Raw genomic sequence first — 72,089 nt, forward strand, 5'->3', positions numbered from 1 at the left:
ACTCAATGAGTGTTATTCAGTTTGATACAAAAAAGACTAGCAAGCAGTGAAAGTTGAAAGATAAGTAGATAGACTCAAAACAGCAAAACAACAGTAAGTGAATGGAATTCGAACTGGCTTCGGGAATGATCTCAAAAAAAAACGTATATGAAGCTGATAGGAGATAACCTATTATTGGGCACAAAAAATTTAAAGTCAACAGTGCTTTTGGAACGGATATTGAACATAGAACTGATTGTAATGAAAGTAAAACAAGAATGCCATCAGCAGATTCGATGCGACAACTACTCAACAATGTTCAGCATCCTGCTAAATGGCGAGAATGCGATTCATCCCGTGACATAAAATCAATCCAACTAGTAAAATCTTCACAGAAATAAGCAACAACTTTTCATAGCAACTCAATTAAAAGCTATCAACATTCACTGGTCAATCCCACTTGAGGCCAAAGTTTAACTGTTAGCCTCATTTACGAGAGAAGATCCAAGGTAATATAAAGTTTAGAAACACAACAAAAATGAGATCAAACGACAACCAGTCATAACGGCTCTGGCCTGTTGATGTCGATGGTTTCGCTTCCAGGCTGGAAGCATTCCTTTCATGTATATTTGGTTGACTTGCACTCTCTACAGACAACCTTCTGTTCACTTATGTAGATGATAGACTCTTCCACATTTATGGTACAGCACATGCATTGTGACAAACGTCACTCTTTCCACGGCTCCACATAACTTAGTGGAAAGAAACCAATCTAGAGAAAAACGTATAGAACTTATATCCAAACAATAAATGTGGATCTGTGGAAAGGAAAGGAACGAACCCTGTCTGCAATTTGTCCTTTCCACCAACCGCGATCTTCTCCAATAACATCTACGAGGGTCAAACGATCTCCTTTGCGCAAAGTTAAGAATTTCGGCTCAGTCGCATCGAAGTCATGGATCACACGGAACAACTAAAAACTTAACGATTTTTATGAGAAATTTCATGTTTTTTCTTGAGCAACTACCATTCTATAGTACTCACTATTTCAGACTAATAGTCGACTTATTAAGTGTTATATTAATAATTCACTTCTATCTCCATCTTCGCGGTATAGATCGCGTCAAAAAGATTAAGAACATTACAAAAAAGTAAAAAAATACTAGCTGATACTAAACATACTGCTTCATTTCACATCTTCTCTCAGTAAACCAGCCGTCCGAAAAAAACAACTGGGTTGTTGACTGGTTAAATCTTCTAATTCAACACTTATTAAAGAAATACATGAAGAAAACAACAAGGACCAAGAATAAACAGGAGTGAAATCAAACCTTGCATGTTCGGTAAGCATTCTTGAGGGTAGTGTTCAGCGAATTGAAACTTTCGCAGAGATTGTTTTCCCGGTAATAGTTCACTAGTTCCTTCAAATAACAGTCATGACAATTAGAATTACAATATTTGATAGAAAGTTACACCGATTCTACAAAAGAAATTGTTCAAATGCAGAATTGCTCACCACAATACTATTGAACACATAGCCCTCATCCAAGTAGTATATAGAATTATCGCGTTGTTCCACAACAGTATGCTTCACCTCGCCTTCATAACTACAAAGAAAAGGCTCAATCTATCATAGTTGAATAATTTAATTTTTTATAAACATCGATTGATCGGAAAGTTAAGATACCTGATGCTGATCACGTAGCTACGTCGATTCTTGCTATATCGCACGAGGAACGTCCCGTTTGGTGTTCCTCTCAACTTGGCTTCGGAATCAGCTCGTTCCAAGTCACCCATGTACCATGGCTGCAGGCTGACTTCGGTGTTTACATAGTCTTGCTGTGGAATCGGGGTCATCCTACAAGAAAAAAAATAGTTCTTTGCATAGAGATCCTGAAAAAAAGAGGATGGATAGGTACTAGATCCGAGTAGTGAAGGACAAAAAACATGAGGTCAGCTTTTCCCCCACGAATAGTTAGAGGTTTTCACTTGGAAAGTCTTGTCCTTATGCTTCCCAATGAGCCACTTATTGCCGATCCTTATGAAGCCGAATTCAAAATTCGTTCCTTGCAATTAGAAGATGAAAAAAGATAGATAACATGATTCAAGACTGTAGTTCCATGAAACGAGCAGTCTACACAATGAACAAGTGGTTTCTAAGGGTGGGAACCAGTCGTTAATAATTCCAGGAAGAGTTCTGCGTGAGAAAATCGAAGCGCAGAGGTCTCTTCACGCATAATGTATGAGGCGGCATTATCGAAGAAAAAAAATACATTGTGCCAGAGCAAACGCGGCCAACTCCTTGTCCGGCTCGAAGAAGGCATTCGAACCACCAGTGAAGGACACGACTGACAGTCATACGACGCTCAAATGTCGTTCAGCCTGTCATTTATCACAAAATGACACGAGTGTAACGGTATTAGTCATATCGTCGTTGTCCATCCGAACGATAGCTGTCGTATCGATGATTCACCGGTTCATTGTTGTCACGAAGGATATCGACGAAACAATACGTATGAAGCAGTGCACTTACCCGTTTCCTAGCATTCGTTTCGGTAACACTGTGGATTCCTTTCGATCCACACGCAAACCGATCGGGCTGTCCAAAGGCGAGCACATGCCTTGTACAGAGTTCGTCTAAAATCGTGCAAATCTTTCGAGGAAACCGCAGAAACAGAGAACAGCTCACCCGCACTCGTCGGACGTGCTCACTTTGTACAAGGCCAACACTCTGCCTGTCGTTCACAAGGCAACCCTAAAGATCACGAGAAAATAGCAATATACCACAAAGAACTTCATAATGAGATGAGTTGAATTTGCATAGAATAGAAGTTGATGGCAAGGGTAAAAAAAAGCCAAAAAAGCACCACGATGAGATGTTGTTCTAATCAATGCGTTAGAAAAATTCTCAGTCCCGTAAACGTTGTGACACTTGGCCCGGCTAACAACGTGTAACAAAATACGTGATTGGATCCACACGTTTCACTTTTCATCTAGTTTAAAGGGCCCGTATTCAAGTTCTAGGAAGCTACGTATTACATATATTGTGCGCATACATCTAGAGTTCCAGGTGAACACTTTTGGTTTTCACGTTTGATTAAATAAGCTCCTCTACCCCGAGTAACTTAGAGCAAGAAAAAAATAGTCAAAGAATATGTGGAGTTTTCGAAGAAAGTTCTGAAATGAAGGGCCGGTTTTTCTGCATTTATACACGTCATTGTCCAAGTGAACACTGAGAGAGCTCAATTACAGTAGCATGGTTTTCAAAATGAAAGTAACACCGACTAAAGTATTAGGCCTAATAGAAAAAACAACTCCCATTGCATTGATATACCATAGGCAAAGGTATACTCATACGAAATGAGTTGTTTTTGATCATAGCAAACACAGAATATAACTTTTAAAAAATTCAAAGAAAAAAGTCACTTTTGTTGAGTTAGTAGGGCTATTTGGAAAAAATCATCAATACAAGGCGTTTTGGAAATGGTAGAAATTATGCAACAGTAAATTCCACTAAAGTTTTGGAAGCAATATGAAAATGTCAGAAAACAGTAATATAGACAGACATGACATAAATAGTGGAATAAGAACAAATAGCAACACATATACTCACCGTAAATGAGCCATTTCCATGATTTTGAATAATTTCGATGATGTCGTCTTTGTCGAATTGCAGAAATCCATGGTCGTTAACAGGAGATCTTGACAAAGCAATGACCTGATCTCCGGCGGATACTGAACATACAGACATATGAAATTTAGGTATTACGAATGTTTCGTCGAGAACACTATCAATGCCGCAATTGCAGCCCACTATCCTGGCAACAACAAAAAAACCCAAACACAAGGAGATTTAACCTACATCCGAAGGAACTGTGTCTGAAGTGGGTCCCGTTCGTGAATGAGCTGCTATGCGACACTGAGGTTGTGTGTCTGCGACCTGCACATGGTCGTAGTCCTATGCATGCCTTGTGGAGTAGACCACCACAATCTGCAGAGAATATACTTCAGGAATATCTGATCTACAGAAAAACCATATATTCAACGTACTTTCACATTTATATCCTTGGAAGAAAAGGCCTTTTAGGAACTTATCGCAGACAGAACATTTGTATGGTACATCAACCTTGAAGCTTTTGTAGTGTAACTTATGCCCGGTCCCTTCAGCATGTTCAGGGAGAACGTTGTTGCTTAATGTTCAAAAATTGAAGTATCCATCGAATGAAGTTGAAGGAGTACAGATAAAGGGAGCAAGAATACCGAGCTAGCTCGAAATGATGCAGCCATTTTTCGCGTTGTTGCAAGAGTTTGAAAGCGAGGGTCAAATGTCTAACGGAATCCTGTGTACATGCCCGTTCCTCTCGAACCAAGTAAAGTAAATGCTGATTGGCAGAGGCAATTTTCCTAAATTCTCAAGTACAAAAATAGATATAGTAGGGTCAAAACGATAAGAATCACTGCACAGTTGCGTAGGCGACTGCATTCGAAGCGGTGCGACGGAGCGTCCCAACCGCCATCTCCACTGCGCGGCTACGATCACAACCGCTTACGCAACTGCACCGTGCTTTATGTTGCTTTGACCCTACTACAGGTGGACAGTGTGGAAAAAGCCGCTAACCTGGAAATCGTCCCCATTTTTCCATCCGGCATAGGATTATCAAGACTTGGATGAAGTTCAGAGACAATATAAGCAGCCTTGTAAGTGTAGGTATTATTCTGCAAAACAACATTTCATTTTAAAAGGATTGTAGCTTTCAAGTCACAGTTTGCAGCCTCTATCTTACAGAGGGAAAAAAGGAACGGAACTCACCCGGTTGGCTTTGCAAATGATCAAAACCTTGTCAAAAACGAAAACATGACGCGTTTTCATTTTCCCAAACTGTTGACTAGTAGATTCTGAGAGCCGCACCTCACCATCGGCATTCAGCCTACCATAATCCATTAATGTCACGTCTTCAGGCTACAAATGTTCCAATGATAGATTCCACACGAACTAAGCCAGAGATAATTCACCGCATTTTCTATACTCTGTTGAAAACAACACGAATCTCAGTGCAGTTGCGTAAGCATCTGCCACTCGAAGTGGCACGGTTGAGCTAACGGTTCAGATCGAGGCGGGACCATCGTGAACTGCAGCGATGAGCAGAGCTAACGAGGATCCCCATTAGGTCCTAACAGCTACACCCACCGTGCCGCTTCAAGCGCAACCGCGTAAGTGCACCGCGCTTCATGTCGTTTTGACCCAATTATACCACGGAATATTCATCTTTGATAAAATTTGAGAGAGGACTTGATCGAGGATTATCTTGATAAAGACAGTAAAAAGATGATCATTAGCTTTTTACTTACCATAGTTAGCTCAGTGATACTGTTTTGGACCTCAGTGATTAGTTGTCTAGTCTCATTATCACGTTTCATCTCATTCACATATGAGTTCACGTCGTCCATCGCCTCTTTTGCTAATTCGAGAGACTTTCGGTCCGGAGCATCGATCGGTGTTGATTTTATCATCTCCTAAACAACGAAGACTACGAAAATAAGAAAATAAAACAGTTCAAACGAATCTTCTATTACCAAATTCAATACATTTATCTGTAAGAAATACACAAATGTTGTTGAAAAACTCGGAAGTGGACTTCTTCTATTACTTTCTATATTTTGCATGAAATCATTGTGTTGACAGTGAACACCAGAGCTCGTAAGACTTCTCAGAAAATCAATTGTGACTGCTCACTGGGAAAAATTAGGGCTCAACTCTTGAGCTTGCACTTGACAAAGCAATAAATTGCTCTATATAATGAACAAAAACTTGTAAATTATACATGACATGCTTGGGAATCACATATTCGATGTTGTTGAAGTGATAAAGATTAAATAGCTGCCATAATGACATGAGCTAATTCAAATTACAGTTTCGGGGAATATAATGGAACTTGGAACCTCATAACTTAGATTGATACAAAAGCACTTCTTATCTGGTAGGATGACTTTCTTACATCCTATCCCATCCTAAAGATCCCTTTTAAAACTCCTAGCTGATCCGCACAACTTTTAGGGTTTGACAAAAGAAAAAAGTGTGACTTTATAGCCAAACAAACAGTATTGGAGGTTATTCGTAAGGATAAAAGGGTAATACCGTTCCCTGTCTTGCTCAGTGCTAACTTCGAATTGATTCTTTTCCAACTAATCTTCACCGCCAAAAGATGATCAGTATGACGCGCGTTTGTTCTCAAAATATAAACCACATGATCACATGCGATGAGCAATGTCAAAACATTTGCAAGTGTTCAGGAAAAACATTATACTCGGTAGAAATAGATGCAAACCTTTGAAAAAAGAAAGTCTGGGCTTACCGATAGTAATATGTGGTATTTCAATACACGCTGCATCGGCAGACATAGAAGATCTTGTAATTTAAATTGGTTGTCGTTAACGGATGCCGTACACTCCTTAATTATCGTTAATCAATAAAAACTGTTTCCTAATAACAATAAGACGAATGAGACATACATAAATTTTTGCTTTAACACCGGGATCGTTCTTCTCCAAATCGAGAATTCGCGCTCGAGAATCACCAAGACCCATACAATAAGGCCCATAGGCAATGAATTTATCTTTGTGCCTTTAAATCGAAAGAAAAATAACAAATTAGAAAGGCGATCGGTGAATTTGAAATTTTGAAAATGAAACAAATTTGAAGGACAGAAAAGGAAACTGAATAGAAGGAAAGTGTTGAACTGTATTTGACTTACTGAAGAAAAACATCTCCAATCGTCCTCCCAAATGAGAGTGAGTTCGGACGGCCCTCACTATTTTGATTCAGCCCAAGCGTTTTCAAGACTGCATGCCGTAAATCACTGTGAAATGAATGGTGCAAATTCCAAAGAGCCTGAAAAAGGATAGCCATCACATAGCAATCAAAAACGTGTGGGAATAAAAAATGAAATAATGAAATGAACGAGAAAGAATACCAAAAAAGGATTTTCAAAAACATACCATTATATTCATAAAAATCACTTTGTGGTCCGCCTCACGAACAACCTTCTGGAGTGGTTCGTAGAACTTATTTATAATCATATTTAATGCCTTCTCCACATAGTTCTGTTCCGTATCCAGCAACTCTTTCATACAGTGCTCTCGTTTACAGGATGGCGTAAAAGTCGACCACACCTTGAAAGATACAGTAACGGAAGAGAAATATCCACTAAAAATACCAACGAAATACATACGTCTTGCTTCCGTTGACTGTCTTTTCTACAAACGATATGGTCGTAGATGAACTGCGGCTCTTCCTCTTCTTTCCTGAATGATAAAAATTTCTGAACACCTCGTCTTGATGGACTTTTCGCTATGATTCTGATGGAGACTGAACCACTTACTCAAATGCCTACTAAAAAAAAAGACTTTTTTTCTCGTGAAACAGTTGAGAAGTTTCAGAGATGGAGTCCAGTTTAAGAGTCTAAAAAAAAGAAAAGGAGACAAACATTTCCAAGATAGCTTTTTACAATAGACTTTTTAAAATCGGAATTTCATTTTTCTGCCGTGTTACATCTTTACAATTACATCTACATCTTAAGTTTCAGACCTTCTACTCGAAAAAGTTTCGTTGCAGGAAACCTCCAATGTTTATGGGTTCTCTCCTTATGTTTCAAGACTCCAGTATTCCAGTACGGGCGTTTTCTAGCTGTGATTTTCAAAGTAAGACCTCTACATTCGTCGGTGAAATTTTATGCGGTCAATGAACGTGCAATTAGACGCTCAAAATATCCCAGTTCTGTTAAGAAAAAAAAGTTTTATTGAAAAACATATTCTACCCTATCGTAGTCATAACGGGAATTTTCAAATAACATCTACCTTCCGTAAACGACGATTTTAACGAATACAAATGACTGTGTCAGGTGTCACGCGTCAAGCGACAGTGTAAACCAGTATCGCACTGTACTTTTTCTTGTGCAAACCGTTAAGATCGACAGTCACCATTGTCGATGTGCAATACACGGAAGACATGGTCTAGACAACTCTTTTTTCATAAGAAAACTTCTTAATAGAATGTAACTAGCAGTCATCGATATCCTTCACTAGCAAAAGGCAGCACAAATTTTTACATATTGTTTCGAGGGAATTAGCTCACTTTGTGGGGGAAATATCGTAGATAGCAGCATCTAAGTCGACCTTTTCTACATCGTCTTGCAAACTGCGATAAATTGCCTCCTCTTCTGGAGGAGGACATATTCGAAGAGGAACAGTGGGAGATGTTGTCGAACTTTGCTCGGAAGGAAATGGCCTAAAATTTGGAAATGTTGAGATGATCTATTCCAAAGACGAGAAATCGATCTAAAGGGCAACTTTCACGCTTTGGAAACTAAAGCTTTTTTTGCTGCATGTTTGCAGTTTGGATACAGCAATCTTGCGAAAAAGGACATTCGATAAAAAAAAGAACGAAGTAAAACGTGATATACTTTTAGCCGAACTACGAACGCAGCAAAGACAAAGCAGTTGGTGATTTCTCTAGCTAACTTCCAGTTAAACAATAAATAAATCGAAATAACCGAAAAAAAGAAGCGTGAAAAGGTCCCTAAACTTAAAAACTTAAACTTTGATGTAAAAACAGAGGTGACATGAGTTGGTCACTGATAATTACCAAGTTTCAACCATTGCAAGTAACCTAAGATAAGTGGATCGAATTATAAGAAGGATATTTAAACTGTTGTCTTAAGTGGAAATTATCCGCAAAAACACAATTTTCAGACATTTCTAATACAGGATACAAACGGAAATTGAGAAAGATGAGTGAAAGCTTGAGAAAATATGTGAAGAAAAAACAACAAATACTTACCTTATGCTCTTTTTCAATGATGGCTCCGAGTAAGACAACATAGATAGGACGGACAGAACCTTTGCAAAGTCTTGTAAACGAAAAAGCTCCCACGCCTCGAACATTTGCTCCTGCTTCAAATTAAAAACAGTTTTGCACGCTCCCAGAAATAGACAAATGTTCTTGTGGCAAGTGAACTGAAAGAATAAAAATTTAAGAAAAAGAGTAACGATAGAAAAAGAGCGATGGAGAAGGCAACTCGCTTCTGACATATGCTGCCGCCGTTGGATTTCCTTTTCTTCGATACAATTTGGAGCTAATTCGTTTAACAATCGGCATAATAGTACACCGTCTCTGAAAATATTCCCCGAAAATACTTTAATAATTAGGAACAGGATGACTATGCGCCAAGTCCGAGGATCAGCGACATTCTTATTGGCTTGTTGACCCACAATACAAACAACTTTTACTACTTTTTACTGCGAAATCCGATGACCAGCAGCGATCTCGTCAACGAGTTCTTGCATGACCTACATTCTTCACGAAAAACAATCGCAGGTCAAGCATCATCAAGTAATTTTCCCGCATGAGGAGATCTTACACGAATAAATTAACACTTGAGATCACACCTTAACATTGTGGCGAAGTCTAACATTGAGTTTCGTGGTGCGATTCGAGGATCAAGCACTCCTATATCTACCATCCATCGGACACATTCTTTCCATAGTTCATTCCCCTCCAACGTTGACATACGATCTGGGGTTCAGCGAATCGTTTAATCAGCTTATTCTGCAAAAAAGGAAATTGAATAAAACGACGATGATAAGCTAAGGTTGAAAATATGACATTAGACGAAAGTAAAAAAGAAATCGAGTTCACAGAATTAAGACCGAAAAACCGAGTAGAAATTGAAAGTTGAACAACTGAACTGGTTACCGCTACCGATCAAACAACAATAGAACATCAAAGAACGAGGATAAAACTTAATTGAATAGCAGTGGCAATCTTGAAATGGCATTACGTAAAGTGACTAAAAAAAACTATTATAAGACAAGATAAAAAAGTAGGAATATGTTGGAGCGCATTGCTTAGCTCCAACTTTCTATGTAAATTCGAACAGTACACGACTCACTGATTTTCTTCCCTACAGCTATTTAAACGAATTGAAGGAAGGTTGCTTCATCGAAATGATGGATACATTCAGAATTGATGGTATATGTAATGATATGCGAACTTCAACACAGGCGTTAATTCCCGACACAGTTATCAACGGTAACAAGGAACATTCCTTAACATCTCTCATTCATCGCATAAAAACGATATATTGAGCGAGAATTTGTTTTAAGTGAAAGTAAAGACGGCACGCAATTAAATAAATCACAGATGCGCATCAAACACAATCCACAAGACCACATTTGTAACATGTGGCAAAAAAAAAAAAGCGAAGAGCGATGCATGGAAACGTATGGAATCGTGGATGATATTGAATATAAGCGAATGGATAAACAAATATCACGGAAAAAAACACTGGGAAGCGATCACTGGACAATAATTGCCTCAAAAAGAAAATATGTATAATGAATGAAAGGCGGCACTTAGGAAAAAACGAAACGAAATCATAAACGAACAAAAATTAGTACAAAGGATACATACTTAATCAGAAATCAGTTTTTGTAGATAATTGCAGGTTATGTGTTATAACAATACATCTGAGGACAACCTATATTATTAATGGAATTATATTGAAAACTGGTTGGGCGTGGCTCCTATCGACCACCGAGGGCTTTTGTGATTTTAAACAACAGCTCTTAACCCGAATAGATGTTGTAATGATATTTCCATACCTTAGTGTAACACCATATTGCCGACTCTGCAACATCTATTTCAGAAAGCAATTTTAATAATGTTGAGGATACTGTAGAAAAGCATACATAAGAGTGCATAAACAGATGATAATTCATTTGCTTTAGTGGTAATGTTTAGTTTTCGTGTGGTGCTGCAAAATTTCCTGCAAAGGTTATGAATCCAGGAATGTATTAGATTTCCACTAGATAATTATTTTTATTGCCTAAGATTTAAGTGAAGCGATAGAACGAGCGAAATACGGAAAACGGAAGTCGATAGAGAAATGAATCTCTTCGTCACAAAAATGAATTTCTACTGATGAATTGATTATTCAATTCATCACTTTTCGTCAGTAGTTGTTACAAAAAGAGAAAGATGGATTGAGAAGTGCAGAAGATTTTATCGGCGAAAAGAAAAATGAGAGTTAGGGAGGTTCTTTTCAGCGGTTTCTTCAAAACGGAAAAATTCGAGGGAAGAGCACTGAGGACGTAAGTGAAAAAGTGATTCAGAATAAGAATATTTTGTAGAATATAATCATGTACGAGTATATTTACTAGAGAGTAACGTTCGAATAGTGATATTGGCTGAGTTCACGGTTCGAACATGGGTGATTGGCGAGCGATCGATCGAGCTGAAGGCATAGCATTGGCGTTAGTGCGGCCGAACTAATACGATACGCAATCGTTGAGACCTCGATTAGTACTTTTTAACTCTCATTTCACATCCAATTCACGTAATTATATATCGCTGAGAAATTATACGGTTATATACGCGACAGTAGACATAGTGAATGCATGTAAGTGAATGTTTGTGTGTTCAGGAGTCTATCGTTTTGAAAATGTCGGCCGTTAAATGCTCATCATAACACTCGATATAGCTGAAAGGAATTGTGGAGAAGATGAGCGAAAAAAAAAGAGATTAGAAGGTACGGAAATCCGTACACGGCTACCAAATAAACGATTCATTTGTCTAAGAGCCATCAGTTCACTTTGCAAGCGAATGCATTAAATGCGTCGATTCCGTCGCATAAACATATATCGCATCGCGCTCACTCGCTCAAATCGGCGATTCATTTCCACATACGAACAATGACGTCATATAATTAAATCCTGACCAGCAAATATATGAGGATTTGAAGTGTTTTACGTTGGCTATGTACCATATATGAGAGAAATATTCGATAACTAACTTTCAAAAAATCACAAGAACACATATGTGGCTTATTATTTCTTCTTTCAAAGGGAAAAAAAGAAGAATATATGAAATGAAGGACAAGCCTAGGTGGAAACCGGATCCGTTACGTTCACGTAGTGCGGCAAGATGCATATAAATCTCATTTCTATTGTGACTGTTCAATGAATACATGATGCAATTATGAAGATGATCGAATATGAAAAATCGTCGTATGATTTGATGTAGGTCAAAACTCCAGAATCTTCCGTCAACTTTTTTTTTAGCAGTGAAGGGGAGGCGACGTTGGTTAAGTCTTGTTAAACTTCGATAACACCCCATTTTTGAACTTCCAAGATTCAGGAAAACTGGTGTAAAGGTGAAAACAAATCACGTGAGAGTCTAATTTCTATAGTTCAAACTAGAAAGTGAAAAAGAAAAATGTAAAATACAGTGAAGATTACACTCTAATGTCGTGCAGCTTAAGGTCTTTTCGCATTTTCGCACATGATAATCTAAAATTATTAAAATTTATATGTTATACTAGGATGAAAATGTTCTTTCCTCCTAGAGTCTCCGTTCTTGACAGAGCATTTTGTCGACCTTGCACCTCATCTACAAATGATTTTCTCTTCCTGAACATCAATTTTTAGATAGAATGGATATCTTGTACATCGTATTAATAAATAGGATCTGATCGGTATCAAAAATTGTTCGATTTATTCTATAAAATTGTGTGGACACTCTTTACTATTATCACATACACATACATTATCACATACAAAAGCTGAAGATAAAATTTAAAAAAGCATATTATTTATTAAACAGAGTCATCATCATCAATTAAAACTCAATAGTAGAGAAGATTATGTGAGGTAAAAACATAGAACCAAGGACAGAGACGGAAAATTAAGAACGATGGATAGTTACGGGTCTTCTTAGATGAACCATTTATGAAATTTCATTTGTATTTTCATTTGTACTTCCATTTGTGAAATTATACCCTAAAAACATTGATCTCTACAATTTATAGTTACCGTAATGCCTGGAGTTGAAAAAAGAAAAAAAAAACATACATGAAAAAATACGAGAAAAGAGGATATTCCATGCCAGAAATTCATATAAGTAGAATTCAAAATTCGACATGATAGGAAATCTGAGGAAATTCTTCCTCAACGACACAAGAAGCGGAAGAACCGGGCCAACACCGTATTTGCCGTATCTGCTTGGTAAACACACAACGCCTAGCCACTCCACATGTTAATGTGTGTTGACACTTCTTACTCAGTTTACAATGACGATATCTGGATCTCATAAACGAGATCCACTAGAAGATGAATAATCACCGAAGAATTATGACTATTTACACTAAAATTAAGAGGATTAAAATTTCAAATCTCGAACAGACTTATTTCCTGCCGCTTTGATATTTGTTTAAAATCGAAACCACGCGGGCATTAACACAAAACAAAAGTACATTTTGCGAGAGCTGTTCCACTCTTTCAGGGAGGGAAAAAAAAGAAAACTGATTTCTTTCCAGTCAGTTGTCTTCACTGTGTCCTGAATATGACGTGAGAAGGAGTTTGGTTGTGTAAATATATTCTCGTCAAGAAGATTTCTTATAACGTATTTGATTTCCCTTCCCAAACTTCTAAACATACTAAAACCTGCTCATTCTTTAAAGTTATAGATAAATTGGAAAAATCTAGGAGAGGTGATACTGATATGGTGATATTGATGTTCGACAAGATGTCATAGAATTATTTCGACTCAATTAAAATGCCTTTATTTATATATGGGGCGGCTGTAGCGCTGCTAATCGGTAAGAGGTTCCACTGCGGCGGCATCTGATCGATCTGAGGTTCGAAACCGCCCTGGTGCCAACCAAGCTTTTCGTCTCTCCTGGATCGATAAATTGGTACCAGACTTGTCTTCGAGGACAAAAAAACTGATTTGATCGTCGGCTGGGCGGCTGCAAGTTACTGTATAGCCCAAATACACGTTCGTAAACCTCAAACGATTCTGAATTTGAATGATGACGTGGTGGCGCATCCGAATCGGATTAACACCAGATACTTTATCCTTTTTATCCTTCATCTATGCATCAACATATACTTTACAAAATTTGAAAATGCATCCTATATCTCCAAATTGTGATTTGACTGAAGGTAGTTCAGATAAAAGTTCCAGGACTATGCTGGAACTTGAATGACCGCAACGTTTTCATGTCCCAACATGCACTTAAGGTTGATGGAATAAAGTAAGTTTTTTAAAGTTCTCCGAAGCAGAACTGATTTTAAAACTACTTTTGAAAAATCGCTTTAAAAAGTTTTAAAGGTAGGTTTCCTAATAACTTCTGTGTAATTCTTGGAATGTGAAAAAAAAATCGATTATTCTATCAAGGCGGAATGGAACATAGAATGAAGTTCAAAAATTGCAACAAAACATTGCAGTGTCGTTAAAACTCCTCAATTAACATAATTATCTCTCAACTGAAATCACCACTCCAATGTATTTTAGGAAATAATTATGCTATCCCAACTAATTCTTATTTTTTTACTGTCAAAAATCATGCTCCACATCCAGTCTCCCTTCAAGTATCCCAGTTTTCTTTAGCATCAGATATCTACCCGATGGAAGAATTTAAAATGAAGATTGTCGTAGGATGGATTTACAATGACAGCAGAATCCTGAATTTTTCGTATTTAGGTCTTTAGATTTATGGTATCAAAATTTATCGATTATATCTAGCCGACTATCTCGTTCTCAGTTCTATAAAATGCAAATTAACAAAATGTAACGAAACGTAAATGGAAAAGTGGACGATGTGATCAGAAAATTCTTGAGCAACGGAAAAACACATAGAATGTTGGTACTAAAAATTCCTGACTATAAGAAAATGGGTCAGTTGTTTTAGCCGACGTAAAAGATCCATGGTAGACTTGGAATATTGATTAATGCTGGAAGTAGATTAGATCTGGCTATAGAATAAATTACTACATTACATTTCCTAACACTATTACTAATTACAAAGTTCTCAAACATTCACATAAATGTAAATGTTTATAAATCGTTCATTAGGGTGTATTCTCTGTAACATTAGATGTTTGGAGTTCCTTACTCCTACCTATTACGGTAAAGAATTTTTCAAAATTTAATTTAATTTCTGGTCTACATAGATTCTGGATTATAAGATTGTAGGATTGTTGTTGAAGGGTACAACGATTTCACATACTCTAAAACAAACCTGAAAGAAAAACTGACAGAGAAAAAAAAGAGAGCAAATAAGGTGCGATGGAGTTCTCACGAGCAAGAAATGCAGACAACAAGAGAAAAAATACAACAGAGGAACTAATCTCGTGTAAATGCATAGTACAGATCCTGACACCATGAAAAATCATCCAGAATTTCCTCTCATGGAAGAAATATCGGCCATATTGTCTTGGTTACCAGAAAGTAGTGAGGTGGCAACCAAGAGACCAATCGAACAAGCTCTCTATCAGCCGACTCATGGATTTTCTTGATTGCACAGCTGCATCATTAATCTTATTAGTTTGTGGGCGATGAGGTTATTTGTGGAATTGCACATCCGGAACAAATGACGCGCATATAATGCTGTTAAACGATTCTAAATGTGATATAAATCTGCACATCTATGGAACAGTTACAAAAATTTGTCTTTTCTGACAGCTGGTAAACGAGAATTATCAGAGGTCATAAAACGGATATCAGAGGAAAAAAAATCATTTTTTTTAGTACCATAACCGTTTTCAACATTGAGTCCTTTTTTCCTCTAAATAGAAGTAATTGTATAGAAAAATGTAAAAAGTTTGCAGATGTGAACGCGCATATGCATGTAATGTGCTAATGCGCGCTCTAAATCCTGTTTTTCCCGTAACTGCCTCAATTTGCGCAATTCGTTGGATCTATTCGATAACCAATATTATTGGACATTATTGAATAATGTTTACGCTCCTCAAATCTGTTTAGTATTTCGTCAGATCCTCAACCAGTTTGTGAACTAGTAGTAGTCCTAGCCTTCCTTGGCAAAGAGCAAAACTTCCACTGAAATCACGACTGTAATCTAAACATCAATGATAAGTTATAAAAAGACTGTACTAAGAAGTCCCAACTAAATTATTCCGCAAAAATGAACTCAAAAAGGCAACTAGTCATTGGCGATTACGCGCGCGATGACGAAATACCGCCCCAATCGTGATCGTCCTTTAAATCAATTCAAGCTGAGAACTCAGTGGATGGTTTCTTGCGGTTTATTTGGCAACTTGGTTCCTTTGTTAGATGTTCTGTTTGTGGTTGTATTTGCATAGAGCAGCTGTACGGACTTCTCGAATCTCTGTTTTCCGTTAGTTTGTTGGATGCGGCAGCTTCGTCGATTTGTCCTTAAAGCATTCCCCGAGTGGTTATAATAGCTCATTTTAAGCGTAGTTAGGAGCGTTTTGTTCGTTTCGTACAATTCTTCTACTTTTTAAGCACAAGAAGTTTGAGATGGATCTGTGGACTTCTACAGATGTTGGGGCACAGTGGCACCCTTATTTCTCAAAGTAAATAATTAAATCAATCGGAGCCCTATGGCTCAAGCATTAGTCTTAGATGATCTATTACATGTAAGCTAAAGTTAATAAGAGGAGAAATCCAGTTGAAGCGTTGAGAAATATGTACGCACTGATTGGCCCCAACTACATTTTTCCTTTGATCCTCACCTTTCTTTTCAATCACAATTAATTCAGGGTTTCTCTTTATGCTTACATCGCGATTCCACCGCTGCTTGCATCGGTCATTGCGGTGTATCCACAATTCTATTCCAAGCCTCTGGCAAGCCTATGATAATGAGCGCCACTACGAACCCGGCGAAGATGCGTTGAATCGAACGTGGCACGGTCTCACATACGATTTTCGACGATGGAAACGTCGTTACCAAGAGGTGAGGTGAAACTTTGTGTTTTCTGCATGCTTTTTTGGGTTCTTTTCGTCAAAAAAAAAAATTCTTATTGTCTTTTTGGTGGTCCTTTTTTGTATTCGTTTTCTCTGTTGGATGGCTGTGAATTTTAAATGTGATTGAAGTCGGCTACATTAGTCGGATCTGTGATATGACCCAATTCAAAATATTTAAGTTCGTCCATTTGTACAGCTCTTCCCGTATGAAAAAATCTTCCCATGTCACCATTCAGACAGATATTTGAATGGTACTTGGGAGATCAAATTATCGATCAAGTTCTTAGAACCATAGGTGCGATAAGGAGGAGCCGGACCCTCTTCAGGTGAAAGGGGTCTAGTTAATGGGATCCAGCTCAAGTGATAAGGATCGTTTCGAAAACCATCCAAAAGTGAAGGGTGTCCTTTCGCGAACAACCCAAAACGTGGAGTGGTCCTGTATAAAACCGTTCGAAAGTGAAGTGCTTAGGAGCACCGGTTCCGACTATCGCATCTATGCTTAGAACCAAAACCGTGTTAGTGCGAGTAGTGTAGTTGATCAAGTAACCTTAAGTGGATTCTCTCCTATGTATAGGATAATGATTGACATAGTATCCTAATTATGGTGGCCTTACTGAATCATTTCAAATGTGTTTTTCACTTTTTTTAATGATGTAGTTGCTTGGGAAGAAATAAATATTCAGAAAATGTTTTGGTAGGACCACTATTGTATAACTTCATCCATCTTCTCTTCAAGTTATTTTTCTTTCAAATGGTGAGATTCGTTCTCTTGTAGCTGAATAGATTTCGTTTCTTTGTTCGAAGATTTGTTATAATAGTATGTGATGTATACCTTCTTTTTTGTCGTGTTCATCCTTCGTTTTTATTGTGCAAACTGATGAGCACAAATAAAATGATTTTCTCGTATTGTAGGCTCGAAGAGATGCCTTTCGCCGTAGGAATCCCATTGCTTACATGAAACAAAATGTACAGGACAATGAATTGTTTCCCTTCCGAGCTGAGATCCTCATCATAGGCGGTGGCCTCACTGGTAATTCGTTTTCAGTGATTAGGTCCTGAAATGGCTAAGAAATTTAGTTTAAGGTTCATCTGCTGCTTACTGGATTAAAGAGCGTTTCCGCGACGAAGATCTAAAAGTGGTCGTTGTAGAGAATAATGACAAGTAAGACTTCCAAATGGTCCATAATTATTTTCTTCTTATCTCTATTTTTGTCAAATAATGCGTATAAGTTCTTTCATACAAAGCTGATTCCCTCCCTGCGGAGATCTTCTTGCAATTCTATCTTCATGATTATCTTTTAACCCATTAATCTGGACTTTTGCTCATTGTAATTTAGGTGGATCGCTGGAATTTAGGGCTGTTTATCTTTATAGATTCACTCAGAGTTCAACAATGCTATCAACAGGCGGTATATCACAACAGTTTTCGATCCCAGAGCACATAGAGATGTCTATGTTTACTGCTGAATTCCTACGTCATGCAGGAGAACATTTACGAATTTTAGGTATCTATAATCATTTTTAAACAAACCTGTTTTCATACAGTTCTAGTTTATTACAGATAACACACCTCCAGACATCAATCTTCTACCAAATGGTTTCCTTTACTTGGCTCGTAGTGAAGAAGAGGCAGAGGCATTGAAGAAAAACTGGAGGCTTCAACTGTATGCATTTCCCTTGAGAGTTGTATTACTTTATCTTACAAGAATCGACTGTTGTGAATTGGTTTGTTGACTGTGCTTCGGTTTTAGAGGGCAATCACGGTGTGAAGCTCTAATAATCACCATACTTACTCAATGTTACTTCTTTTCGTGGTTATCCTAGGATGTCATATGAGTGCTGCTGCCTCTCGACGCCCGCACAACGTTTAATCGTGGTATTTTTTGGACAAAGACAGGTTTCTCCTTTGTCAAAAAAGTCCGCACTTTTTTGACGTAGATTCAACCAAGGTTGTGCATCTGACACAGGATTTGAGTCGCGCTTATAGCGACGTAAATTCTTGGGATACTGTGGTGCATCATCATGTATTAGATTCAGAAATAAATTAGGGGAAACTGAGCAGAGGTCACCTTCATATGACATTCTGCACAGTGAACTTAGGAACTGCACTGAATTCCTCTATTGCTAGGGTCTGCATTAGTCCATTGTCTACTCAAAAGATCTCACATTTTTTTCGCGTAATGGGTTGAAAATCTGCGTTTGATTTTTTTTTTTCAGTGACAAAGGAGCATGCGTCGCACTTCTGTCAAAATCCGAGCTCGAAGCTCGTTTCCCGTTTATGACTTTCGATGATGTTGTTTTGGGTACTCTAGGTATGAATGAAGAATGTCCCTTGTAGGATTTTTTGTTACTAGTTAAGAATTTTCTTTACAGGTCTCGAGAATGAAGGTACTTTCGATACGTGGCAATTGTTGTCTGCTATTCGAGAGAAAAATATTACGCTTGGCGTACAGGTAATCATTTTCAAGTGGTAGTGTGGCGTTTCCATTCTACCAGTTTGTAATTGTTGCAGTACGTCAAAGGCGAGGTCGAAGGTTTTCAATTTGAGCGACATCGAACCAGAGCTGAGCCTCATGCAATGGAAGATCATGAAATTGCCGATCAGGAAAAACTTGTAGCTCAGCGAATTACCGGTGTCTTTGTGAGTGTCTGCATTTGTTGACCTTAATACGTGATTTGATTGACTTTTTTTCTAACAGACAGCATTCTGATTCTCATTTCTTTTGCGCCAAATTTTAAAACTGCGTTTCTGTCAAAGAGCATGATAACAAAGTGGTGGGAGAATCGAAGTGAATTAACAGACTTAAAAGTGAAACCATCTTTACTAAGTTGAATTTGTATGCGTTTTGTTTCATGAAGGTGCAATACTTCAGCCCTTTTAATCTCAATTAGTAGTATACTGGGTTAGAAAGTTGGAAGTGGATTTGCAGATCTGTTCTTGTTGTGAAGTGTTGTCCTTTCCTTTCAATTTTCAAGTCATTCGTTTAGCAATTAGTGTTTTTGGTGAATTACGTTCTTGTCCTCCTTCTGAAAAAAAAGACTTGTTCATAGCAATATTTTTTCCAATATTGTTCTGGCCATGCATACGATAATCGGAGCCGGTGACCCGATTCACTTCACCTTTGGAAGGTTGGCGAAGGGATCCCCTTCACTTTTAAACTGTTGTCGGAAGGAATCCCTTTACTTTTGGACGGTTGGCGAAATTACCTCTTCACTTAAAGGCGTCACCCCACGAATCTGAGCTGGTACCGATTTCAGGTGGAGTATTCGTATATGGGATCGTAGGTTATGGAGAGAAGGATGATTCCGTGCATTTCTTCCTAATTGCCGTAAAAGCCGGCCCGGAAGATACGGCTTCTAGCGTTCTGGCGCACTATTTTCCACAAGGAGTTCGATTGGAGCGCGCCAGCCTTGTGCACGCGCCGCATCTTCCGGACCGTTTTTTTACGGGAATTAAGAAGAAATGGACGGAATCACTCCCTCTTCATGATCTACAATCCCGTATACGAATACTCCACCTGAAATCCGTACCACCTCAGATTCGTGGGGTGATGCCTTTACGCTGCACCCTACGAGCTAGACCCCTCTGCACCTGAAGAGGGTCTGAGTCCTCCCTAACGCACCTATCGCTGTGGTATGGGATTGTATGGTCGTTTCTCAACTCTTAGAGTATGGGGGTCAACCCTAAATGTTTCTTAAAAATAACGATGTTGAACCAAGGCAACAAAGATACACGTCTGCACTAGTATGATGGTCCGCCGTGGTCTAGAAAAGTAGTTGTTAACAAAAAATACCGTGTGAATTTACTTGTCCTTCCATTTCTTCGGATATATTAATTTTAATCTCAACTCTTAGATCTCTCTCTTAATCTTAGACCTGTTCAAATGCTGAAACATAGAGCATGAGTATTATTTATTTTCTACTTTCTATATTTTAAACCATTGGAGAACACAATTGAGAAGTTTTTGTGACACAACAGGTGTCTCATTTGATTTTCTAACTAGCCACTACCTTATGGTGTACGTAATGGTTCTCGATACTCAGACTTTTCTTCAGGTGCGGCCGCAAATGTCTGATACGTCAGCTCGCCCAATACGTGCTCATATGATTGTAAATGCTGCCGGCCCATGGGCAGGGAAAATCGCCGAATTGGCTGGAATAGGTGAAAGCTTAATTGACTCACATACAAAAATAATCACATGAAGTTGAATTAAGTGAGCGGTTTGAAGAATTGAATTAGGCGTCGGTTGTCCAGTTTTGTCTGTTTCAATACGTGTACTTAGTTGCCAAGTTGTATTAGAAGTGGAATCGAAATTGATAACAAACTGTTCTTGAGACATGTTCTTTCAAAGTTGAGTCATACACAAGTTTTGTGACAGGTAATGAAAAAATTGGAAGTCGTGATATAACATCACATTCAAGTATTCGTTTTGAAAATAGCCCGTTGACTTTATTCACGATCTGGTTTTAGCTGCAGTATTTCTTCAAGATAGCCGAAAAAAGAATGAAATTGTTGCTGACTAATAGCCTCACTTCTCGATAAAGTCGTCCAGTAGATTTTTTTTTTCAGGGAAGGGTAAAGGGCTGTTAGCAGTCCCCGTTCCTGTTCGGCCCAAAAGACGGACTAATTTCGTTATACATGCACCAGATGTCCCAGTCGATATGCCTTCCTTGGTCGAACCATGTGGTGTACATTGCCGTCAAATAGATGTTGGAAATAATTTTGTAGTAGGGAGAATTCCACCGAAAGTGAGGTTTGTCATTGATACTCTTCCTATTTTTTTTGAAGGAGTCTGCGTTTAGGAGGAAGACCTAGATGAACGGGAATCCTTAGAAGTAGACTATAATGAGTTCTATGAGAAGATATGGCCCGTTTTGGTGCGAAGAGTGCCTGGATTCCAGTCAGCGAAGGTAGGTGTGAGAGGTCTTTTATTTCTTAAGGGCTTCTTGGTGCTTTAGCTCACTTACTATGCTTGAACGTTACTTTCCCCAGATAAAGTCAGCCTGGTGTGGATTACAAGATGTCAACACATTTGATTCAGCACCAGTTATCGGTGAACATCCATTATATCAAAATCTATTTATGATTTGTGGATTCGGTGGGAGGTTGGTTTTGCTTTTTATTTTTAAAGCAGAGACTTAAGTTGTGAGAACAGTAACTTTGATTAAACCTCTCCTTTATGCAGCTCTTCCTTATGCTTTCAGTTTTCTTTGCTTTTTTGTCCTTTATCACAGGCATAATGTTTCCTCTAACCCTGTAACAATTTCTTCCTTACATATCTCTTTGTTTGGAAATCATTGGTTGCTAGGTGCCTGCTCTAATTTCGACGAAAAAAAAATATTTATATTCTACTTTCTTCGTAGGATTTGTTTATCGCTCTTCAATGGAGTTTTCCTCCAATTTCCAATTTTGCAGTCCTGGGATCCTCCTTCTCCCTCAGCCTTCTTGTTAATGCGGACAATTTGGTTGCAATGAGCATTGTATATTTTTGTAACCTTTTATTCTTCTTCATCCTTGTTTCTCAAAATTCTATAGTGTTCGCACCTTGCAGAAGTTCTGCAACTTCTGATGACTTCTTTGCAGGCTTACATTTTTAACACGTTCTTACTTGTTTGGGAGATGTCAGTTAAGAACGTTACAAGTGTACATCAGGCTTCCCCTGCAGGCACCAACCACTGAATGTCTGGGGGGGGGGGGGGGGGTAAATGTCTAAGCCTGATGTATACTTGTGACGTTCTTACCTGACATCTCCCAAACTAGTAAGAACATGTGAGCCTGCGAGCAAGTCAGAAGTTCAGAAGTCAGTCTGAAGTTGCGCAACTTTCGCAAGGTGCGAATTATACCATTCTCCTTGTTTTTCTATACTAATTTAACTATTATTGTTGCTACTTCGCCAAATTACGCTTATGATGTCCCAGAAGTGGTTTTTATTTGAAAAAGGTGGTGAATTTCTATGATTAGAAATTACAAAGGGGTTCCGGGGTTACTTGAAACAGTGGCAATAGTATGATTTTTGTCTGAGGAAATACCAAAATGTGCCTTTCTTGACCTTCAAGAAATTGATAATTAAAATTAGAAATAAGTTCTTGCAGCCAGAAAAAAGGTGGCTAGAAATGATTATAGAAATAGATAGCAGATAGTATGTCAAAAATGTCGTTTTATTACTGCTGTAAAAAAGGTGGGACGAAACTTATGACATTTTTGACATTTTCGCTCAGGAGGGTTCCACGACACTTAGATGAGAATCAAATTGCTTACTTTTAGATTGAACCAGGTTCTACCACATAGTTCCTCAATTCATAGGTCCGCGTAAATGTTAGATTATTGGTAATTATGCGCTTGTACACGTTTTTCAAGTCTTTGATCAAATTTCGTCGTCCTCTTTATGATCACCTTTTACTTATATCCGAACAGAACTCTTCTTGTCGGTATTCGTCACTGATTGACTGTGAGTTCAAGTAATCATTGAGGCGTTTTGAGCAGGTTTAACCTCAAAACCTCTTAGAAACAGGTTCTTTAACGGTACAAAGTATGCCCGCCAACGTCGCTCTTCTATAACTGTGCTCTTAACTTTGGGTGACAGGATGCAAGTATGTCGAAAAAGGAAAAATAAGCGTGGTTGTCGACTAGTCGCGTTCCACTTGAGATGCTTAATTCGACAATCTCATTGCACTTTTTTTCCTGTCCTTCTAGGCTGGTCTGCTATAATCCGTGTCACCGTGTAGGGTTGCATTAAGTGGACACGGATTTGAAACAGAAGAATTGACGACTTCCATAATGATCTGACTATGAAGCCGTTGTAATCCACTTGAACTTCTTTCACTTTAGAGGTGCAATGCACTCGCTTGCAGCCGGACGAGCTTTCGCGGAACGACTATTTGAAGGTGCTTATGTGAATATAAATCTACGTAAATTTGATATGCGTCGTATAGTTAAAATGGATAGGCTTGAAGAGGCGTTTGCCACATAGAAATGAGGTTAGATAATTTTGTTGATAGTGCCCAAATTGTATTTATTTCTTATTACGATGTGATTTGTTGCTGTTGGACATGTTGTTGATACGTGTGGTAGTAAAAAGTTTAAAACGGTATGCATTTTGTTCAAATCGTCTCAGTTGCGAAAAGATCTTACGTAGGTGCTTTGTTGAGCTCTGCCACAGCCACCTGCATTGTTTCTGTTTGGAAATGAACATGAATATGTTTTTTAGAGTCACATCGCGCAGAAGTTAATGGAGAGTTGTGATTTTCCACTACAGTACTGTCGAACCTCAAGAGGTTTGACATTACTGTAGCGGGAAATCACAGCTCTCCATTAATTTTGAGTCGACTTTTTTTTGTCTTTTTTTGAAAAGTTTTTCTTAGTTCAATCCTTTTTTTCTGTCGTTGCAAACTCTGCGCTGTTGACCTTTCAAGGATCTTTTACACCAGTCGCAGTTAAAAAAGACGTGTGACTGTGTGATTTCGACAATTAGAGAAATGTGTGTAATCATCCTTGGTAGCGATTTTGTTCGGTGAAAATCACATTGGGAATATTTGTAAAGCTAGTTCCCCTGCCTCCTGCCAATTTATTGTGGATGCAAATTAATCTAGTAAATTTTTCATGAATATTTTCCACAGTAGTTGATTATGTCTGCAGAAGGTACAGTTCCACGATTCCACCTCTACTCCTCTTTTTCCAGTCAGATTCTGCATATTACCTTAAAATATATGGGAACCTCTATCTACCACAAACAACATCTTCAGGAAAGCAAATATTTTACGCAGTTTGATCAAGAATATTCTCTGGTGTGAGAATAGATCCACAAATCCATAAACGAAATCTGCATTACATTCTCCACATCATCATATTTCTAATCCCTTTAACTTGAGTAACTCATAGAGTTGTTTGACTGTGAGAGGTAACAACTTCTCTCAAACATTCTCTAATCGTTTACTAGAAACTAGTTTCTAGCTGTACCAGTCGAAAAAGGGAAGCATGGCTAGCTTGTTAACCGTCATATGTTCATGTACCTCATGTACCTCGTCTAGGCTCAAATTAAGTGCTGTGACTTGCATTTCATAGCGTTTTCCTTCTTTTCACTATGTTAATCATGCGCCTAGTTTCAAGTCGAATCCAGTTGCTTTTGATTTTTTTCAGTGCTTGTGTTTTTTTTCTTTAATTGAGTTCGATCAAATTGTTTCTGCATGTGGGCGTAGTAATTCTATGATGAAAATATTAACTGGAATTTAAACTACTGATTCAACTTACTGTAATCACAACTATTGCTCGAGTACTGAAGTAGTGTAACCTTAATCACCTTAATTATTAACTTCTTGTTAAGATTCTTCCCTTGATTGTCTTCAAAAATCAAAATGCGACGGTTGTTGCAACGTTATTTTCAATCCGGACTATAATTAGATGGTTTAGTTCTGAGAGATTCTATAATCGAATTAAAAGTAATTCTTATTACATGGACGAGTTGTCCGATTCATTGCTTTGTCAACAGAAAACCGGGGATCACCTTGATCTACTCTAGTAATGGGATTTACATAAGGTATTACTGCGCGGGGTACTGTAGGAAGGTAAGTAGGAATTCAATCGAACTAATCTTCTATCATAACAATGTCACCGCAGTAATTTGTACTGCAGCCAACTCATAGTCATGAAGATTTTCTATTTGTTTTTTTTTTTCGGATTCCTTGGGAAGTACAGCCCACTCCAATCATTTCTCTTCCCTATGATTCATCCATTATAGAAAACAAGCAAGGGAACAACTAATCATATCACATTTCCTGACGAACTATGATGAACAAGTAGACGATGATGCGCACGTATTCGATATCAATGAATGTTTTTTTTTCACCTGAACCTTACCATCGTATCGTTTTTGATTCTGAATACCGTTTCCGCTGACATTTGCCCTTGATTGTGTACGAAAAAAGGAGAAAAATCGGGCGTTATGCACGGTGATGTGAATGTGTGCACAGGTGCGCTTTTATGTTGTCCATTAGCACTAGCCGACAACCTCCGGGGGACCGGTTCTTGGACCTCACATTTCGGGACATATCCTATCGATTACTGCATATAGCCGTGTATTATATGTGAATAATGTCGACACGTATTTCATTCGCATCGATGAACAACAACTATGACAATTTGAGGATGAAAAAAAAATTGGCGCACTAAAGCTGCCAGCCATCTAGAATGAGATGATGTCGTTATCGAAATGTTTTCCTTAAGTGTTCTACGGATTATTTGTCCGGTAGGTCTATTTTGATCAACTGGAATCAATCATCTATCGCAATTTGTCGTTGTTGACTTCGTATGCTTACCTTGTTAAGACAGTACTCATCCTAGATGGCTGGCATTATTCCTACCAGTACCTCCTACTCTTCTAATATCCTGGATCTATTCTAGAAATATACTAATTCATTATTCTTCGAAGAATCCATCTGTTTCATCAATGCTCCTTATTTTTTGTGTCATCGCTTTTCCAGAGAACATTTACCAGTTTCTAAAATTCTTTTTTCATGATTTTGTGAGATGAAATCCAATGAAATACCATTACGTCCACATTGTCTTTTGATTGTTTCATGACCTGTATTGATGGATTCACTTAAATTTCACTAGGAGAATGAAATACAACTTATCTAAATTATCCTATTCTTTTCCGGAAGAAAAATACACGTTCACAACGTTGCTTCCAGTAAACTTAATGTTTCAGAGTTGATTCACTAGTATAACTTGCACTTCCTATCTGATTCATTTCCTGCATAATTCCCTCTTTTTACCCTGTTGTGGGGGTTTACCGTATCTAGACCTACAGTAACGAGAAGGTATTTCATGATGAGGATGTATGATTTTTGCTTCTTTTATTGTTTAATACATGGATTTTTTTACGTTGAATATCTGTTTACTTTTCTTTTGATATCGCTTCAGCATTTGATCAATATCACCCACTGATTTGAGGTTTTAAGCATTTTTTTTTAAAGTGTAACCATCTCTCAAGTTAATCTGTAAAGAATGACTCAACTGCTTAGCAATACAGTTTGTTGAACTGTAAAGCCGCTTAAGTTACCACCTAGTTGTGTTGAGTCATTAAACCCGAATACCATTAAAAGAATGCGTCGTGCTTTTGTTTGCAATATTGCATGCAGCAGGATTTTATCCTGAAATTTTTCTCATGAAAAAAAAAATGATTGTCTACATGTTCTTCCATCGCAATGCAAGAAAACTACTAGTTTTACAATCATCGTGATTAGCATTTTTCCCTGGAATGAGATGATTAGGGATTCCCAAATAGATGTATTCTAGTTGTTATGTCCCTCTCGATTGTCCCATATGTGGTTAATCCGCAGAAATCCGTGGATAACAACTATGTTACAGATGTAGTTTTTTTTGCCGAAATTATAGAAATTTTCGTGTTTTGTGTGAATGAACAATAGACAATGAATTGCGAAATTCCCATCGATACAGTGCTCCTAAAAAAGTTAGGGACAGAAATTTGATGAGTTTTTTTCATTGAGGAACATTAGCAGTTGAAGATTCCGAGTATGGCCATTAGAATTTGAAACTAGAGACCTTATGGATAGATTTTTAATAGACCTGTCCACCGATGGGTTCTTTGTGGTGGTTTTATGTAGAGGAAATAATTTCGGAGCTTTTATCGGATGTTGTAGCATGATTTCCCGGGTTGTTTGAGATATGCTACCAAGTAGTAGTCCAGTAGGAATTTTTCTTGGTCTCCGTTCCCCAAGCCTCAGCAATGAAACTAGGCAAGTGATGGGACCCATAAGTACAATATGATTTTGACAGTGCATGTGGATCTGTTCATTTGCCCACATTACCAGTTAGTATGAGTATATTAGTATAATTATACGTTGTCGTAACCAACTGAGAGAAGAAAAGAGTTTGTCCGCGATGAATTGTGCAAATTCTCGTCAGCGCATCGATTCTCGCTACGACAGTGGCGGCGGAAGCGAATCGCGCCTTATCTCCTCCTCCTATCGCCCACTCCACTCACGCAATCATTTAGTCATGTAGGAGGAGTATCACGTTCTTGAGTCATTACTGCATATAACCTGTTTCCTTGCGATTAGTCATCGATATATGGGTGTGGTGAAGTTCGGAAAGGGTTTTCAACACCCCGCAACCGACCGGACATCGTCCGCCCCTCCGGTCTCCATTATATTTCACGCCCTGTGAAAAGGCCAGCCCGTCATTGCAGTCGGACGTGTTGTCGCCAGCTATCAAGGTCTTTCAAGGACGATTTCCCATCTAAGTGGATCACGATCGTTGATTTAAAGCACACGAATCGACCCCACCCATTTTACCACCCATACATCACCGTCGAGTTCATTCTATCAATCATTTTGTCATTCTTATTAGCGACACTAAGGCATATAAGAGTAGACATTGCATTAGTGAATCACTGGCATATTGGCGGCATGTTTTGTTACCGTTTTCATTCGACTTCACCGGTAAACACGATCTAAGCGTTGTGTTTACTTTGACAACTTTCTCCCTACATAGTTCCCTCTCACTCACTTCCTCCGTTTTAATTGTCGTTATGTTCGTAAATATTTACAGTACAAATCCTACGTACAAATTTCGGTTTCATGACCTCATTCAAAACTTTATCTTACCGTCGTTATAACGTGGTAAGCATGACCCGATGAGCCCCAATCAACGCTAGTATACTTTACAACTGGTATACGTATATAATTAGTTCTTTTTTAGCACACTTCTAAATCCCTTTGTACGCCGCGTACTCTTAGAACTGGATGTTAAATCTTTGTTAATGGACATAATATGTGGATTTCACTTCAATCACCAGAAAATCCTGTTGAATGTGCAGCTCGAGAGCCTTCAATCGTTTGATCTTGTCGCTAATGTTTGTCCGGAGATATGCGATGGAAAGTGCCATTATTGCAATGTTAAAAAAAAACCCACTTGTAGCTAGAAATCTTCTATTTTATAACAGATTGGTGATAGTTATTCGAAAGCTATCGACAATACATATCCCTGTCGCTAAACGTTTCTAAGTATGAACGTGTTCTGTTTGTCCCATTTCTATAGTTGTTTTTCCCATTCTTAGGTACAAACTCTGACAGCAACAAATCATCCCCGTCCCATACTAAAGTAGTGTTTCGTTTCACTTCATACCATAGAAGTCACTAAATCAACACAAAATTTACTTTTTTTTCCATTAAGAATACTGAAATTTGATTAACAGTTTGTGAAAGTGTTCGTGATGTTTGATCGAAGGAAAAGCTGTTTTTTTTTCTGTTCCCGTGCATCGTGTCGGTAGCCCTAGGATTATAGAAAACCGTGTCCAGAAAAGAAATAGCTTAAATATCAAAGGACATGTTTGTGATATGAGTTCAGCACACGTTTGTTGTCTTTCAGTCTTAGCATCGGCTGCCCGGCACCTCAATAGGTTCGCTTGAACTCAGCTAGCTGTTGTTGTCGGAGAAGTTCGTGCTATGACTCGTTCTTTGTTAGGTTTTTGCTTCATCTGCACGTCTTTTTAATCAAAAATTTATATTTATTATTTATTTATTCTTATTTATAGAGCTAAATTGAACAATTTTAATCTAATGAATAGATATTGCAGAGTGGAACAACCACCAATTATGTACTCATATTTTATTAACTTGGAAAGGAGGAAATTTCGAGAATTTAATCTTGCTGAAATACTTCTTGTTTTATTTTTTAATTATTTACTGGACTATTTTGTGAAGCAGTATTTTCTCCCCTTTGGAACACTATCCTTGCTATCTTTTCTCTTGTATTCTTTTGTTTACGGAACGAATCAAATGAAACAATTTCGCTGGGAATAATTCGTCGACTCTTCGTTGTTAATTCAAAACGAATTGATTTTTGAGCAAAATTACATTCAACATCTCTTTTCACGTGCTGTTCGTGTCATTTACAGATAGCTGTTATCGAGTGTTGCATTTTAGAAGCAGAAAAAAAGTGTGCCTCTTATGAGTGTTGTGAGTTTGTGGAAAAAATGGAATATTTGTTTTAGTCCTACGAATATGCGAGGAAACAATTGAGATCATTGGAGGATTTAGACGCACACAACTAGTTAATATTACTTAAATTACATAACTACATATTTCAAAGTTTTTTATAGTTTTGATAACTATTATTGCTAAGTATGAGTTGAGTTTAAAGGCGAAGCACACAGGAAAGAGATTATTTCAAAGAAATCCTGAATCATTCGCATAATAAACTTTCGAGTACTCGATAAATCCTACTCGTTTTGTCGATTATTCGAAAAGAACAGCAAATGTATAAGATTTAGCTGTGATTGCAGTTTTTGATAAGTGAACAACATTCTGTTTACCTTCGAGTTTTTCCTTACTGAAGAGATTTGTTTCATTAGCGATGTTGGAGGTGTTTTGAACGTTGATTTTTTTCCTCGTCTCTTCGCTTGCGTGGCGCTCAAAAGTGGACGCGCTTCCATCCGAGGCTAATGATCGCCTGCTCGTCCGCGGCTGGCGACTATCTTTTCCGTTAGCGCTCAGTCGCCGCACGCTATCAGTGAACGTACAACGCACTTCATTCGAACAAGTCCAGTACGTTTTCTAATTGGTATGCGTGCGTATGTCTGTTGCACGTGTTCCAACACCTCATAATATTCAATCAACCTCAACCTCACCGTTGCCCCTCTTTTGTGCAAAACGTTCCGCGTTCGCTCTGAAGCTGGTTATAACCTGTTATTCGTGTCGGTGCCCACGGGTGCACGATTGTGGCGTTGGTGGCAGTGTTGGAAGAGACGTCGTTCCACTAATACCGTCGGAATAGTTTGTTCAGTTGCGTTCGATGTGTATACTGCGGATATAACCCGTCCTCCACCTCCTCCTCCGCACCACCGGTTCGACCGGCAGCTCGAACAATCGCCGTGCAGTCATTTCGCAAGCGTCCAGCTATTGCACAGTTCGAACACTTCCGCAAATTCCCCGCAAACACCATGCACACTCCATATGAGACTGTATTTATACAGGATTCCCACAGCAGATTCGATGCCGTTTAGCTTTCAGCGCCGAATTTTCGAGCATCCTCATCTTTAAACGTCACCACCTATGGATAGCTTCATCGATGTCCTGTATGCTAGTAATGGATGTGCGATCATTTAGGTCTATCGTATTCTGTTTGGACGTAATTTGATTGATTGCAGCTGCGCAGTTTTGGAGGTAACGCTCCGCCTTCTTTCCACTACTCTTCTCCACCACCTTCCATTATCGTCGCCGTCGTGTGCCTTCCTCTCGACTCTTTTTCTGTTCGCTAAACCTTTACGACTACTTTCCGTCCCTTCCTCCATTATTTGATCTCGCCGCAAAATGACATTTTTTTCCAAACATTCACATGATTCTTATTGTTTGATCAACTTTTTGTCGTTTGTTGCGCGCTTCTGGCAGAGCTGCTATAGAATTCTCTATTTTAGAATATTTTAAAATTATTATTTTATTACTATTTTAAAATTAAGAAAAATCTGGAGACGCATGCCATCATTTCGAAAACGCCATTTTCCTTAACGTTTTTCTGGGAGGGCAGCTGGAGTTTTATTCTTTTTTATTTATTAAAATCCTAGCGTCTGACATATAATTTATATGAACCATATTGATGGAACAATCGTTTGTGGGTCGACGATTATTTAGGTATGTCTTTTTGTCAATATAGAGTTACTTTAACGTGCTCTGAAATTCGCTATGGATTTCGTTCGAACAATTCACATCCGAGACTTATCTCTATTCAAAAAAAAAACCGGGGAGAAAATTGAACAGCGCATTGAAATATACAGCAGTGTTTGATATTTTTTTCTCCAAAGTACATCTGATATACTCGTGGAATTACTACTAACAATACGATTTTTATTTCTGGACAACTGCCACACGGTTGCTTAGAAAAACCTGACAAAAGTTTGTAAATGAGTTAAAAACACAATAAACACGAGTGTAATTTCCCGTAATCCCACAGAAATACTAGCCCAACCAGTTCTACATGCACTGTTAACTCATTTTATGAGTGCTTGATGCATTGTTTAGTTCTCCAAAGTTCTCATGGAGGCACTGTACTTGTCTAACCACTTTATTAGCAATCATTCAAAGTTGAAGTGGCTTTTGAAGAAATTGTCGACATTCCATTGACCCCACTGGTTTTTTTTTCCGATGAATGAAGGTTGTTAAGCATGTGAAAGGCAAAAATTGCCTTCAAGCAGAACTGTCAATAGGGTTCCAATAAGAAGAAAAACAGATTAAATTCCCTCATGTCTTTGTTTTTTTTAACACTATCCTCCATACTGTTAGGTGAGCTTTTAAGAGATTTCCTCTCATTTGGTTGGTGAAAACGCTGTTTCCTTGTCTTTCTACAATAAAAATTGAGTTCTGCGAAAAACTCTTCCAGAAGAGCTGTTCTAAAAATGACACAGTACTTTTAACATCCTACGTATGTGGGTTTTTCATAGATTCCTCGGAGTCTACTAGGAGTCATATTGAAGGAGAGACATGGTAGCATATTAAGGAACTTGATAGTTCTTCGGACGTTCTTGGTAAGAATAAGAAAATAATAAATGTTAAAAATCCATGGTTAGCTAGAATTCGACGCCGTAGAAAGAACTTTTGAAACTATGACGACATATTTTTAGATCAGAGGCGTAATCATATTCAATATTTGTGATTCCTGCCGCTTTGTTAGTCACCTACAAACATTCCACAGTTTTCTCATATGCACGAACTGTAAACGACAATTCAAATGTCTGGAGATTATCCAGGCATTGCTTTTCATCATTTGTCATTATTACGACGCTGTAGTGAGATGCCCGCTTAATGAGATTTGAAACGGGTAGATTGCGAGAGAACGTCAACCAATTGAATTGTCTGGAAAGATCCTGAACTATTCTCTTACGTTTTTTTTTTGTTTTGCTTCTTGCTAGAACTTCTTAGCAATTCCTGAAAATCTAAAGAAGAAAACACGTTGAATTCTATGGTGTGACTAATCTAGGAGCTGATCACAATGTCGTTTATCAGAATCACCGATTCGTGCCGGGTGAAATAGCGCCGATTCAGCGGGCGACGGTGGGTGCACGGGGCAGCATTGCTGTATGTGTGTGTGTGTATGTGTTGTTTTTTTTTCCTCCCTATCAAATAATTCATTCAAAACAAAACTCAACAACGCGCATCATGTTTTCGCGATTTGCACAATTGCGTTGCGAAACTCGATCATTTAATAGGGCGGGCCGTTGTTCAATTGTTCAGTTAGGAACGCACCGCGTTTAATCAACCGTCCTCCCCAACCAACCCCCCCTACAACAATCCATCCCACCGTCCCACCATCCATTCATTCATCCACACTTACATGCATAGGGTAAAGTGTAGTTGGGGCCATTCAACTGCGCTTTTATTTCCTAAAGGCTCTATCTTCCCTTTTTTTTCTCTTATTAGCTTTAGTCTACGTGACATAGATTCTCTAAGACTAATGCTTAAATTTTAGAGCCCCAATTGATTTAATTATTCACTTCCAGAAATTAGAGCGTAGTTCAATGCCCCCCAACTACACTTTAGATACACTCATACATCCATTCAACCAAATAGTCAATCATCATTGTATTTCTTCTTTTTTTTTTGCTGATATCTATAGTCTTTTAGATCTTCTTTCTTTACATTACGAATATATTCGTTCATTCGTGCAAATCGTGCACATAAACATTCATTCTAACATAGATCTCTCCTAGACTATGGAATCCACAGAGGAGCAGCAACCAGTAGTTCGTATGCGTGGACGACCGTTGAATGAGTCGAATGGAGTGCAGACAGCGCTTCAACGAGGACTTGAAGCACTTCAGGAGAATTGCTCTGAAGAAACTGAGGGTTAGTTGTGCACATAAATTCTTCGTACGCTGTCTTTTATTCCGAACTTCATCGAAAATCCTAGATTCTTCTCATTAATTGAATTTTTACTGATGATTTGATAAAAACGAATTCCTGCCAATTCGTTGGTTGATCTTAGGAAATGACAGGTTCTTCTCATTAATTATGAGGTATTTATGCGAAAACGTACTAAAATTACTTTGGATTTTCGAACAGGTTTTCTTCTTTACATGTTGAAAATATGCCACAACTCTACTCCTTAGAAGAATAAAAGTAAAGTCTGTACCGTAGCAATCCTTGAATTGCGAGTTGCGAATTGCAATCCACGAAGTCTGGTACCAATTTATCGTCTCCAGAGGGATGAAATGTTCGCTTAGCACTAGGGCGGTTTCGAACCACCGACGTGCGGCCACAGCGGTCCTTTTACCGACTGCGCTACACCCGGCCCACTCTACTTATTAGAACTCAGAAAAACTTCTAGTGGCTTGTTAGTGTAAAATCAACGTGCCAATATGAATTTACTTCCCTTTTTTTGCTCTATATCGAACAACTAGGACCTTTCACAGAAAAGACAGTAAAAAACTGTATTCTGAGAAATGAAGGAAGTACTGCATGAGTTAGTCACGTTGCTATTTGTATAAACTTATTACCAGTTACTTTTTGCTTCTTGAAGACGTGTCTACCTTGAATGCTGTGTAAACATTCAATTGCTTGCACTTTTGTGACAATCCTTGCAGTCTGGAATAATCAAGTTGAACTAAGAGGTAACGATAAATCCCTGATTTGTTCCGATGACGTGTGCGCTGTGCACACGAGTCTACAGGGTTTTTTTTTTGAATTAAAAACGAAATCAAAATAATTAATGTGATAAAGTTAGGCTCTATGAATAATCTGACAAATTTAAGAGTTTTGAAAATGTTCTGTTGGCTTCCACACGCTTTTGTGTCCTTGACCAGTGACAGCGGCTCCTACTTTGCGTGGGGGACATTTAAGGACGGGATTGCTGTAGAAGTTGCAGAGTTCTGCTAGATTTCTGTCCGGATTTTAACTTAGTCGCTAGGATTAAGGATTGAGAAGTCGAAAAACTCTATGAAGTCCTTGTAGGAAACCACTGGAACGATGTAATTTTGGATTATTTTAGAAATCCGTAAACTCGACTCTCAACTAGACCATCTTAATGACTATATGTCAAAAATGGAGGAACGACTGAAATTGCATAATGAGAAACTTATGGAGACACTTCGACATCAGAAGGAGGAACGTGAAAAACGTCGACGCAGTTTTCATGAGGTTAGAGGATTTCTTTCATACATAAACGTTTAAATATAAATTCCCTACCTTACGACCTATAATTCGGTGAGTCCTTGATATTTAACCTTACAATAAACGTTCTTATTTCGTTTTTCGTTTTGAAAACACTCGGGTCATCGTCCGAGTGATTGATCGAGATGTTCGTGGTGTCAGCACCGTGTCCTAAATCCGGTTGTTGCACAAAATTACTGGTTTTGTACAAGTAATTGATGTACTAGAAGCTTTAGATTGAAAGTTTTGCCGACATATGTTGTTTTCCAGAGCGCAAAGAATCAACAAAATGTTTATCGTTTGTAAGCTAGTGATTGAGTTTCGGTCTTCCCTAATAAATAGTACACTAAAACAAAAGATACTATTGATTAATCATGAAATTTCATTATATATTCACGTTATAAACAAATTTTCTGGTCACTTCAGCACATTGAACGTTACATACATCCGTTTTTTTCGTGGAATGGAGCTGGATTTCTCAAAAGGTCGACAATAAATCTTGCTTCAAACTTGAATTTGTAATGCAAATTCGTCGCCGAATGCGTTCTACCTTTTGCGGCCGAATCCATTTTCGTTTCATCTCGTTTTTACCGCCGTTAAAACCAATCTCTGATGATAGGAATTCATTTAGACGTATCTTTTTTTTCCTTCAATGTTATGAACTGTTTCTTATGAATCGGTTCGTTTTGAATTGTAATACGTTGAGCATGACTTTTAGTTTCGTATCGTAGTCATTCTTATCTCAGTACACGGACATAAGGAGAACAAAAGAGGAAGTGTCGTAATGCGTGGAAGCCCCGAATTTGCAAAAGATAGTGAAGTTGCAAATGACTTACGAAAAAATCGTAATACTGAAGTGAAATGCTGTGCTGAAGAGATCACAAAAGTTTTGAGTTTGTTACAAATTAGAAATATCTTGAACACAAGTGAAATTCTTTCAATTTCTGAGAACACATCAACGAGGAAAATGTTTGATTTATTTCCCTCATCTCATTTCTTGCAGCCCCTCCTCAAATACTGACAATTTTCAAATTTTTAGAGAAGTGTTAAATGTGGTTATTCAATACACACACTTATAGTCCGGATAAATCAAATCTTACTTCCTGCACTGATCACTTGTATCGATTGCCGAGTAGATCAGCTGTCTGCTGATGATCAAATCAGATGATCAGATTTCTCATATCCACAGTGGATTTCGATCAACCGAGAGATCAAATTCTAGAGTGGTAGATCAACTTTTGGTGATGATCTGATAGGATGTATGTGAAAAGAATTCTTTCTCATATTCAAAATAGACATTTGCCGAGATTTTATTCTCGCTACACAGTAACCACACGTTATGAACATCTAGTTCTATTAGATCTGAACAATTTTATGTTGAGCAAAGCGCAGAAAGTGTGGAGGATTAGCGTTTTTCCGGGATGAATATCAGCGAATGCGTGTTCATGTTTGCATTCGAATTCCCGCCGGCGCCGATTTGGCGGCTGCAATGTTTCCCGGGACGCTTTAACTTTACATTAGAGATCAGGCATAGTTACGTAATTCAAGGATGGATTAATTGCTCAATTATAATTCATGGATATATGTACGAATTTCAGCGTATGACACAGAATCAAGCGGAAGACACAGCATTCCAGCAGCAAATGGCATCAATTCTGAATCGTGTGGATTCAGTACGTAATCGACAATCCATCTACGATATTGTTAACAGTATGGACATCCCAAAAGCAAACAATGTTTGAAATGAACCGTTGAAATGAGCTGACTGCCATCATCATCATATATGTTAACGACCTTACCATGTACTATGTGTGTCCAACATTTTTCTTTTTGTTTCCGCTTTTATTTGCGTTAACAATTCGTTAGCCTTATAATTGTGCAGTACGAACGATTCAGTTATATTTCAGCATTTTCCATAATTTACTCTTACTCTTCAAAGAGTAATTACCAGTTTGCTTACGGTGAAATTGCCCAGTTAACTTATTCCAAGCGTAAAATGTCCCCGCTACCCTCCTTCGTGTCAATTCTAGCTTTCTGAATTCGGTTACTGTCATGTACATTCATCAAACCTAATATTACATTGCATTACAAGTAACTGTTCGAAAAATTGCAGAATATTTAAGATATTCAATAAAAAATTACGTACATTTGTTAATGATGAAGAACGTACAAGTCTTTAGTACAAATACAAATATTTTCTGAGAGAAATTTTGTTTCTACTTGATCCAATCATTGTTATGATGTTGTTATAAAATCGATAGTGACATTTTGGCGAAACGTTAAACAATGACGTCATTAGTTGTCCAGTACCACAAATCCTTATCATGCGATTAGTGTGTCCTTTAGTGAACAAAGTAAATTAAGGTCAATAAGAACGTTTAGCACGTTATCTGTGAGAGATTTATGAATCCAAATAGTTGCAAATATTATGCAAGAGCATGCAATAATGCATAGGTATAATACAGAATTCTTTACATCTGTTATTTTCTTTATAAATCTTTGAAAATTATATCTGTGAACGAATTTGAAATGCTACATTAAGGACTTCAAGTTAGAGGAGATCGATAATTATTTTAATTTTAAAAAAAAATGTCTGGATAATATGCGACTCAGCCACATTGGGACAGCATCGACGCTTTGTGCGTCTATAAGTTTTTTTTTTTATATCGAAAGACTACTTAGTATAGTTTCTAAAAATTAGTGAATTTTTAGTTGTTAGAGGACATTTTCTCCCTGAAATCTCCCCTGAATCATGACTATGCTTGGTGTTTTTTGTTCTCTGGCAGTACCTCTGGATTTGCTGGGATTTACGTTGAAGAACTAACGTTTCTGCCAGAAAGTTATGAACTTCCAAGATTGTACTCGTTTCTTATTTTTACAGTTCACCTTTAATTCAAGTTCTTTCTAAAGCAGGAATTGTTTTCACGACTAACTGCGGAATTTTTAAAATTAAGATGAGGATTTACTTATGAGCAGCAACGTTTTTTTTTTCCCACAACTAATTGCTTTCTGTGTTTGAATATTTAGTTCTTTGGTCATTTTTATTATCTTAGATGGGTGGCTTATAGTTCATTTAGTATTATTTGTTTTTAGTTGAGCACTTCTGAAATTTTCGTGCACGACAACTTAATAAAATGTGGTTATCTACAGAATAATTGCCATAAAAGTTTACTAGACCAAATTTAAAAGTTCTTTTCAAGGTGATATGATGGTGTTACGGGGAGTTTGCTATCGTTCCTGTTGCACTGCCAGATAAACTACTGACCGTATTTTATGGCTGTCTATTTTACTCATACCAACCTGATAGGAGTATAGGAACACACAACGTCAGTACATTCGCCTGATAAGCGCAAAAAAAATTACGACTTTATTAACCTTATTTTATTCTAGTTCTGTAAAAAGGCGTGTTATTAAAATAAGTTGATCTTACTATAGAACATACATCACACCCAAAATACGGCTAACTCATGCAAATCTTTGAAAATATGGCGCTCTTAATTTAATTTAAATTATCCCGATCGAATTGACCTAAGTTCAAATTGGATTAACTTAAATCAATTTTCTAACCTCTTTCCAGAGGTCAATTAAATGTGATCTGTCTACTAGTGATAATGTGCACAGCACATTAAAGTGTGCATGTCACTCCTTAATGTGCTCTTACTAAAATAACCTTACATTTGGAGCTAGACCAGCATACGGTACAACTTTCGTACTGTACTGTAAATTAACATTTTTATTTGCTGCAGACAAGATGAATTCATCAATGATATGATCGTAAATTCACATCATATACTCTCAACGACTGTGCTGACAATGTGAGTTCGCTGAATGCCTCAGTGATTCGGAGTGACGTTCATCTAACTAGTTCGACTTCAATTTTTTTTCTATTTAATGTACATCTTAATCTTACTGTAGCGTTACGATTGGTTAACCGCCAGATGCGGAGGAAATTTGAATGCATATGAAAGAATGCTCGGTAGAGTGACGAGGAAATAGTGTAATAATAGAAATAATGTGTCAGACAACAACAGAGCTAAAGTAGAGTTTCTAATGAGATTCCTAGAACCATGATGTCAAAAAAACCTTTTTTTTTATTTGAAATCTACTACGGAACCTTCCGATCAGTTTATGGACTTGAATTTCTCGATCAGTTTGTAAATTTACACAGTAAATAGATTGATTAATTTATAGATTTGAATTACATGAAGATACTGTACTCTCGTGGATGAGCGATAATATGTGCAACTTCCAAGGATTGAAATAAACGCATGTAATTTCACCTGTGATCTCTCAAAAATTCTCGATAGAACGAAGAAAAATTGAAATGGTGGAACTGATGATTGTTTGTGACTGTTTGTCGTAGTTTCTTTTTTGTGCTCGAAAATAGACCAGATGCATATGATTTTTAGATAAAATTAACTTGAAAAAATCGAACTGATTTCCCTTAAAACTTCCGAAGTGCTCTTCAGATCAATTCTGACGATTGCGGACCTAAATCACCTTTACGGACATTAAATCTATTTGAAAATAAACATAAAAGTGTATCATATTAGCGGTATTGTTTTTCTTCCATGTACTTCTTCCATTCCACTAAAACGTGACATTGAGCGGAATATGAGAATACTGTCGTTTCCGGATGGGAATTCATTGTCGTAATGTGTTGGACGTCATTAATGCGATCGATGGAATGTCATTTTCCGAACTTCGTTCAGGACTGAAATACATCAGATTTCTTAGTAGCCTTCCAACTTCTTTCATTTCAACATTTCATTTGCGATGTAACTGATGTAAATTTCTAAGTAGTAAGTAGAAATCGTAGCCCACAAAAGTGTTATTGTGTTACATGTTGTGTGACCTTTTTTCAGGAACTTTTAGGGAACTGGAAGAAACCTTTAATAAATTCTGGGTACCATAATGAATTTGTCAATAATGAATCTCATAAAACAAACGCTTAAACCTCATTCTTTTCTTTGAATGCTTCCGAATGTAGAATTCAGAGAACGCATGAGAACTATTTTTTGTCCTGCTCGAATACTACTAAGTCCTGAGGATAAAGTTCACAAAATTAAATTTAAAGTCTTTTTTTTCAACTTCTACTATGATTCCAGAGATGCTCCGAAAATCCCAAGTAGGGAGAGCGTTATCCCAGCTAAATTCGATACTGTGCTTTCGAGATGAGATAATTGATAGATTCCTTCAATGTTTTCGAGTTAAGTGAAAATTGCGAATGACCGTATTTTTATTTTCAAAGTAGCTTTTTGAAAACCACTCTACCTGAACTAGCTCTAGAATAAAATAAATATATAGGCAATTATAAAGACTAGGAAAGCGACAAAGTGTGAATATTTCGATAATAACATTCATGGAAGGAACTATAACAAGCTGCTCATGTGGTGTCCTTCATGTTTAAGCGATACCCACTGAAACGAAAAAGATTTATTTACAAAAAAATCACGCAAAAATAAATACTCATTCAACTTGTTTATCAGTGTCCGCGCCTAATTCTTTATATCGCTCATCGGAATGTTTAAGAAGGTTGTGTGAAGACACATACGGTATGGTCAAAACGACATGACGCACGGTTCAATTGCGTAAGCGACTACGCTCGAAGCGGCGCGGTGGAGAAAGCGGTTGGGATCGATATGGGACCATCGCGAACTGCAGCGAAGAATGGTGCTCGCAAGGGTCCTTTCTCGATCATAACTGCTACTCCATCGCACCGCTACGAGCGCAACCGCTTACGCAACCGCACCATACTCAACGTCGTTTTGACCCTATCTTACTTCCAATGATCTGGACCGTCTAAGTTTGTGCGGAAAAAAAATTGTTCGGATTGTCGTTTGGTAGAAAATTAAACTAGAGTCGCCTCTGTGAGTTTTCTGTACGGAAATTTGTATAGCGGTCCTACCGAGAACAAGTCTCTTATGAGCGCACGACGAAGATAGGGACCGATTCTGTTGTGAATTTAGCAAAAATATATCTGCTATAATCCAGTTGGAGAAATTAAGAATTTGTTGGATCTGAAAGGCGCTATAGCAAAAATGTCGCTCTATCGTATTTACAGCACAGTATTTCCACACAGAACTAGCTGAATATAACTAGATGTAGTCGACACAACCAGATACAATCGTTAGCTGCACTCGAAGTGCAGCGGTGAGTGGAGCTAGTGCCGGTCCCACCTCGTCTCCAAACGCTACGCCCCACCGCGCCACTTCCTTCGCAGCCGCTTACGCAACTGCACCACGCTTCAGGTTCATTTTGACTATGTATTTCAAGTCACACTAGCTTTAGTGGAGTCCAACAGTTGTTCCAAGTGTGGTAATTTTGACAGGGAAAAATTGAGGTCCTTTAGCAGCTCCTAGCCCCAGGCAGTCTTCCAAACAACTACTGCATCAAACCAGATGGATCGGCAATAGATGCTAGGCTCATATTGAAATTCAGAACGTTTTTAGATTGCGAAATATAGTTGAGAGGGGGGGTGCACTCAACACTGCTCTAATCGAAATGTGCTTTAGAGCGCAAAAAACGTTCGCAGAGCACAAAGACGGCCCTTAAAGGCTTCACTCCACGAATCTGGGGTTGTACAGGTTCCGGGTGTGTTATACCTACAAGGGTCGTAGATTATGGGGAAGACGGTGATTCTGTTCATTTCTTTCTAATTGCAGTAAAAAATGGCCCGGAAGATACGGCGCGTGCACAAGGTTGGCGCGCTCCATTAGAACTCGTTGTAGAAAATAGCGCCCCGGAACGCTCGAACCCGCGTCTTCCGGGCCGTTTTTTTTTACGGCGATTAGGAAGAAATGAGCGGGATCACTTTTCGGATTTCTGCAATCTACGATCCCGTATAGTCTTTGACCATAGGAAATCCATATAACGTCAGATTCGAGGGGTGATGCCTTAAACTGATGACTTTTCCATTTGAGAAGGCGATAATTCATAAATCGACAGGCCATCACTAGAAGTGAGTAAATGAGTCAGTCGAAACTCCGAAACCTACGCATTAGTGCTGGAGGATCCAGACGTGCAGGCTAAAGTTACTAAGAATTAAAAGGAAGAACGAGCTGAAACTGTCAATGCTTTAACATCACCAAACTCTCCAAACAATCTTAAATCTCCAACTTACTGGGAGCGGATAGCCAAATCATATCATGTAGTACTTTCAAGGGAACCGAAATTAGCCTGAGAGGTGGCTTTCCCTCAATCCACATCTGACGGATAAGAACAATCTCTGCGCTCTAAGGACATTTTCTGCGCTTTAAAGCGCACTCATTAGAGCAGTATTGAGTGCTCCCCCAACAACATTTGACCCTTTCTTAGATTCAGTTTTCCTAGAATTTCATATCGATGAAAGCAAATCTCATCGGAAATCCACGAAAACAAAGTACAACAGGCTAAAATCTTGTAGTAGGTCAATGGTCAATGTTTTCAAAGGATTATTGAGCGTTGGATAACGGTGGTTGCGCGGGGAATTGTTCAATATGTTTGTGCAGGATTGATTCGGAATTAAAACGCTACGATCCTGTGGACCACTTTTTTTCACGAGTACTGTATTGATTTGTTTTCGCTGTTGTCGTACTAACTCTACGGTTTAATTAATGATTGATGTGTCGGTCCTGTTTTCGAATATATTATTGAGGAGGTGCAATACTGATAAATATCCGCTGTCTTTTTTTTTTTTTCTCGAGAACTTTCTGTAGGTTCATAGCCACCGTCGGCCTAGTTTCAACTAAAACATTCGTTACCAGTTCACTTTGTTCTGAAAGGGAAGTTAGAATGTGAAATGGTAATTCCCATGGTGTTGTTCTCCGTTCTCAGTCCGAAAAAGGGTAGATTATCCGTTCTTCAGTTGTTTCAGCTATTTTCCCTTCTATTTTAGGTGTTGGGGGGAAAATTAATCAAACAAAATGGAACAATTTATTTCGAGTAACCATTCACTGGAATAGGTAAACATTATTTTCTCTAGTAAACAGTGAATGAAGACACATTTTAATCAAATTCCCTTCGCATATTGTAGAGTTTAGAAAGCTTCTATTCACTTCGTGTTTATTTCTACCTGTCAGTTATTCTGTTTAATTGCTGGCGTCTTTCATACACTGTCTGGTAACATCTATCGTTCTTTTATTCTGGATTTTCAAGTTCTTGTTTCACATGTTCCTCCTTTTTTGTAGTTTTTTTTCTCTCCTTTTTTTTTCGAAAAGGTCAGACAATTAATAAGTTTGTGAAGATGTCGGTCTAATCAAATAGTTCATCGGATTCTTCTTATAAACCTTCTGAATTAGCTAATATTCGGGATGATTTCGTTTCTAATTGTTTCGAAAAGTCGACATTTCGACTATCTCGGTTCTCTTTTCACCGTTCAGGAACAGTCAACATTTTCTGTGACTAAACGTTCGGTTTTTTTTTTCTCGAAATTTCACTTGACTTGGTATTGTTGATTTTATTTATTGGATAGCAGTATCCGCGCGTTTCTGGATCGGTCTCGTTCTCAGAACAGTTTTTGGTGGGAATTCAATCCAGTTCATTGTAAATAGCGAGCTCAAATCAAACGAATTTGTTGTGTATGAAGGACGTGAGACGTAGAACTCTTATATCTACCTGTAAGGATGTGTTTTTTTGTAGTTGGTAAAGTCATGACGATCTGGTTTGGAAATTACGTGATTACAAATCTCAATTTTGTAGTCGCAGACACAGAAAAATCCAGGTTTCGGAAGCAGTGCAAGAAACTGCGGTGTTAGACTGTTATTTTCATGTGCATAGTTAAAAAACAAAACTTTGTCCACTATGATTCTTCTCCATAATATCATACATAGTGTTCAGCTAAAAGTGAACAAATGGCTCGATAAAAAAACATAACAAAACATGTGATGAAGGTTAGATTCCATGCATTCAATATTGTTAGTGCAGCGTAATCGATCTATTTCTCAGGATTATGACAACGCTATCCAAACTTCTCAATTATTCCGATGTAGACTCATGGTTACTTTTCAAATTATTTGAAGATTTCTCTAAATATTGCTCTTTCGTCATAAAATAATTGAAGAAATTACTCTGGTTGACGAATGTGCGGTCAAGTGATGCGTCGCGCATTGCGGCGCGTCAATGCGCTCTCTACCAGTTTCGTGCGGTTTAGTTCTTGTGAATGCTTGTGGATTTGTCTCCTAGGATTCGTTATGTATGTAGATTTTATCAACTGATCTCAATTTTACCAAACGAATCCGATTACTACACCACTGATCCACACCTTGACATAGGTTCCGCCAAAAGACAACGTGGTTCAACAATTTTTTTCTTCTTCTTTCTTTTTCTGTAAGCACTGCATACATATGGCTGGTGTTCTTAACAAATGTGAACAGGTTTCCGTCGTACTTTTTGTTCCTTCTGGGCATTATCACGTTGAAGATTCCCGATCGGATTCCTTGCGAACTGTGGCTAACTGCGTGGAACAGTCTGATCCGGTCGAAGTCAGTTGATCGATTACCTTCGTGGTTATTCCTTACTACGTTCGTGGACCTTATCATTCCTGCGATTCCATTAAATCTACTTTTCATGTAGTTGCTCGTCATGAGTATTTGCACATGCGTTTTTGTCTTTGTGTTTCATTGTTGGTGTTGACTGACTGCATTCATCTATTTTTCAATTTTCTCAAAGATTGTGATCCTATTGAGGAAATAGTTTGCGTTATTTCCTAACCGTTTTAATTTTCCTGCTTTGAACATGAAGGCGTTCGCTTGGCACATTTACAGCGTCAATCTAGTTTTACCAGTTGCTGTTCAGGATCTTGTGGTCGATATGTAATGAGTTTCCGCGTTGTTCCGAGATGTTATGACTAATTCATCGTTAGCGCTATTATTTCTAACCTAGTTAACATCATTATTTTCCAGAAATGGCTCGAGGTCATCAAAAGATCCAGTCTCAGCAGAAGGCACAAAAGAGGGCTGAGGCAGCTAAAAAATCCCAGGGTTGCGACCAGAAAGGAGCCGCTCAGAAAGCTCTACACCACAAATGCACGGTTTGTATGGTACGTCTGTTTGTCGCTGATGTCTTCAGTTTTTCAATAGTGATGTTATTCGAAGAGTTAGTCATCATTTCAAGAACATTTCTTTATTGTTATGTGATGTAGCTAATGTTGGTGAGTTAAGAAAGAAATGAGCATCATCATTCGAGCATAAAAGTCTTCAAATTTGAGACTGGTCCTGTAACCAGTTTTCTTTTAAAAGGTTCCTTCGGCATTGTATTTTTGACATCTTTAATGCATTAGAAAATGTCCTATACTGGTTTCATTATTGCAAAAATATTTTGTTTCGCGTAAGGTCAAAATCACTCTCTTTTTTAATGTTAATTGACGTTGAACCAAAAATTACGTTTTACTCGTTCTTTACTAGTTTGGCAAATTTCCGAAATATGTTAAGTGCTTTAATTAATGAAGTGTTTTAACACATGTTAACGTAAGGTCCTCTTTTTACGGATCCGATCTGAATGATATTTTCTCGTATTAATGGAAACGCCTGGCGCAGAACTAAACCGGTCTCTATCTATTGTTTATTTGTAGTTTAGCGAGAATATCGCATGGACATGCTGACACATCAACACAATATGATACTTAAATGGACGAATTGATTTTTTCCTCATGAGAAACCACAGAAAATGTCCACGTAGTTTTCTCAATCCTCTTATTTTATCCATTCAACCTGGGACTGTGTTACAAGATCCTAGCTGACTTCAACAATCATATTACCGTCCTAATTCCGTAGGTATATTTATTCATTTCAATTCTTTTATTCAACATATTTATTCATAATCATACTAGACGAAATTAGTAGATGCGGTAATGTTGTAGTTCAAACGTAAAGGTACACTGATAGCGATGCGGTGCTGATTTTCTTGTGTAGGTTGGTAATTAGTGCGAAATGTTTCTTTCGCCAAGGAAGGCAACTGAGTGCTTCGTGTTGTTTACTGTTCGGTTGTTATTTGGTGTAGCATAATCCGTTATCGAATTTACAGAATCAAATCTCTAATGGAGAATTAATTTGAAAATGCCCTCAAATTTGTATCCAACAGAATCCCGTATAATGGTTCATCCAAGACATCTTTCCACGCAAGATTAGTATATATTTCACTGAAAAAGAAACGTACGTGTGATGAATGTAATTTTGACCATTTGTTTTCGTGTGGGATTAACCCTCGTATAGCAATTCCCTTCGAATAACATTGCAAAATAAATACACAAGCAGCATCTGAGTAGATCAGATTTTATCCGATTTCTTTCCAGAAAAATGTTTAGTTTGCAATTAATTCTAGTTGCATTTGTACTCATTTTTCCCCATATGATTATGATGATATATTTTTGTAGATTAACAACAGGTAAAAGGCAAGGTCAACTTCATGGACGTAAAAAAAGATGCTAAAGTATGGAGAAGTGATGTATTTTAGTTAGCAGAAACTAAAACTATTCATAGTCCTCAGACAGACGGAAGCATTTTGGTGAATGAACTCTATTTATATGTTTTTTTAATGCCATTTTTATCCGTTATGTTATGAATGATAGAATATGGTCAGTGTAGGCACGTCGATACATCAGCAAGCAATTGCCTAGGTAATTTAAATCAGTAGCAAGTGTTTCAAATGAACAAAAAACATACATGGAGTTGATTAATAACACATGTGAATGAACTCTATTTAAATGATGTTTTTTTAATGGTAGCGATTTTTTAATACACTATTATATTAAGATATGGTGATATATGAGTGATTCACCAATGTGATGTTTAAGGCTCAGATGCCAGATCCGAAGACGTACAAGCAGCACTTCGAAAGCAAGCATCCGAAAGCGCCGCTACCAGCTGAGCTTGTCGATGTTCAGGCTTAAGAGGCAACAAATTCTATGAAGCCGACACAAGTTCTGTACACATTTTCTTTCTTTTCGCTACCTACAGAAACGCTCGCTCTTCTCAAGATATGGATTCTGAGGGTTATGTTCCGGTCGTACGAAATGGGCTAGAACTATGGTTCGCAGTTCCTCTCAGCCATGTGGCGGTTAATTTTAATAATTGATACAGTCCGGCGTATCCCAAAAGTTTGCTACGGTTTGAGGGTTGAGAGGTTCTATATGGATAGTCCCATTCATTTCTGTTCCCGTTATTTTTTTGTCTTTCTCCACCTCATAGCTCTTTTGTTTCTTCAGAAATCCAATACATATGTCCTAGGTTGCTTTTCACTGTATTTTTCGTTTTGCTCGAGTTCTATCTCCTGTATATCACTTGGCTGTCGTAAACGAGTGCGTTTCTTGATTGTTTGTTGCGGCACTTCAGCTGTATCCTTTGATGCCAAGTCTGTGCCGTCCTCCAAGAATACAAAATGATGTATTTTGGTCGTCATCCATCTGTATGAATGTATTTTGAGTTGCAATGAAGTGCTGTTTTGAGATTCTGATTAGTTGAGAACGATATGGATTTAGTGTGGAATTGGGTATTCAGAATTAGAAGCAGAATCCGACCAGTCGTCCTCCAAACATATCCTAGCAAGAATGTGCAGCATATTCAGCGTCAACGGCATTTTATTCATTTTTGCAAGCCAAAAAATTTGATGAAGCGCTGTCATCACTCTTGCACAAATGGAAATAGCAGTTAATGTCAAATATATTCATTTTATATATATTCATAATATTCATCTTGCCAGGTTGTGCTCTTCAAATATAATCAAAGATTTGATGTCAGTGCTCTAACCGATTGGTGTCATTTTTCTGCAGTTATAAAGGAAATCTCTTGGTATTATGTACATGTACCTCAAGCAGCTGTGTTAGATGAATGTAGTGCACGATGGGTCTACGTGCGAACGGAACATCAGTGGGCTACTGATGTTGTTTCTCCCGCTCCCACACGCAGGACGTTGTTAAGTGCCTTGTAGGGAAATTCGATCGATGAGGCCGTTTTTCAGGTCAATCAAGAGGAATTGGGGATAGTTACGCTCATACTCATCTACGTATCTAACTTTATTTTGTGCTTATTTTCATTGTCGCGAACAACACATTCTCTTACAAAGAAAAAGAAAATGCTGTAACTGATTGCACTGGACTCCCTAACTCCTCTATACTGAATTTGACTACCAAATTCTCAATTTAAACTTCACTTCGTACGTTTGAACACTGTTCTTCAAATAGTGCTTGCTTAGAAAATAAAAATACCACGCAGAAATATTATTTTCCAGTATAGATATAGACAATATAGATTGGTAGATCATCGCTTGAGCTGTGCACGTCACTCGTTTACATTGATGTTATTTTATTATCACATATTGTTGTCATGAAAATAGACTGACAATGTTGCTATACATTTTAACTACAATCTCAAACAATATTTTGTGAAAATATGGGATAAATAAAGTATGGATGTACTAGAAAAGAATCCTTCCTTTGTGAATCGATTAGAAGGAGCACGGGCAGGTCAAAACGATCCTCACATTGGTACAGTTGCATAAGCGGATGCGCTCGAAGTGGCGAAGTGAGGCTCGGGATTAGGATCGAGGAGGTGCTATCGCTAGGTCCACTCGAACTGTAAAGATGAATGGAGGTAGGGAAGGTCCCATCTCGAACGTTCCTTCGCGTTAGTTGCACGGCGCCGATTGGAGTGCATCCAGTTACGCGACTGCACAAGGGTTCAGGTCGACTTGAGCCAGCTATGGGATTTTGAAGTGTCATTTATTTATTTCAATTTAATTTAATTTAATCTAAATGAACACGGATCTTCCTGAAGTGTTTTACGAGGATACTTTGGAAGCGTTTTGGATACAAGGAAAATGCCGGGAATTAGTCGTAGGAGTCCCATTGACCAATGGCGGACTCGTGGCTGCTGCTATTGATCAAATGTGATCTACGATAGTATCGATTACTTCTTTTCGTTTGTCATTCTCTGTCAGTGTCTGCTTCTGTCCTGCCGTCGGGCACTACGTTCAGTTCTTGATCTTCTGTTGCTGGACTTCTGATGAAATTAATAACATCTGACTTCTTCGTTCAATTGCAAGGAAGTGTGAAGTTCTGGGAATACTCCAGGGTCTGTAAAGGTACTGTTCAGGAAGATAACAATAAGTCATGGTCCTAGCAATCTCGTCTTTCGTACAGTTCCTCGACTCGCAGTGACCATATGATATCTATGATTTATTTATGATTACTTTATTTATGATTGGGGTCGAGTGGGTCCCTTGCTAGGACCATTTATTGCTGCAGTTTGCGATGGTCTCACCTTGATACCAACTGCTACTTCCCTCTCGTCGTTTCCTGCGATAGTGGATTGCGGAACTCAGCGTGCTTGCACCCATTTTTCCCTAATTGTCGTTAAAACGACGTGGGAGCCGTTTTATTTCCTAGAGGGTACGTTAGAACCTGCTTCTATGAACATTTTCCGATTTATCCATCAGCGTATTCATTGTTTTCATTTAAATAGACCGAGGAGGAGACATTTTTTTTCACGACGAGTAGGAGAAAATGAGCAGAACAGTTCTGGGTTCCGCAATCTGCTATCCGAACTCTATACTTTCGCTATGGGCTCCGCACCAGGTCAAAAATCCCAATTCTCTGCCTTCAAATATCTGTCCTTCTGATGCAGATCTTAAAATTTCGTTATATTCTGCAAGCAGTTTTGAAATTCCCAGACCACACTTTTTTCAAATCGTTGAAGAGTTAAGCTGGTCTAGAATGCCAATGCAGATGACATTTACCAACTCTACTAATGAAAGAAATGACTTGTATTTTTGCTAAATGCTATCCTTCGCGGTTAATTTGAAGCAATTAGGAAACATTTTTCATTCTTACGAAGAAACATACTGTATAAGAGTGAATCTTGACTAATCGACCGTTCAATCTTTATCGTGTTACGATATGTTTTCTGTTTCTCTCCTAGGACGTCTAGTGCTTATAGACTTGATGTGCTCCGAAGAAGTTTTGACCACATCAGTGGGAAACGTATATACTGAAGATAAATGCTTCAGATTTCTTTCGTTATTTAAAGACATCACCCCACGAATCTGAGGTGGTACGGATTTCAGGTGGAGTATTCGTATACGGGATAGTAGATTATGGAGAGGAGTGTGATTCCGTCCATTTCTTCCTAATTGCGGTAAAAAACGGAACGGAAGATGCGGCGCCGCACAACGCTGGCGCGCTCCAGTCGAACTCCTTGTAGAAAATAGTGCCCTAGGACGCCTGAAGCCGTATCTTACGGGCCGCTTTTTACGGTAATTAGGAAGAAATGGACAGAATCACCCTCCTCTCCATAATCTACTATCCCCTATAAGAATACTCCACCTGAAATCCGTACCACCTAAGATTTTCGTGGAGTGATGCCTTTAAGGTGTTAACGAAAGAGACGAATGTGGTGTAACGTCCGTAATATCCAAGTCGATGGATCGTGTAGCTTTAGGCATTCCCCAACTTTTTTAGGACTGCGGGACTTTCAGTTGCTTTTTAGGACATTAGTTAGGCTAGAAAGTGTCCTGTTTATCAAACAATAATTTCCATGTCCCGAAACCGGCATGAGAGGTATTGTACAATAGTATTGTAGGTTGGAAAAGTATTACTCCGCTTATACACACACAAGAGTAGATGTGGAATAGTTGGTAAGAGGTTCCGCTGTAACTGCACGGTCGATGGTTCGATGCCGCCGTGGTGCCTACCAAGGCTTTCACCGTTCTAAGGTCTTCATATTGGTACCGGACTTGGCTAGGAGGATATGAACACCGAATTGATACATAGGTTCGCATCAACAGGTGATTGTAAGGCTGCAAACGCTCTCATGAAGCCTCAAACGATTCTAGATTGAAGTCATGCGCGTAGGCGTTCTCGTTTATTGCGAAGGTGATGACGTCCTGAGAAAATAGTATCCATCCTGTTTGAACGACGTCTATACGAGCAATCGCGCTAATGAGGACGTATTAGTCATTTTAGGCATACAGCAAATGTCTGGCAACAACTTGCAATGAAACCCTGTATCCTAGCTAAACACTGTCACATAAACTCCTTTGTATTCCCTGCTTGGAATTGTCATAATTGTGGAGTTCAACGATATGCAGCCGCTTTTGGTAGCAATTAGGAGATGTTTCGATGGTATTTTCCGTGCGGGATCGTAGAAATTGTGCAGCCGAGCGGCGTGCAGTCGCTTCCATAATATCATCACAGCATTTCGGATAATTACCCCGAAATGTTACGACGATATTTTCCACGATTCGAAATCTCGTATCGATGACGAGAACCTCTGTCTTTCTTTTCTTTGTATCTTTGTAGACATTACGATGACAAGTTAGATAGAACACTTGAAGCACTTTCGTAAACAATGCGTGATGCCTTCACTTCACGATTTTCGTGGGCTGTGATATTCTTAGGTTCAGCACAACAAAAGTTTTTTTTTTGCATTAATAACTGCGCATGATTACTGTTTCAAAATCGAACTTGAAAAGAAAGTGAAAATTGGGGCTAGGGGAAGAGATCTTTGGCTCCCATCGCATGACCCTAAACTCAACTGTAATCATCTGATAAGTGCTGCCTCAAGCATTTCATGCTCATGAAAGTTGGCAATCCTGACCCCGGATCTTCCCAAAATTCGTTAGTTTCTGGAAAATCTGTATTAGAAACGTGTGAATCCTAATGGGTAACTATCAAGAAAGCAAATTGTACACTAGGCCAAGCGGATAAGTGTGGATCCCCATAAGAAAGCATCATCAGTAGTGGAAATGAAGGAAGACAATTTTTTGTTGTAGTGGAACATTTTTTGAAAGTACTCGTTTTAGACTTCAGGTAATGTAGAATCTTACCAAGTAAGAAGTACAGGTTTTTATAGGAGTACGTATCAGACGCACCATTGTTATGCGTATGGAAACTAACCTTAAATGAGTGGGAAGCCTTTTTTTGTAGTAATTCTGATAACTCTTGCCAGTTTTAGTATTAAATCTTTCAATAAAATCTTGATGTTTTTTGTTTTCATACAAACCCTGATCTTTGCACCAGAATCTCGATAACCAACATTTTTGTGACTGCGTTTGAAGTTTGATCGCAGTTGCTGATCACAAGAGCAAGATCATCTTCCCTTTTAAATAAAATACCAACAGATCCATAGATATTTTTTTTTCTTTCTAATTGGAATGGCGATTCTTACATCTGAAAAGGACAAAGGCACAAGTCTTTTGAGAAGGAAGTGTTGGTAAAAAAAAAGAGCGGAAAAAGTTGGAAGGAGGAGAAAGGGCAGTTGAACAAAAAAGAAAACAACCCTGTCTCATTTAATGGAGCCGAAAATTCAGAAGAGACATTTGGCGTCATAAAGGAACATATCTTCAACTTGGCTCCCATTTCACGAAGCTTTCTGTTCTGCATATAAGGCTGTTGCTAAAGATATTTGTGCATTTGTTCAGGTGTGATTCTTCTTTATTTTATGATTGAAAAAAGAGAAAAATTTTGTTCAGAGAATTTAGTGCTGTTGAGATTGGAACGATCCCAGTAGCACTGAAATTAGACGTATTGTGAAATCAAAACTTTGGATGAAGTTACCTGTTGCTTATGTCTATGTATGTTTGGCGTTCTTAAAGCCGATTTGAAAAATAATAACAGCATAGGTTTTTACGAGTTTTCTTTCATCATGTGGGTGTATACAGTAGGATCGCTATTTCTTCGACAGAAGACGAAAAAGATGCGAATCCGCGTCTTTTTCGTCTTCTGTCGAAGAATTAGCGATCCTTCTGTATAGCGATCAAATCTCGTTTGTTTTTATGTTTTAACTTCAGCATTTCGACGTCTAGACAAGTGCTCGATCTCTAAGTGCTCCTTTCAATTTCAGAAATATCTGTCAGACAGGTGTTACTAATTAATACCTTTGGAATAGTTTCTCAAGCACCCTAGAAAATTTGGAGTAGAGATACGGAACTGGATATTTTTATCCTGAGATAGACATCCGAATCGTTCCATCATTCTTAGTAGCATCCTTTTTATGTTCGGTAAGATCGGAGAACTTTGACGTCTAATTGTTCTTGAAGAAGAGTGACAGTTTCGAAAAATTACCAAATCATGTAAAGAACTGCTTCTAAAAGTTGACAAAGTTCATCGAAGTTGGAGAATAAGAGGATGTGATGCGAAAGTTAGTTGATGTTGCAGTAACCTAACCATTGTGTATGTTCAGTAACGTTATCAAACATTTGTAAGTTTTGGAATCACATTCTGACTTTTTGTAATACCACATGCTTTCCCTTAATGCCACGTGTTAATTTAGAAAAAAAAAACGAATTTAGAGAATTTTTAGCAGATTTGGGTCGAAACATTTTGGTAGAACTACTATGTTTTCACATTGGGAAGTACGAGTACCATAGCTTCATCGACCATTATTTTCATATCTAGAAATACTTTCTTTTGACTTCCTCTTGTAACTGTATCACCTATTTTTAGAGATTAGAATGTAACATATAGCGCTTTAATGAGGAGCCAGAGCCGCATTTCCTTTTGCATTTGTTTTATTTGAAAAAGGACTGTGTGTATAAACATCATTATTGCTACCATTATCTATTTAATTTAACCAATATAGATCAACGTAAGTTGGAGCAAATGTCCATAACATACTGGGATTGAGGTTTAGGAATGTTTGTTTTGAATGTTTGTGACGTATTGAAGACAAAAATAGTAGTCTACACTTCCAAGGTTTTGATTTCTGGCCTCTATTATCGTTTAATCCTACTTGCTATTATTAGGATTAGAGAGGATGAGCTCCTGCATTCATGCAGCTTCAGGTATTTATATAGGCATTAGAGGTACACAGTAACAACTGAGCTCAGCTAAAATGTCTACATGAGAAGTAGCAGTTTTCTGACTGGTCGTATTAGTTGTTTACCTTCTTCCTCTTCTTTTCCGTCACCGCTCATACTTTTTAGGCCACAACAACAGTCCTCTTCAATACTACTGTGTTTTAAAAACTGTGGATAGTTCTGAGAACTCCTGTAGAGAAAGTTTTCAAGACTTAGTACGGTATTAAGGGAACTGCTCGAAGCTGCTACAAATATGTCAATCAATGCTGTTATTGGGTTTTTTAATGTTATAGTTTTCCTGAAGAGAACTTGTATACATTAGATTATATAGACGGTGCACCAACTATAAAAGACTGAGTTCTATTTGAATTCCCCGCCATCTTTTGTTCCCCTGGTAAACGTTATCTAGCGTTAGATTACAGCACAATCCGGTAAAACAATCGTTAGATGAAAATAGCGGAATCGACACAAACAAGCCCGGAGTTCAACAGAAGGATTGAGCTTACCGAATGTCTGTGCGCTGTGCATACTTGAGATTATGAGGTTGTTCAGCTACCGATTGTTTGTGGGATAGCTTACCAGTTTTCGGCTTCTGAACAGTCTGAAGAACGCCTCAGTTGTCGAGTGAAGCGGAGGCGCTTACATGGAAGCAGATTAAACTCTGCTATTTTTATACAACGACTGAGGAACGGGACGCCGACAAAGACCTATATAGAGAATATAGATTCAGAAAGATGGCCATTTTCCAACGAGGTGGTCCATTCAGTCCCACGTTCCATTTGGTTCATTTGGGCTCATTTACTCATTCCCAGAAATACCTCGGGATCAAATGCAGTGATCATTTTGTTGCTTCAGACAGAGGATTGAGATAGGCGACAGCTATATGGATTAAAGTTCTCTGATAACGTCGTATAAACACATACAATACAAGCAAATTAATTCTTGTTTTAGTTCCAATTTTTTAAATAAACGAGCTTTGCAAAGAAAGTTCTATATTTAGCCGACGCACACTTTTTTTCGCTACTTTCAAAAAAATTCATATTGGCTTCATAGAAAATCCTGAGTAATCTTCATGTCCTGTCTTCCTTATGTAGTTGGCTTTTACTTAGTTACATGATTTGATGTACATCTCGTAGGATCTCAGTATTCGAGCACGTAAGGCGGCTGCTAGACTTTTCCGTAGTTTGCGATTTCAACTCCGCTGTGGGTTTGTTGATTTGTCTTTGCGGTGATTGCTACGCTTCTTAATCAATATCTATCAAAAACGAAATCTCTATCGACATTACTGGACGTCATAGCCAACGACAGCGTAACATGGATGCGGTTTAGAACTGCTTCCACCTCCGCATAACTTGGGTTCGAACTTTTTTAAATTTTCCCCCCGCTATTTGTTTACGTTTAAGTGCATTGACTGATTTGACGACAGTTTTAGGGATCGTAGTTCGTTGCTAATGCTAAGGATTCCGCACTTTTGTCACTGTCTGAATAAATGAAGGAGGATGTGATTTATCCTCTCAAGTGCCGCTTCATGCTTCAAGATCATATTCAGCAAGTAGAAAAGCTGATGGGAACCTAGAAGAAACCAGCATCACTCCACGAATCTGGGGTTGTACGGATTTCCTGTGGAGTATTTGTATACGGGATCGTAGATTATTGAGAGAAGGGTGATTGCGTCTATTTACTCCTAATTGCCGTAGGAAACGGCACGGAAGATACGGCTTCGAGCGTGCCGGCGCGCTATTTCCTGCAACGAGTTCGATTGGAGCAGCCTTGTGCACGGACCGCATCTTCCGGACCGTTTTTTATGGCAATTAGGAAGAAGTGGACGGAATCCCCTCTCCATAATCTACTATCCAGTGTACAAATACTCCACCTGGAATACGCACCACCTCAGATTCGTGGTATGCTGCCTTTAAAGCGCAACCACTTGCGCAACGGCACCTAGTTTTACTGACCCGGCAGCTGGTACCTTTCACAGTACATCTCTAGAATGTTATTCCAACAGACAAGACAAACTGAGGTTACAATGTCTTCTCGAGAAATGACGAGTCTTAGAAAAAAATCTGTGACATAATGGAGAAAACTGATTTCAGAATCGTTTGGTGTTAATAGAAGGGGAAAAGAGCTGAAACAAGAGGGGGAGGAAAGAAAGAGAGAGAGAAGTTAGGGCGCCGTGATCAAGATATAATCGAATTCGGCTTTCGCTAAAATATCATAGCACATCCTCGTATCAGGAGGGATTGAAGCGCCGCGGCAGCCAGCTGCTATGCCAAAGTTAAAGGCACGAAACTGACGTGGATAGTAAGCTTGAGGGAGAACATAGAGTTCGGTGTGTAGATTAGGAGTGTGAACGTTGCCCTGATGAATTCCCTATAATTGTCCTGAAAAACAGCGTATGTACGGCATTTCTTTCTACGAGGTGCGTTTCCACGCATCTCATAGGAACAAACGCAGTTCCCCACGCTTTTCAGCACGACTGAATTATTAGGCGGAATCACGCTCATTTTCGTAATGTACACAGCCAAACGCTATCTCTTCTCGCAGGTTACGCAACTACGTCAACTTCGTATTAGTCTGCCTTTAAAGGCATCACCCCACGAATCTGGAGTGGTACGAATTTCCGGTGTAGTATTTGTATACGGGGTCGTAGATTATAGGGAGGAGGGTGATTCCGTCCATTTCTTCCTAATTGCCGTAAAAAACAGCCTGGAAGATACGGCTTCGAGCGTTCCGTCGCACTATTTTCCACAAGGAGTTCGATTGGAGCTCGCCAACCCTGTGCGGCGCCGCATCTCCCGGGCCATTTTTTTTACGGCAATTAGGAAGAAATGGACGGAACCACACCTCTCTCCGTAATCTACTATCCCGTATACGAATACTCCACCTGAAATCCGCACCACCTCAGATTCGTGTTATGCTGCCTTTAAACGAAAGAACAGCGTGACTGTAACTAGAAGGGACATTAGCAATCTTTACTACGAAAGAGGTCGGAACAGAAATTTGTCACTTCTTCTACGATGCGATTTCGAAAGGTTCTCACACACTGCTTTAACAACTGAACACACTCGAAATCTTTTTTTTTCTCTAAAATTCCTTTCTGAGATATCTTGATTTTCTCTCGAGAAGATGTTTTTCGTTGAAATGACCAGCTGTAAATCGTGGATATAGGCTTAAACTAGGATCGATTTCAATCGAGAAAATGTTCTGATATCTTGTGTGGATCATTCAAATCCACAGATTATTTTTTATCTTCATACCATTACGCGACTGAAATACCACAAAATATAGGATTCAAGTTCGATTTTTAAGCTCCACATTGGAAGAACTCAAATTTGTTGTGGAAAAGTAGAAGAAATACTTGCGGTATCGACAGCGCACGGAGTGGAGCTCAATGCCATAGTTAGAAGAGAAGGGGTGAGCTGTTTGGCTTGCACCCTGATCGTTCCATTTTAGGATCTAAAGGTTAGAACTTTCAATAACTGGACCATTTCAAGTTAAGCCAACCAGTTCTAAAAAACTGGGTCACATTGTAAAGGTAGCGAATAGCAGTTGTTGTAGTCGGGTTAATTGTAAAAACAGCTTATTTGCTGCCTGAAAAATTCCTGTGAAACTATGTGTTCTTCCTCCTTTCAGACATAGTTTATTGTAGTCTCACTGACATATGCACAAGACTAAAAACACATGAAAATTGAATACGACAGTAACGACTAATGAAACATAAAGGATAAAGTGTCTGATGTTAATAAATCCGCTTAGAATGCGCCCCCACGTTCACTTCAATTCAGAATCGTTTGAGGTTTACAAACGTGTAACTGGCCTATACAATGACTTGCGGTGGCTAGCCGATGTGCCAAGTCAGTGTTTTTATCCTCCCAGTCAAGTCTGGTACCAATTTATCGACCCCGGAGGGATGAAAGGCTTGGTGAGCACTAGGGCGGATTCGAACCTCCGATCGATCGTGGAGGAAGCGGAACCTCTAACCGCTACACTACACCCACCCAATGGAACATAGTCATCACATTGAAGAAATAAAAATTAAAATAAAATAGAATGCCGCGTACAGTTTTTAAGGATACCGAAATGTAAAAAAGCAGCGAAATATGATCACAGAAGTAATATTTAGAGAACATATGTTGAAACCAGTATTAGTGCGGACTCGGCGAATTGATGAAGCATATAAGTTTTGAAAATTCCAGATAGATTCGCTATATAAAATGAGTTTTCATGGAAAAGTTCCTGAGCATTTCATAAAAGAAACAGAGAGTAGTGATTAACGAAAGATAGAGACACATAATGATGATAGTTGAAAGAGAGAAAGTGTTAAGATGTCATTGTATAAAGACAAAGTGTCGTAGAATTGTCGACGACACATAGAAACGCGTCGTGAATGGCGTGAATTCTTGCTACATAGTGTAGTACAAACAACATGTGACAGATGTTTTTGTGCAAAAAAATGAGTTAAGCTACAATGAAAGGTTACAAAAGCTAGTCATGAACACTTCAGAGGTCCAATTTTCCATTACATTCATGACCGAAGCAGCAGCAGAAATTCACACTGCCATAGCCTTTCGCATGGGTACATCTCTTCTTCTGGCATTGCTCCAATGATAACTGAAAATTTGGAAACTAAACAACATATACTTATTATGGATCTTACTAGGGTTTTCCTACAATCCCTAATTATGATATGTAGAGGTGAGCGGTTCGGTTTCCATTGCTGACTTTTCTGCTTCTCATCTTTGTTCACTGTTAAGGCTTCCCTAAGAAAGTCATCGTCTGAGATCCGTTTTTTCTTGAAAGAAGTAGAATCGAGACGCTTGTTTCTTCTTCTTTCCTTGGTTTAATGTTGGGGTGCCATTTGTAATTTCTTTGTTTTTTTTTTATGCCGCCTACATACTAAGCCTACATCCCCTACATACTTAAGTGAACGACTATTTTTTGGAAAGAACAAAAAAAAAATCGTAATATCGAGGCCTAAAGAACGGACAATGAACATCTAAAATAAATATTCATATTTTACGGCAGCCAGAACAACACTTTTAGTGTGAGCTACATTATGCCCCAAGCAAAGACCATAGGTTCCGTAAGAATTGCAAGGTTTAGGATTTGGAAGATTTAAATGTGCGGGTGTTTGTATGATTTTGTGTTTGGTTTTCTCTAACAAGGCAACAAAAATAACGCTCTCATTCTCGCTACCATGTGGTTGTCTATATTTCTTAAACATCAAAAAGAAAAAAATATATATATAGAATCAAATATCCCATTAAGTTGTTGTTTGTTTTGAACCTATTTCGATGAGTCGTTGAATCAATGGAGAATCTGGAAGAGATTTAGTGTAGCTGGAAAGTGTTCCAAGGAGCAAAGCAAACGTCACTGTTACGGTGGTTCGAGGATATTCACGTGGTCTTGTTCGCTAGGCGACGTGGTTTCTATCCGTTCATTTTCTTACTAATCTCTGTTCTTTATGACATCATCAGTGAGGTGTTTGCGATAATCTCACAACGCCTCCAGATGTATTGTTGTACATACTACGTGCATTCATACATATACTCCTCAACGCATCCATTTGCATTATTTTCAGAAGTCTAGACGGGTTGGTGATAATTAAGAGTAATGTGCACCGGATCTCATTACTCATGTAAACGTCAGCGTCTGCTGTTCATGTGAAATCCGCTAATGTTAAGGGGAATAAATGCAAGTATACTCCTTATTTTTCCCCGAGATATTCAGTATCGTAGGCAGGATTTAGAACTTTTATCCCACCAGACAATTCGTTACTGACGATAATGCGTAGGGACCATCTTTTAAGTGGATATAACTAACGTGTGTGTTTTTTTTTAAATAGTCTAGCATTCAGACTGTGGTGTTTGTGTTTAGTAGAAGAGTTCAACGGAGAAACATTGATGAGGTCCAGAAGAGTCGCTGTTGTTTACGTAAGGATATAGTTGAATATATAGAGGAAAATGGGCGGTCCCATTAGTTAGATCACCTCGAAATTTATGTTCACTTGCTAGAAATATAAAGGTTATGAAGCTAATGGTGTTTTAAAGTGGTTATTGAGCATGTCGAACGAAATATATAAAGGATCGGTAGGATCGATGCTATATCAAATGAGCGCGATGGGCTGGACGTAATTTTTGTTTCTGTCAAAAAAAAAAGGCGTGAAAACATAGGTCTTGAATTTGGTTCAACGGGGCATTCAAAGGGAGCTAGATATTATTTTTAATCGTGGAAAAATTGTCTAAAATAAATATGAGCAGCCAGGAACATACGACATTTCCAGCAGAAAATCACCAGATAACAGAAAAACGCATACAAGTGTGTTTTTTGAACTTACTAAAATGTGGATTTTTTGTTTTCAAATATAATTACCCAATGTAAACATGAAAATGTAAGTTATGTAAACAGTGAACATTTTGAGGCCTACATCTGCTGAAACTGAAAGTCAATAGTTTTTCTTCTTTGTAAAGTTTCTCAAACTATGCGGACCTTAGAAATTTAGTGAAATGCGCGGTTGATTGCCTTCTTTACCGGATGTACCTAATTTAATAATGTATCACCTCTCTGAAGTTTGTTTCGGCAAGGTCATTATTTCTAAGATCTCTAGCTTTTAAGCATGAACCCCTCAGCTTTCTTTTTTTTTTATAGAAGTTTAGAGATTTTTTTTTGTCTCGGAACGCTGCATTTTCAGAAGCAGTTTGTTCAGCACCTCTAAAAGTAATCCGGAAAGATGCCCTCTGGAGAATTTACAACATTGATATTGTTTTGGATCTTGGTACCCGACTGTTCTACCGTATGTTCTCTTTATTTTAGCAAAAATCCGGGAGAGATATCTCCAACACAGTGCTTATAGAATCAGCTCCTGCGAGCGATGTGTAATGCATAATGTCATCTATACTGTGGAGCAATACTAGCTCGCTGACATAATAAGCGGAGATTGCTGAAGTATTTTGGGGTACACTGTTGAGAGGATTAAAAACGGATCTCTCTCCTTCTTCCTCTCTCTCTCTGATGTGAAACAGGTGTTAATTCTAATTTTGAGTTATACTCATTTCTATGACAAATCCAGCTATCAGAATCCGCCCGTAGTGAACGCTCGAAAGGGTGATAGTGGCCTAGTTGAGTAGCAATTATCAAGTGTTATATTTGAAATCATTATTTTTTTGTTCGAATGAATCCCAAAGTGAAGCACTTAGACCACTTGGCGGGGAGATCTAAATGTTTTTTCCCGTTTTTCCGAATTAGTATTTTTCGAGGTTTTTCTCGGATTCATGTAGAACAGAGTACGGTGGTAACATTATGTGTGTTCCCATGCTGGTTGTCCTTATAAAATTCTTGACCACGCTCACCTCTTGGTGAATCCAACAGTCTTGTGCGATAATCTCTCCTTCACCGTTCCACAGTGCAAAACATGCCAATCCCATGTCGAACGCAGCATCTGATGCAGGCATGGAACATTTCCGAACGCCAACCACACCATCCATGTTGTAGGTGCAGTTCACATATGCTTGCCCATGTTGGTCAATACCGACGTAATCTGTTTCGATTCTAAATTGCATGAAATATGTCTTGTGATCAGTTCGGAAAAATGGTGCTACAATTCTATTGTCCTTTTTTGTTAAAGTGTAGACACCATAGTTTTTTTTAATGATTAGAACTAACGGTTTGGCCCTTTTCATATGATGTTTGACGTCATGTGCGTGGTGTTTCCGTAGATGTCCGTCGGCTACATTTTCAATATCGTAGTATCGTGATTCGACCAGTACGACAATACAAGCGATTAGTAGAGCAATGCTTGCTCCGTGATCCATAACCCCTGAAATTATTGAGAATTTCGCAAAGATGCTATTCTATTTTAATCCGATCATCGTACGTAATCCATCAAGACACGTGTAAAACCATCAAATACGGTGAGATATTTAGACGATGTGTATTTTGCATAAATAATGACAACTATGTTTGAGTTCTACACTTTCTCGGTTGTCTGCAGAAGAAGAAGTAAAAAGTTTGATTTTCAGCTGATAGGAAGTGGCGAAGAAACGGCCAGACGTAACATGGTTTAGACGAAAATAAATCTTATGGGAGCAGATGGAAAACGCTTGCGTATTAGAATTGTCACCATTCACCTCAACCGCCAAACAAACAGTTTACGTCTTCGCTACTGTTAGCTCATGATGGGACTACCCTTAACATTATCGGACTTTTTCGATTACCGTCCCCCATGCAACGAGTAGACAAAGGATAATAATTACTGGCTTACAAAGTATTGTATTATCAAATAGGATTAATTCCATCTCGGATTAACAATCCTAGCTATCTGCAGTTAACAAATTCTGGAAATAACGTTCAATTACAATAATACAATACCATACCATGTTTTTAGCTTAAATGCGAAGGTGAAGTGCCACTAATACCATGATTATCCAAACCAAAACTAAGCATCGAGCACTGTGTAAAGTAAGAGTAAAAGTAAGAGTTGAGTATGAAATAAATTAAAAAATAAGATCTTTGATACATCGAAATTTTATCCTTAGTACTGGGATCTGCAGCCTATACTAATTTTTTGTAGATAAATTTCTACTTTTAAATCTTGCTGTTGGAAATTTGTGTGCGATGTTTGAAACGTTTCTCTGGCAAGTTTGGAAAATTATTCATACGTCTATTATTATTGATTGAAAAGTTCCAGAGTAACATTTCAGATATATAGAAAATCGCATTTGTGTATTCTACAGAAGATCGGGATTTCTGCTGATTTTCGCAAATCAAATCAGTCACAAATTAGCATCATCTGGAATTAAAACGAGGCAAACTCACAAATGTATTATATTGTAATTTTATATTATATTATTAATAAGTATAAATAAATATAATGCTTACACTTGGATGGATTTTGTCGAAGTATTTGCTTTAGTATTCAAAGAGGATTTTTAACTGAGGATTTTGTCTTTTTCTTCTATGGATGTCATCGAAACAGGCCATATAGAACAGGTTAAAGGAACAATCACTTTTTTTTTCAAAACCTCTTTTTTGGAGTCTTTTATGGCAGAAAATAAAGATGCAGTGGTATCGTTTTCTTTTAAAATTTCTCCTTAGCTAAGCTAAGACGGTACCTTATCTCTTATTAAAATATATTAGCAAGACCACTACATACCATTAGTCAAATTTATTCTAGAAAAGATTGCAGAGATTATATTTTAATAAGGGGATGAGTATACCAGTCCGATTGCTGCCTACTGTAGGTACTTACGAGCTACATATTTTTGCACAGTTATGTGGAGGAAGTTACCCAGATGTAGCGAAAAGGTCCTGTCGTCCAGCATACTGCCAGAGCATGACCCGAATAGGTCCATAGAAAGAGGAAAAGGGCGTAGAATCCTCGGTGACAATTCTCATTCTCCGTTTCGGTACTAACAGCTGGCCAACTTTGTCGACTTGAGGGTACGTGGGTCAGTTGATGTCGACAGGCTGTTCATGCGAGAGAGCGATATTCCCCAGGATATGGAATAATGATGACTGGATGGATTCTGTGCCGTGCTCTTGCTGTAGATCGAGAAGTTTGAACAGAGTTGTGTTCAAGGATGACACACCACGACGGAGATGCGAGTAATCGTGTCAGGCAATAATACTGCTCGTTGATTAAGTGAAGCTAAGTCGATTTTTTAAGAAATGATTTCTCGTCTCTAATCAGTTTCGATAGAGCGAATGAAATGTTTTACGAGAACCAAGGATTTCTATGAATTTTTAACAACGGGATATGTGCACTGGAAAATAACGGAAATCTCGTGTTTGCAGTCTTCGACAGGGCAGATGGTGAGTGGGCGGAATCAAGTACACGAACATTTGGAGGTTCTGAAGGTTGACCTTCTTGAATTTCTCTTCTGTTTCCCGTCATGGTTAGAGTTTTCTACAAAAGAAGCGAAATAAGTGTGGAATGACGAATGTGGTGACCAACTTGAACTCGATCAGTGAAATGAATGTCATTTTGTAAGCAATAGTCATATTTCAAGAGTGTAGTCAACTATGAAAGATTACTATGAATTGTTTGGTGATGATGATGAGGAGAAAACACATTAAATCTACACCATATCCAGATGAATAGTGTTTATGGAATTTCAGAGTTGCTAATGATGGATGACAGGATGTTCACCGTAGCTGGAAAGTCGGAGCGGCCGAGACCATATGAGGTTTGAGTGCGTACAGCTTAACGTCTGGGCAATTATTGTGCGCTCAGTCGCCACGCCCCTTGTAGGTTCGTTGTCCACGCTCATCATGAATAAAACCGCCCATTGTCGGAGTTCAGTAGTTGTGCTTGGATGGAAGCTGATAATTCCGGAAGCGTCGTGTCTGCAATCAAAATTTCCACCCGTATGGAATCAAATAAGGAAATAAATGAAAAATAATGTGCTAAAAATATAGTTCACATCTTATTTCATTTTTATATTGAAACAATCGTCAGAAACAATAATGAAACAGTATTCCAGAGTTTTTCCCCATCGACTATCAGTTCTTGCATAGCTTTTGCATTTGTAAAAAAAAAAACCAAAGCAATCTCTCTAGCGTGAAATGTTCACCCATGTGTTAGCAGATTATAATTGATAAGGAATGATAGTTTACGTTAACTTACAAAGAAAGCATTTGTTGGTTACGAAAACATCTCCTAGTTTTCTCCGTATAGAAAGGAATAACAACGTTAACTGAGACTAAGATTTCTATTTAAAAAGAGTCATTTCTGAGTTTTGCTATAGTGTGCCTACGAGGTTTTTAGTTGGAACCTTTATTTGCCTGACGGCACACTATAGCAAAACACAAAGAGAATATGCCGAGGTTTCAAGTCAAAAGAACATTCGAACTACTACATGAAGTCATTTCTGAATTTCTAACTATTTTTTTCTCATCTGCTTTCGAAGTGGAGGCTTTCAAAGAATGAAGTCTTGGAAATAACAAACCAAAATGAAGGAGATGATTAAACTTATTTTGTCGTTTTAGAAAATTCATACTAAAAACTCAGGATTTTGATACAGTAATCCAAGAGCACGGATTATTTGTATTTATCAGCTTTTCACATTTAAGCTTCTGCTCCCCCTCGCTCGAAAATACACAGATTTGACGACAGATAAATCCCTGCATTATGGAGCGAGGGGTGTGAGACCTATGTATGTGACGCTTTAAAGTGTAGGCTGCTGAGTGACGTTGAGATATTTTTATATTGGCATAAAAATAGTCGAGATTATGGGAGATTTTCCGGATCCCATTTGAAAATTCGTCTTTCATTAGCGGTCACAGATCTGAGACTCCACGATCTGAGATCACGGAACTGGATGAATAAATGTCGACTTCGGAAATGCCAAAATATGGATTTCCTCAGTTTTTCTAAGTTTTCCAAGGTTTTTGGAGGACTCTTCTGTTTTTTTGCAGTCAGTAAAAAAAAGTTTTTTGGAGGAGGGCAAAACAAACTAGTACGATCTCGCAATCACATCTGGATGGTCGATATTTCTGTGCCACAGAAAGTCAACCAAACCTATTCTTCCTGCTTACAAAATTTGTTAATTAAAACGAGCATGCAACAATTGCACCTTCAAAATCATTGACGAGGTCGCGTCCCTCAAAATTCATAAAGCTCCTCGTTTTGGATTGAATTTGAACGTATTGATTCAGCTCAGGACGATCGACCTGCATCGAGCAAATCATCCACTAAGAAATTTGCTGACAGAGGGAGAAGAGCCATTTTTTTCTTTCTGGTTACTATACAATGCTCTATACCCGCTTCTTTTTTTCTTTTTTTTTTTTAGAAGTCGTTCTAGTACATTTCAGAACATTTCGAAGTTTCCTATTTATTTCTATGTTATGGATCTTCAGCATAATGGTGTAATGATCAGTGAATGTGATAGGCCTCTTCATCCGAAGATTCATCCGAAAATCCGAAGAACTGTTGTTATTGGAGCTACAACGGAGCTACAACGACGAAGTTTTGCTCATATCATTCACTAACATCAAAGTTTTAAATTTTTGCTAAACTGTGTTCTTTCTGATTAACCTACATTTATTGCTATTTGATTTCTAAGAGTGAGCTCCTGAATGAACGTTTGCATCGTTCTTCACAGGACGCATACTAAACGTTTGTTCAAGGGATTTTTGTGCTGATCGGTTTAATATTGTAAGATACACTATCGAAATTAAAAGTAGAAGGTATAAGTCGCGCTCTTCACCCTAACTTCTCTAGGAATCTTTGCAAAAATAATTTCCACACAAACGAAAATCATTGACATGAACGGTAGCACTTTGTTGGGTTGTTCGATCCGAAAAAAGTGGACTCTTCGATGCGAAATTTGAGGAAACTCAAAGCAAGTGTAAATTGTAAGCTCTTTTGTGCCTTTATTTAAAAAAAAGTGGTTCTTGTGCATTTACGTAATTACTCATGTATTCTTTATTTAATCGTGATCAAATTAGTCTGTTTTTTCAACTATACGTAAACAGAGCAACAGTAGTCATGTTATAAAATCTACTGAATAGATCGTTATTACCTTAAAATAGTGTTAGATTGTAGTCACAGGTGACCAACCTACGTCATTTTCTCGAATAATGCAACTATAAAATTCGGTCGACGGACTCTATAAATATGAGTGCAAAAGTCTTTCACAGCTACTGTATTACCGTACTGTATGTTGAGCGAATGTGTAAGAAATAACTACTTTCTCACTGGCAGTCTTGCGACAGTATCCTTACCTAAGTAGTTATTATGTTGCAAAAATTAAGAGGTAAATTAATGGGTGAGTCAACGATAGTTAATACTCTACTCTGATTTTTGTTTGAAACGTCAGGTGAGCATTATGGAAGGTTCAATTCGCTTCATTACTGTAAAACAGTTCTTTTTGAAAGAGAATATCGATTCTGGAAAGTAAAATTGACAATCCAGAGTTGACTTGGGGTTTTCTCAATCAGAATTCATAGTAGCAAAAGAAATAACCATCGCAATACTTCACATCACCGAGTGATTTGTACCTCTAATATTTCCTTATCATCCTCTCCTTTCCATAAATTTCACAATGCGTTTATTTGTTTTTCTTTCCTAGTGTTTCATTTGTTTTTTTTTCTTCCCTTCTTTTTTTTCATAAAGAATCATACAAGGTCACCGTGAAGTACACTTTATACGTTGATATATGTGCGTAAGATTAAGGACACAACGAAAATCCTTTTGAATAATTAATCAAATACCTTAATTATACCTTGATGGAAAAAAACCATAGCATATGATGTCCATAATCCACTGTTCCTTAAGGATTATGCACAGGAAAACCAATTTTGAAAAATTTAAAATCAAAGTGGGTTTTACTCTTTGTGTACAGCATTTATCATTTCGTTTAAGCGTATGAACGTAATACGTGTGCGCCTCCAGGATCACGGTAGCGCATTTCGCAAATCTAGTGCTTTCATTTCCAGATATCCTGTATTTTATACAGCTGCAAGACACCTGCGGCTTTGTCTGCATGACATCATTGTAGAAAGATATTTCTAGGTAAGCCAAGACTCTTAAGAATATTGAGAAGAAAAAACCTGTGGTAAAATGCCTTTTCCCTTTTTTTGGCATGAAATGGCAGTAAAATAAAAAATTATACTATAAAATTGTGTGTGCAGCATGTACACGTGTTTTTCGTCAACATTTCATGCAGTTCATATACGGGTTAAACTCTGGAAAGTGTTTGCATGTCTCGGATAATCCCGGACTTTATAATGGCGCATGGAATCGTTGATATTTCCGAAGAGTTTATTGTCGTCTAGAGTGTGGTCGTTGAAATGTTAAAGGCATCACCTCACGAATTTGAGGTGGTACAGATTTCAGGTGGAGTATTCGTATACGGGATTGTAGATCATGGAGAGGAGGGTGATTCCGTCCACTCTTCCTAATGTTCTGGAAGACACGGCTTCGAGCATTCCGGGACGCTACTTTCCACAAAGAGTTCGACTGGAGAGCGCCAACCTTGTGCACGCGCCTCATCTTTCGGACCGTTGTTTACGGCAATTAGGAAGAAATGTGCGGAATCACCCCCTCCCCTCCCCCCCATCTCCATGATCTACTATCCCGTAAAAGAATACTCCACCTGAAATTCGTACCACCTCAGATTCGTGGGGTGATGCCCTCAAATGTCCAGAGTGCTCACAAAGTGAGAGATATGGGTTGAAAAAAAAGAAAATTTCCTTAACTCCGAATTGCTGCAAAATAATACAACAACAATTGTAATTGGTTCATACTATAGGAAAATATATTTGCAACTGATATTATAGATATCTATGTACTGCTTAGTACTTTCAAAGTAGTACTCAGCAGTACTAGACTGTTTCTTTGGTGGAAAATGAGTCAAACTTGTTTTTGTTTTAGAAAAAAAGGTGGCGTCTCATTATTGTATATTCCTGATTATGGGTATAAAAGAAATGATATCCAAATGCTTCTGTTGACCTCAATTCCAGGAAGAAGAGTCAATCGCCACGTTCTTTTTTTGAGCATGCTTTCTTTGAGGTCTCGGAATATCACATTTTTTTATTTTCTGCAACATTTTAAATGAGCTTGACGCATAAATTAAATGGAATCTGATTGGACACAGCGCAGATGAAGTTTAAGAATGAGCCAAATGATGACAATTAACGAGTGTTTGTCTGGATTAGTAGACGAAAAACCTTTTACGATGTTGCGGAGTTTCTGAGAAAAATAGTATCACAAGAATTCAACTAATGGTGGGCAGGTGGATATAGATGCTTTAAAAGCTTCTTCAAGTCTTATAGATGTCCTCTGAAGATTAAGATTTCTTGTAGAACACCTTGCTTGTGTAACTCCTAAATGGAAATGTCTCGATTAAGTGTTCATTCTTTGTCCTCCACAAAAAGTGACCATATCACTAATAACACTGGGGTTAACGCATGAATAAATTTTTTTTTTTAAACGTTCAACACTGCAGATTCCCGTATGAAATTCTTGCAAGGAGATTTTGGCACGGAATTATGTGAGAGTGTAGGCTCTAGTTGAAGATGAGCAAGGTTCGAATAGTTGAAATATGGAAAAGGATGAAAGTGCGAGGATTTAAACTCGCTTTCTACAGTATGCCGATTTTCAAATTGTGTCAACCGATGCTCTTCGAATAATGGCAAAAATAGACGTGGAGCACACATCACTACTCCTGCAAAAAAAGAAAAAAAAACTTCTCGTACACCTTGCAGCTTTCTATAGAACATTGTCGGCATTTTATGGAGGTACTAAAAACATTATATCCTAAATTATTAGATTTAAGCAAGGTCTCAGAAACAAAAATAATGGATCACTCTCACTTCGGAAGGCTTTCTTGGCCGTATATTTCTTTTATTAGGGTAGTTGTTCATGTTGTAAAATAAGAAATCTATTTTTTGATTCTGATTCTGAGAATGAAATCAGATACAAACATAGGAAACATCTCAATCAAATAGTTCGATCCAGAACTCATTCTCCTACTTTCTATCTGTTCTGTGGTCATATTTTTATGTTTTATTTAATTTTGAAAAATGTTCCACATTAACTTTCATTGGTCGTTTCCATAAACGTTTGTGACTGTGTTTGTTTGTGTTTTCGTCTCCATTAAAGCATACGTTTTTAATTAACATCATGCTTTTTGCTAAAAAAAAATAACAGATCAAAACCTATACAGTGATGACGTCTTTGTAAACCTTCCTCAGAAAGTTTAGAATGACGTCATCTGAATTGTTAGTTTAACTGCCAGTTTTAGCGATAAACTCTACGATCATAAATCCAAAGCGAGTCCGAAAAGTTATTGGAGTGTAATGACTGAATGATGCGTTTGTACCGTTTGTTACGATTCTACTGTTGTATGAACTATTTTCACACACTTCGTTTTATTTATTAGATAGGATTGACTGGCATTTTTGACACAAAAGAACTTTTGTTATTCTTCACAATGCTTCAGCCTTTAATCAATAAAAATATCAAAGTTTTTGTCCTATTCTATTCTTTTCTCTGCATTTTCCCCACTTAACAATTTTTATCCTTGAAAGACTGCAGAATTAGGAGTAAAAAAGAAAACATGGGGAGTGTGACATTTGACCAGCGCACGTACAGCATTCATAAAAAAAAGCATTCAATCTACATAGTCGTCTAGTTTAATAACTCATGGTTTTGTCAATGGATTTTAAAATTACATTGCGCAAGTACACTTATCATCTGCGTATTACAACTTGTAATCGTGGTCAAGCTGTAAAACAAATCTCCGTGAAATTAGCACTTCAATGATGTTTTTTTTTAATCTACTCTTATTTAGCTTTATTTAGTTTGTTATTGGTGCTAAGCAAATAAATCAGATTTGCTTGCGTAATCAGACACTCTTGAAGTTAGCTGATAGCGAGAAATATGTCTAGTAGGAGGGATGATCCATATATGTGCGCAATAACTATTTCAGCGTTTCATAATTATATGTGAATATGTTCTTGGGTCCTGCACGATCGATCGGAGGTTCGAATCCGCCCTAGTGCTCACCAAGCCTTTCTTCCCTGCGGGGTCCGGATCAATTGGTACCAGACTTGTCTGGGAGGATAAAAAACACTGACGTGACACATCGGCTAGCTCCCGCAAGTCATAGTACAGGCCAGTTACTCGTTTGTAAACCTCAGACGATTCTGAATTGAAGTGAACGTGGGGGCGCATCTCAAGCGGATTGATTAACCCCACATACTTTATCCTTTACTTTTTATGTTTTTATCTTTTTATGTTTTTGAGTGCATAACAATTAGACGGTGAAAAATATTCCTGATCATTCTGAGTGTTTCGATCTCTCGGTGTTTAGTGGATTGTGATAACCAGACTTTGAGATCTTCAATATGTTCTCAAAAAACGGTGATTACGAACGATTAGATAAAATTCCGTAGAAGTTTAGAACTTAGACATTGTCAGACTTTATGAAACCTATTTCTACTTCAGAACAGTTGTTTCCACAATTGACTATCTAAACTGTTCGTATGACTTGTTCCTAATAATGCATCCAGGCATTTACGACATTATGGTAATGCCGGAAGTTCGATCACGTCACGTCATTTAGCAGGTAATTCTCCAGCGATAGCTAAGCTTCAGGATGCAATAATGAATGCAACCTACGCAACATGAACTTTTTTTGGACCAAAGAACAGAAAAAAAGAATTAGTTTTTTTCTCTGAATCATGCTTTGACTAAGGAAATAACTAAATTAAAAAAGAAACTTCGACTTTCATTAAGGAAATAAGTATATCATACCTTTTTTGGGAATGTCAAGGGAAAAATTTCTTAATCATCTAGTGGAAGATTGCATGAATGAATACAATCCGGGAAATGTAGAAAGTTATTCTTACTATGAAATTTCAGACGACATGAGACGTAGGTTTTGTAGTAATCTATGTCCTTGGTTGACATTTTCTCAAACTGTTGCCTTCCAGGAATTTTTCTATACGCAAAATCCGCATTTTTGCATTTTTTTTTGTCTGGGGAGCTAGTATCCAGTATCAGCTTCCGTGCTCGCTGAAAACAAAGGTCCATGCCTCGTTATAACATAATTTTTGACTCTTGCTTGTACTATAAGAGCTCACGGTATGGATTTCGACTGTGGGATAAACAAGCTTCTCCAGGAACAACTAGAACATACACGTTGACGCAAATACTCGTATCGTATAGCAAAGGGGTAAACAATTTCATTAGCATTTTACCAATTATTCATTTATGATCTTCCCAGAAAAATTTTATTAGACAGCCTGAGTACCTCAAACATGCGTTCGGGCTTCGAAGCGCTAATAATCGGACTTTTATTCATAGGACATCTAAAAAAATGTCTATGTTCCATGTTCCCTCAACGATGTCAAAAGGAAAAAAAAAAGTTGATGTTTTAACGCCAAGCCTCTCATGATTGTGCCTATTTTAGGCTCTACGAAAAGTGCTAGAGTGTTGTCCTACACAGAAGTGACAAAAGTCGTGTTATGAATGTCATGTTATGTAAGCGAAGGGAATTCTGCTATGAACGCGATCGATTTGGAAAAACTCCTGGACAATTCAAGAAGTGAATATGATTGCAGCGGAATAGGTTCGAACACGTAAAATAACGACTGAAGATAGTAAAGTAATAAAAAAGCCAAAGCTACCAAAGTAAGAATACAGTAAGCTACGTAAGTAAGCTAAAGGCTTTTATCCGAGCACGGTTAACCCCAACTGCTTACAGTAATTCTCCGAAATGCTCTGAGCAAAATGCTCTGATATTAGTTAAAATTATTGTGGACAAATTGCACCATTGTCAAAAGCACGTCCTGATCTAAAATCTATGAAATCTTCGTCCAGGAATAGGAGAAATTCGGTTGAATGGTTCACTCTGAAGTCAACAATTATACAGTAGGCAAAGTTGGTATTTAC

The 72,089-nt window shown here is 38.1% G+C and overlaps 5 protein-coding genes across 7 annotated transcripts; 3 read left to right on the forward strand and 2 right to left on the reverse strand.

Moving 5' to 3' along the window:
- Window positions 1-706: 706 nt before the first annotated feature.
- Window positions 707-9,545, reverse strand: RB195_021642 (uncharacterized protein; the record flags this gene model as incomplete). The annotated part of the gene is made up of 23 exons (XM_064208490.1): window positions 707-751; window positions 821-952; window positions 1,311-1,400; window positions 1,496-1,586; window positions 1,667-1,837; window positions 2,513-2,616; window positions 2,669-2,734; window positions 3,593-3,714; window positions 3,842-3,970; window positions 4,030-4,169; window positions 4,240-4,383; window positions 4,598-4,695; window positions 4,790-4,939; window positions 5,329-5,493; window positions 6,333-6,428; window positions 6,490-6,601; window positions 6,732-6,868; window positions 6,976-7,149; window positions 7,209-7,281; window positions 8,111-8,263; window positions 8,816-8,991; window positions 9,058-9,148; window positions 9,424-9,545. The coding sequence occupies 23 exons, from the start codon at window positions 9,543-9,545 to the stop codon at window positions 707-709; spliced, it is 2,781 nt and encodes a 926-aa protein (XP_064064371.1).
- A 7,023-nt stretch (window positions 9,546-16,568) lies between these two features.
- On the forward strand, window positions 16,569-23,733 carry RB195_021643 (uncharacterized protein; the record flags this gene model as incomplete). Its single annotated transcript, XM_013451938.2, has 13 exons — window positions 16,569-16,751; window positions 17,675-17,792; window positions 17,846-17,924; window positions 18,137-18,267; window positions 18,324-18,426; window positions 18,980-19,074; window positions 19,136-19,215; window positions 19,275-19,403; window positions 20,819-20,924; window positions 21,333-21,511; window positions 21,566-21,673; window positions 21,756-21,868; window positions 23,592-23,733. The coding sequence occupies 13 exons, from the start codon at window positions 16,569-16,571 to the stop codon at window positions 23,731-23,733; spliced, it is 1,566 nt and encodes a 521-aa protein (XP_013307392.1).
- A 9,753-nt stretch (window positions 23,734-33,486) lies between these two features.
- RB195_021644 (uncharacterized protein) lies at window positions 33,487-36,663 on the forward strand (the record flags this gene model as incomplete). The annotated part of the gene is made up of 3 exons (XM_013451940.2): window positions 33,487-33,619; window positions 34,761-34,909; window positions 36,520-36,663. The coding sequence occupies 3 exons, from the start codon at window positions 33,487-33,489 to the stop codon at window positions 36,661-36,663; spliced, it is 426 nt and encodes a 141-aa protein (XP_013307394.1).
- Window positions 36,664-44,244: 7,581 nt separating this feature from the next.
- On the forward strand, window positions 44,245-46,972 carry RB195_021645 (uncharacterized protein; the record flags this gene model as incomplete). Of its 2 annotated transcripts, XM_064208492.1 has the most annotated exons (4): window positions 44,245-44,382; window positions 44,803-44,939; window positions 46,692-46,790; window positions 46,855-46,972. In XM_064208492.1, 4 exons carry the CDS (start codon window positions 44,245-44,247, stop codon window positions 46,970-46,972), a joined length of 492 nt encoding a protein of 163 aa, XP_064064372.1. The 2 variants fall into 2 exon arrangements, with proteins under 2 accessions (XP_064064372.1, XP_064064373.1); XM_064208491.1 differs by lacking the exons at window positions 44,245-44,382; window positions 46,855-46,972 and having other exon boundaries at window positions 44,805-44,930; window positions 46,692-46,787.
- An 11,217-nt stretch (window positions 46,973-58,189) lies between these two features.
- Window positions 58,190-61,500, reverse strand: RB195_021646 (uncharacterized protein; the record flags this gene model as incomplete). Of its 2 annotated transcripts, XM_064208494.1 has the most annotated exons (4): window positions 58,215-58,300; window positions 58,361-58,481; window positions 61,039-61,237; window positions 61,352-61,500. In XM_064208494.1, the coding sequence occupies 4 exons, from the start codon at window positions 61,498-61,500 to the stop codon at window positions 58,215-58,217; spliced, it is 555 nt and encodes a 184-aa protein (XP_064064375.1). The 2 variants fall into 2 exon arrangements, with proteins under 2 accessions (XP_064064374.1, XP_064064375.1); XM_064208493.1 differs by lacking the exon at window positions 58,361-58,481 and having other exon boundaries at window positions 58,190-58,300.
- Window positions 61,501-72,089: the final 10,589 nt, after the last annotated feature.

Source organism: Necator americanus, chromosome X (genome assembly GCF_031761385.1).
Source record: "Necator americanus strain Aroian chromosome X, whole genome shotgun sequence".
Classification (NCBI taxonomy): Eukaryota; Metazoa; Nematoda; class Chromadorea; order Rhabditida; family Ancylostomatidae; genus Necator; species Necator americanus.